Below are 72,089 nucleotides of genomic sequence, written 5' to 3'. Positions count from 1 at the left end.
TGCTGTATAGTTGTTTTCCAGAACAATCTCAGTGAAGATGCAATCTTTGCCTCGTCCTTTCCGCTGGGAAAGAAAAAAAGTAGGGAGAAGTTGAGATGTTTTGGACAATCTCCAGGAAGCGTAAACAAAGTCAAACAATCTTTTAAACCAGAGGAGGGCTGCTCAGATAAATCTCTAATTTGTTCTGGTTTCAAATGTGTCTCAAAAATATGTTGCCATAAGCTGCAAGTCTGGAATAACAACTCCAAGAAACAGAAAAACTTCCAAGTTGTTACTGCATTTGTATGCAGCCACAAATGTATGAATTCCAGATTACCTTGCCAATCAGCTTCCCCCTCTTGTTCATACATATGTAATATCCTGTCTTCGCCCCTTTAATACGAACACGACTTCCAAAAGAGTCCGTCTCCACTTCCAGTTTAGCTGCACAGACAAAAACAAATCAGAAAAAAATAATGGGATGATACATCAGACACGATGTAGGCATGCAGATCACGATGCTGAGATGAGATGCAAATGAGCTCTCCGCTTCTTTCTCCAAATATGTTCTTTTTATGTGGCCCAGATTCTAATGAACCAGATCATGCCATCAATAAATAATTTTATATTGACCTGAAATGATCAGGACCAGTCAACACACGTCATGAGGAGGACATGAATTCCCACTTAACCCCTGTGATCCGGCAGCCACCTTTAACAAAGCATTCAACCCTTCCAAAATAGCATCAAATGATAGTGATTTTGACGGAGGGATTGTTGTTGAATGCCTGTTAAATGCTGTGCTGTGATGCAGCTCAGACTGGGGATAAAGGAGAGTGAGAATACTGCGGTCAGAGACACAGCCACAAGCACAGAGCAACGGTCAGAATTGGGCCAGTTACAAGAGTGACACCCACTTAAGATGTGTAGCCAGAGTGTGCATGACTGTCTCTCTCTGTGAATGTGAGTTTAGGCGAAGAGATTTAAAAGACAAAAGTGCACACAGGATAGGCATGGAGAGGAAAAGGTATAAAGTAAAGATGCTGACTTCACCACGCCTTATAAATTGAGTCATACATTGAGTTGTAAAGCAATGAAAATTCCTCATAAAGTCCGTGTCCAAGAGGCAGGCAGCAGGCACTGAGAGGTGGATGGATGGTGGTGGAAAGATGGCTGCAGACACCAAAAATCATCCTTGGATGTTAAGAATTATGCTCCCTTTAAATGAAAGGCAGTTTTTGCTTGCTTAAAGTTCAGATGAAAAAATCTCCTCACTGAGCAACAGGTACTGAGAACTAAAGACCAGCAAGATACTTGTAAAATCAACGATCTGCATAAGGCCATGAAGGCAGCACCAATGCCATTAACAATGTTTACAGCTGCCACTGTTTCTTTTGTTTCAAACAGTTTTTTTCTTAATCTGGCCACATAAACATAATTTCTCCTGCTGTAATGAATTTACCCAATTCCCATGTGTTTAAAATTAATATGATTTGCTTTTGATACTTTTCTGAAATCAGGGAAATGTAGGAAATAATTGATTTTTAACTGGAGTAAAGTAACTTCATCTCAGACAATAAAAAGGTAGCTGAATAGATTAATATGTGTGGGCTCTTAGTTGAGCCTTCTATTTAGAAGAGATACTTAACAAGACATTATATTTCATAAAAAAAAAGTTTTCCATTCAGCAAAAATTATTACTAAGTAAATTACAGGACATAAAATGATCTATTGCATATTTACTATAAATTAACCACAAATTATGCCCTCCTTTTTCTTTATGCATGGGTCATTTGCCTCCTACCGTGCACTGCACCGTCGTCTCCATTGGCGTTGACCCGCTTGTTGGACAGGACCTGGACATGTTTCCCGCTGGTTCGGCTGTACAGCTGGTAGGTTCGGGTCAGTCTGCGGCTCATCCGGTCCGACAGCAGGCTCTGCTCGGTGACATGGTGCTTGAAATTAGGAGGAGACTGCACAGAGTTCTGCCGGACAATGGAAAACACATGTCACGTAATATGACATTACTTCTGAAAATTCTGCGCTGCTTTGGTTTTTCTCGCCTGCAGATGAGAATGTCAGCCGCGAGGAGACTAAAGCTTGTCAGTCAAACAACCAACAAGGCCCGGACAACAGTTTATAGTTACTTTCATCATATTTAGTAAAAAAAAAATAAAATAAAAATAAAAAGCTTAGCTTTGTTTTCTTTGATTTATGGTGGCCTGTTTTTGGAGATGCTTTCAAAGACCCTCGTGGATGACGATTCACTCGGATAGGTTGTTTTTACCACTGATGATCTTTCACCCCTTCATGACTTCTTTTTTTCCCTCTCTCTCTCTCTCTCTCTCTCTTTTACCCCCACTCATTTCAACCATCCACATGTGTTTTAACAATTACCTTTTAGGCTGCAGCTTAACATTTCTCAAGATGTTTGAATTGTTGCCAATTGCCATAGCACTCATAATAAAATGTTTTCATTGTTATTGCAGCCTGTTGGAGAGGTTCAGACCCTGGACTGCAAACAAAGTGCCTGGGTGCCTTTTAAATTTAACTTTGATTAATTAGCCTTTAGAACTTTATGCAAGATAAGTGTTTTTTTAAAATATATATTTCTTTTTTTTCTTCTTGAAGCGAAAATGTGTGTTACCTGTGCGTAAAAGCAAAGCGCCGTGAATTGAAGTAACCTGCAACAAAACCAACACAAAAATAAGTTCTACTCACTTGTTACATTTAAAAAGATATATATGGGTACAAACATTGTGTTTGCAGTTCTTTACTTACAGACAACCTAACCTCGATGTTCTGAGCCTCATCTTGTAATAGTTCAAATATTGCTTCATGAATACTCCACTGATTCGGTGCTGGAAGCCCCCGGAAATAAAGTTGCTCCTGAAGGGTATTTCAACTCAATTTTATCCCTCTTCGTTACACATGGAAATTGATTGCCATGACAATTAAGAAATCAATAAAAAAAGAAATAAAGAAAAAGGGAAAAATAAATAAATAAATAAATAAAAAGCCTGGTTGCCCCAGTGCAGGTACGGGATCGGGTCTCCACTCAACTGATGCAATGAATAGTTCGGAAGATTTAAAGGAGTTTCGGTTCTAATCCAAATTAAAGTCCGTAGAGTCGCCGTCACCAAACCACCTCCATCAAATCTCCATTGTGACCTCCAGCTATTCAGCAATGACGTTTTATAATAGAAACTCTTGATTTGCTATGACAGAGAGGCGCTGAGGATGTTTTACACACGGAACTTTACGCATCATTGGTAAGGTGCGGATTTCCTGAGAAAAAAAAGTGAAGCGATCTAATGAATGATGATGGATGAATCTCACAAGTTGCGGCTCTGTTTGTTTTAAATAGTTAGAATAATGTTGCGACAGTTGTCAGTATGCGCAGACTGTACAGTTCCAGCGTCCACCCACACGTGTATTTCTTGCGGTTGCCTCCAGTCCACACAGCATCTGTCCCCCTCTACATTTAAATACTTTAACTTGCGGGAAAGTCAATATCCTCGTCAAGAGCAGGCGGAGCGTTCAAGCTGGAGCCAAGATGAAACTGAACACTTGTTAAGACGCTTAGCCTGCAACTATCTGCTTGTAAATCCGTAAACATTACAGTCATCAATAAATTGGATGCAGAATTAAACACCCGCTAAGATGAAAGATTAAATAAAAAATTATCACGATGAAATTCGCCCGTATGTGTTTTAACAAACAGGTTAAATAAAAAAAAAATACATCAAATATATTAAACTACCGCCAGAAATTTATGCACAATCTTACATTAATCTCCGCCATGTCATAAGGTTCCTGTATGGTCATGCAAAATAACAGAACACTTTGTTTTCTACAAGCAGAAATGTCCACATGGAAAAATTCCTTGGCATGTACTTAAGAAAATCTACAGTTACATTAAGTTATTCCCTAACTGCAGGTTAGAGGTTGTTTGGTGGTCCCTCAGGAGAGACCTCGATGTGCTTTTTCATCCTACATATGTAAGTAATATGTATTCCATGTGAACACATGACACACAATGGTTTTCACATAACATCTAAAGCCTTTGCCATGGATACAAGCGCTCTTTCCCTCACAATCACTCTTCCAACTTTTTCTCAGACCTGATTCGGGGCCTTGTGTGCTACCTTCACTGCACTTATATTTGAACTATTCTGTACAACAACAATAGTACATGGGAGGGAGGATGATAGCTACATGTTCGCCTGGTGGTTGTAACATGGGATACTTTAATAACTGCCTGTCAGGAGCAAACTTAATTTGAACTGACACTTCTCTCATGTCATACAAATGACAATGGGTGTAGAAAGAGCTATATGTGGAGAATATTCTTTTATTTCCCCTTTCCCATATTGAATATGTGGTTGCAGTTAAGATGCATTTGTTTTAAAAATGGTCTCTACTCTGAGAGAAATTCATTATACTGTAAAAATATTAGCTGAAGATGTCGTATTTTATACATTTAGACCATAAATGCCTAGAAGCAGCTTCAAGGAAACAGTTTCTGTGAAGTTTTTTTTTTCTTTTTACACCAGAGACCCATTCACCAACATGGAGAAAAAACAGCAGCAACAGAAGCAATTTTGATGCCCGAGTGAGGGCGTGAGAGCAGGTTTTATTGCAGATTTGAAGCAAAGTTATCTTTCAGCCTTAATGAATGAGGGAATACATGTTACATTCAACCCAATTTTCTACTGATTTTATCTGTGTTAACATTAAGCACAAAATAACTGAACACACGCAATAATGTAAAAGTATCTGGTGCTGCCTCCTAAATCTCCTTCTAATATCCAGGCTTTTGTGATTTTATATTTCTTGGCAATATCAGTGTCGTGATACCCAGACTTTAAATCACAACAGAATTGTTAACAGTATAGGTTTACAGAGCCCAAGCCTCAAATCTGATTAATGTTCTAATGAGCCAGAACAGATTTCTGGACCTGGTCTGTTACCTGTGAGACTTTCTAAACGCAGAGCTATGCTCTCTGTGCGAACAGGATGGGAAACTGTTGCACCCTTCACACAGAGCAGCTGTATGAGAGTTAAATGCAACACATATATAATTATGGGAGTTTGGTCAACGTCTCAGCTGTAAATCAGTCATTTTCAGCCAGTGGAGGGGACTTAGAGGGTGAAAATGGACTGCCTTATTAGTTCCAGTGGGACATTGCAACAAGTGATTTTGCCACCTGGAACAGTTCAGCACTTTGTTCCTTCATATTTTGACCTATGTGAAGCAACAATTGAACATCCTAATATGAAATCCACATGTATGATAATTAAATTTAGTTTTATGAAGACCACACAATGACTCATCAAAGTGTGTGTTTGACAGTCTGAACTCGAGCTGGTTAAAGAAAATTTGATTAAGGAGCAAATGGACGGGCTATGTAAATCTAAAACTCACTGTAACAGTTTGACTAGACATAATTCAAACTTGAATTTCTGTATTAGGGATGGAAGACCGTGTGTTCTTTTCTGAGTATTACATTACATAATTTCTTATGAACACTGTTGGCTTGGCACATCCTGGTTATGAATGAATGTACAGAATAGGAAAATGTAGATGTCATGAGTTGGTTTCTTCCACTTTTTGTGATAGCTATCAATATCGTCAACATCTTCAACAATTAAAACTTCCAGTCTTGTCAAATATTTTCATGTCCTTAAGTGAGCCACCACCAGAAAATAACAGAAATCCTGTTGAGTTAAGGAAACCTCCCACAGTTTCAGCAGTGTTTAACAATCACAGCCGGAGGAAAATCTGGGAGCCTGAACAACTTAAAAAAACAAACTGTTCTTCACACGAAAGATGCAGAAAAAGATGCTCATTTGGTTTCAGTTATTAAGATCTGGGTTTTTTCTCTCAGTTAATCATTTTAGTTTTAATAGCAGTCATCTCTGAACCAAATAATTCCAACATCAGTTTGACATTTTTAGAAGTTTGCCGACCATTCTTTGTGTTTTAAATATAACATTATCCTCTACTAGTTGTCTGGCAAGTGCACAGCGATGAAATCCCTGTTTTATCCTCAATAACGTTTAAATCAGGCTGTCTGTGTCTTTCCAGTTGTTTTGATACCAAAAGTAACGTTTACATGGATGCAACTGCAAAAACTACTTTCCCATTGCCAGTAGTAATATGTTTATCCAGTCCTCTGAGGACTATTCAGTGTGTTCACAATCAGTCCAGTAACTACAGCTATATATCAAGGGACTAGTCTGTAACTGCAACAAGGTGAAGGGATGATACAGCACTGCATCCTACAGGTGCTGAGCTCTCTGGCATTATTTAGACAGCAGGACTTAGAACCAGCTGTCTTGCAGATTAGTGAAACTGATCAGTCTCGTCTCTTTTTGTTCACAGGTTTTGTCGTCAGTTTCAGAGCCTCCGTGTAGAACCAGAAACCTGAGTTAATGAAAGAAAAAGTGAACCGACCACACTTATGTAGCTCCAACCATCACACATTAAGTGAAAATTATAATCTGCATCCAGATTAAATTGATACTGACACTTTTTTAATGCACTCCAAAGCAACATGTTCATGATTGTTAGCAGGTTTTTTGACCAGTGTATAAGAAGCTCGGATGGATTTCTGGTCTTCATACCAATAAAACGTCTGCTGGTTGTTGCCACATATTTAAGTAACAGATGTAATATTGGTGTCAGTGTTCTCAACCATCTCTTGGCAGGATAGAAAACAAGGGCAGTCCAACACAGTATACCTTTGCCAAAGCTAAATATTAAGTTCCTGATCCAGGTCTTGATTGACATGAGAAGTACTTCTCCACTAAGTTGGATCAGGGCCCACTTCTGGTAAATTTTCATTCAAATCGGTCCATGATTTTGAGAATGATCCTGCTAAAAATAGGAAAACTACAGTATCTCATACCAGCCTACTTGGGTAAGGTAATAAATGTATTATCCAAAATGTCTACCTGCCCTTTAACTACAGTGTCTCAGCATTTTTTTTTCCACATGCACAATAGTTTGATCTCTTTTCATGAGCTTTGTTTGGTTAGTATGCACTGTGTTGTCACTCAGCTGGTTCGGCTGACTATTGTCATGCATTCTGTGGTGAGATGTGCATGTACTCACCTGTTCACCTTACACAGCTTTGATGAAAGTAGAGCTAATGTGTGAGAAGTAAAATTTTCTGTTGACCACAAGTCATAGTGGATTAAGTTTTGTTGTTCTAATTTTTTTTGCATTTGTGTCTTTATTTTGCAGCGAAGCATGGAAACAAGTAATGCTGGAACAGGTTGTGTAGCATTGTAACATAGAAACAGTGGGAACAGGGCCTTGTGAAGTTGAGCTTGGAGCGCACGTCATCAGTTTTCATCATGTTTAACCACCTGTGGCTTTGTGAGTTTTTGTTGTTCCACATTCAGCTGCAACAGGCAGGATCTACCACACATTAACACATTGCTTTAAAACCGGACGGGGAACATTAAGTCCAGAGCTGCACGCTCCATACATCTCTTACACTTCACAGCAGTCTGCAACAGCCACTCATAATTTAGAAACGCTTCAGTCTCTGCAAACATAAATGACACTTGGTTAAAATGACCTGTCAGACAGGTCTGGCTAAAATTCTCCAGACTGAACATTAAAGGTTCCTTCTGAAACTTGATCAAAAGCTATCATTTTTTATTCTACTCTGTTACATACCTAACTGTCGACTGCCTCGCTCCCAAGATACTCTGGTGAGCAGCTTTCCTGACCCCTTAATGATTTTGAGAGGGGTTGAAATAGGTCCAAGTTTTGCCCCAGATTCCCTACTCTTTTATTTTTCTACTAGTCTCCCAATGATTTTTCTTATTTGGATCAAAGTTTGCAAATAGAGAGCCAATGCTATCAGAGATTTGGCAATAAAAATAGTAATCAGTAGACTCTGAAAAAAGGAAACATAAAAGAGAAGAACCTTTTTGGCAAAGATGCATGCTGGTTATTCTTAGAAAAGAAGTGACTGAATGTCTGAAAAGGCCCCAGAACAGGCTACCATTCAGGGAGCGGTATTATTCCTCCTAGCTAATGCAAGACATAAAAACACACACGCCTGCATAAGGCCAAGCCAGTGGAAAGGTAGACACCATAGATGAAAAAAAAAGAAAAGAAAAAAAGGCCAAAGAGTATGTATGAGTGTGTGTAGGTGGAAAGAAAATGTGTGATGTGATTCACTCTGTGTTGCACTGCTAGCATCATCGCTCACTGCCCAAACCTCAGTGGCTTTTTAGAAGAAAAACCCTTCAACCACCTGTTGTAATTATGCACTGCTGTTTTGTTGCAACAACGTGAGACACATAATGTGCCTGGAACCACATCACCTCTTCAGCAATTTACCTTGAACTGGCTCAAGAGTGTTCTGGCTCACATCCACAGAGTCACCCTAAGTTACAATTTGTTGTTTGTGCCGGCCAGCATGGAGGATTATAAGTACATGCTGGACCAATGGGATTAGAACAATTGAATTATTTACCACTGTTAATTTTTCATGAAAATTTATCTGGCTATCACAGTTGATAGACTAATGGGTACGACTGTCAGTATAGTGTTGCAGTGGGTGTGTTTATGTCGAGCCTGCCGAGAACAATTGCCAGATTGTTTGAGGCGTTTACTTTCAAATTCATTATGACCTTCCACTTGACCAATTGCAACCATTTAAATCTGCAGACTTGAAGGATAACCCTTACTAAAGGTGTTTTTCCATATTAACTAATGAAATCTGCTTCAATAACATGGTGGCTCAAACACATGGAGCAGCTCCTCTCTGTCCCAACAATTTATTTGGAAAACATTAGCTAAGCTTAGTTAGCAATCATAAACTAATAGTATCTTTTTATTACTTTATTTTTAACTCTATGCATGTATATGTTTACTATGCACATGTTTGCATGGAAGCTCTATGTGTATTAGGGAATTTTTTTTATTCAAAGTCGAATTAGTGGAGCTAATGCAGCAGCTACTCTTTCTGGAGGGGGAAGAGGTGGCCTCATTACAAGCAGAAGACCAGGATGCTTCAATAGTGGCCTTCAACTCTTCTGAATTGCTCGATCTAATGTGTCTCATCTTTCTCTTGGCAAGGCTCCATAGAATTTCTATGGGGTTCAGGTTCAGGGGAATTTGCTGGACAATCAAACACATTAATTGCTTGGTCATTGAACCAGGTTTTGGTTCTTTTGGCAGTGTGGGCAGGTGCCAAGTCCTGCTGTAAAATAAAGTCAGCATCTCCAAAAAGCCCAACTGCTGAAGGAAGCATGAGGTGCTCTAAAATCTCCTGGTAGACGGCTGTGTTGACTCTGGACTTAGGCTATGTCCACTTGACGGTTTTACTACAATCCGGCGTCGTGGGGACTAAGTGTCTTGGGTTGTTGCCTCTCCATTCTTCCTCCAGACTCTGGGACCTTGATTTCCAAATGAGATGCAAAATCAGCTCTCATCAGAAGAGAGCACTTTGGACAACTGCTCAACAGACCAGTTCATTATTTCTTTAGCCCAGGTTAGACGCTTCTGAAGAGGTTTTGTTTGGGAGTGGCTTGCCAAGAGGAACATGACATTTGAAATCCATGTCCAGGATCCTTCTGTGTGTGGTGGCTTTTGAAGCACAGACTCCAGCCTCAGTCTACTCCTTGTGAAGCTCCCCAACATTTTTGAATGGTCTTTTCCTTGCCTTTTCCAGGCTGTGGTCATCCCTGCTGGTTGTGCACTTTTGTCTTCCACACTTCTGTCTTTCACTCAACCTTTAGTTGAAGTGCTTTGATGCAGCACTTTGAGAGCACCAAACTTCTTTTACAATTACATTTTGAGGCTTTCCTTCCTTGTGGAGGGTGTCAATGATGGTTTTCTGCGCAACTGTCAGGTCAGCAACCGTCACCATGTTGTAAATTCTACTGAAATAGACTGAGGAACCATTAACTGCACGTGAGTCCTGTGCTGGTATTTGGATTTATTAGCTGTGTGGCACTTAGAGGCTACAACATTGAACCTTTTCACACTATTCTAATTTTCTGAGATTTTGATTTGTGAGTTTTCATAAGCTGTAAGCCATAATCATCAAAATTAAAACAAATAAATGCTTGAAATATCTAACTTTACATATAATGAGTCTATATGTTGGTTCACCTTTTTAAGTTTAATTACTGAAATAAATAACGTTTTTAGTGATATTCTATTTTATTTTTAGTTTCACTTGTACTTGGTGAGAGAGACAATTGATGGTTGTGGAACCTTCAGTCTGGAGATACAGGGTTTATTTCAGTGTTTTCAATCATTTCGGTCTTGCACATCAGAGGTCCTGTCCTCTGTGAGTCCCCACTGAGACCGTTGTTTGTTTTTTAGTTTAATCCTCAGCTGCTCTTTGGCTTGTTTTGTTAAGTTTGGGCACAAAAACAACTTGATAAAAGGGCTAAGAAAAGAAAGAAAGACTATGTTTAAAATACAGCTTTTCAGAATCAATGTTCTGCATCACAGTGCAATGAAGAGGAGGAAAAAGGAGATTCTTTGGGCACAAAAACATTGCAATAACCCATTGTTTAGGAAACTAAAAAATACTAATATTATATTGTAGCAAAAGTACTCAATATTTACTGTTGGCTCTCTGCTGTCCTGCCCTCAAAAGTTTGATTTATATTTCTGCCTCACATCTTACAGAGATGCTTCTTTGTATCTTGACATGCCCCTCCTCCTTTGTCCTCTTGGTGCGACATCTTTCCAAAATATACTGCTGATCACAGAGATGCATACTTATGTTTCACATTGCAAGAAACTTTCACAAAAATATTCAGCATAACTTAAATATATTTAAAAGTGTTTATATAGGGGTAGGAGTAGTTGGTCAGTGGCTTTATGTCACTAGCTATCAAAAAAACAAAGAAAAAAAATGCCCCTGGCACTCGTGGTTTGAAAAGGATAGCCATAAAAAAACTGAACAAAAAAATTTAAATGTTTAGGTTTAAATGGTAGTGAATGGTTTTATGTGTATTCTCAGATGCTTAAAGTACGGAGATCATCTGGTGAAAATGCTTGTTTAGATGGAATATTTATGAAACAGCAAGTGGTTGCCGTGGTGAGTTCAGCTTTCCTAATAAAGCAGAGTCTACGGGATGCCTACTTCCTGAGAAAACCCAGTCTGTCCTATTTCTATCATTTTAAATAGTTTTCTAGGAATGGATCATCTCCACAAATACTTTATTGCTCTCTCTCTCTCTCTCTCTCTCTCTCTCTCTCTCTCTCTCTCTCTCTCTCTCTCTCTCTCTCTCTCTCTCTCTCTCTCTCTCTCTCTCTCTCTCTCTCTCTCTCTCTCTCTCTCTCTTTTAATAGATTCTGCTGTTTAGGTGACGTATTATACAAAATAGGTCATTAAAAAACATCAAATTTGATTGTATGGGAATTTAAGTGTGCTTAAAACCTTTTTATAGATGGATTCTAATCAAGCAAAGCTCATCAGTAATTGGCAAACATTGATATTATAGCAATCATGTTGTGATCTGAGGCTTCTGGTGAGTGTGGCTGTCTCTGTCTTGTCTGTGGCCAGGTTTGCTAATATTTATGATAAAGGACTTAATGGTTTATTAAAACAATGTTAACAACCCAATTGTGAAGTTTGTTTCTTTTTCAAAATGAACACACAAACATTCGTAGCAGATGACGTGGTAGTCTATGCCATTTATTAATGACATACTAACAATCAAAGCAGCATAAAGTTGATATTTAACACTTTTAACTGCTGTGTAAATCATTAGCAAATGATCAATTAGCATCATTAAAGCAACACTACATATTTCTGACCTTAGGACTCTGTGCTTCTGACTTGTTTTGATGGCACAGTGACACTCATTACGCACATTGTTGCCCTGCAGCATCCTGAGGCTGAGAAACTGCACTGTGACAGCTGTGTTTAATTTTATGACACAACTGGATATCAACACACTGGCCGTTTTGAACACACACCAAGGCTGACTCATCAAAGAAAGGCAAGATGACATCATTGGAGGAACTAAGACAAATTAAGAAAGAAAGTGACAGAGGAAGAGTTAAGGCAAGGCGATTGACTTTTACTAGCTAGAGAGATCTCAGAGAAGAGACAGGATGCAAGATAGATGCTGAATTAGCCTTTGTTAGGGGGTGTTAGTCTAAAATCTGCCAGCATTCAGTGGTGGTGCTTTAAATTCATTAAGTGAAACATACAGGTTAGTTCGACTATGACTTATTACACTGAGTGATTACATTACTGATCATGCAGGGAATACAAGTATTCAGTATATCTTTTTAAGTGCAAGCAGAGTTATCTGCAACTTATATTTAGGACACTGTAGTTGTTCTGTACTGTGCCGTTAAAATGGGATAATGGGGGGGATATCTAACATCAATTGGAGCACCTTAGTCACACACAGATGTGTGAGTGGGTGATTGTGTGTGTGTGTGTGTGTGTGTGTGTGTGTGTGTGTGTGTGTGTGTGTGTGTGTGTGTGTGTGTGTGTGTGTGTGTGCTGTCACTGTGCCTGGGCCTGAGAAAATTGTTGCAGTGAGAAAATTTGGAAAATCCATCCATGAAATGATTTTTGAAGGACTTGCTCATGTTTGAACAGAGAGCTTAAACGGCTTTTTAACAGGATGAAACGACTGTCTGGGAATGACCTCGGTGTGTAGAAGTGATTAAGGGGACACAATTTCGCCATAACCCAAATGTGTTTGCATAACGACTTTGAACGGTGTTCCCAGTGATATAAAATAAAGCTCTCTGCTGAAGCTTTTAACAGTTGTTGAACAACAATTTCATCTTCTAATAAGTCTTAAATAAGTCATTTTGCACTTGTTTGTGAAAGTAAAAGGCCTCATGGTGACATCTTCATCAAAAACTTGTCTGGAAAGTTTTGTGTGCAAGTCTGTGAGAAAGAGAAAGAGAGAGAGAGAGAGAGAGAGAGAGAGAGAGAGAGAGAGAGAGAGCGGTGTAAGCAGTAAAGCAGAAAGCTACAAAGTTGTCATTGGCTCAATCGGAGCGACCTTACTTACGACTTGAACGTTTCTGCTGTATTTCACCCTCTAGCCCCCCCGCCCTTGAATGGAGCGTGATTTACTGTCTTGTAAACACATAGGAAGTAGCATTGAAAATGGTTTAACAAAGTCAATAAAAGCAGACATCGCTCCTATCAGGGGGTGGTGGAGGAGTTCTGAGGTGGCTGAGGTCAGGTATCCTCCCCTGCTTCTCTGGTCTCCCCCCTCACTCATCCATCTCTCCATCTTTGTCTTTACACCTTGCTGGTCTCTATGTTCTCTGTCCCTTTTCCCCTTCTTTGCTCTAAATGCCTCTAATTTTATATCATCTTCTTTTTCCTTTTCATTGTGTCTGAACTCCCTCCTCTTTCTCCTTCTCAATTTCTGCTTTCTTTTTTTTATTTCAATCGTTGGGCAGTGGACAGCTAGAGCAATTGCTTTAACAGACCTACCTGCAGGGCTGCTTAGGGCGGCTCTTTCATCTGGGCTCTGGAGAAAGAAGCCCCCGGCCCTGAAACAGCTGTGTGGACCTGGGAGTGAGAGGACCATGAAAAAGGCAGAAGAAAGAAAGGAAATTCAATGGACCTCTGGGAATCATACCTACCCGTGCCTTTGCTCTTTTTTCTCCTTCCCTCTTTTTGTCCCCCTTTTTCCTCTTCCATCTTTTCATTATTCTTGTCTTATTCTCATTACCAAACAGTTTTCTTTTTAAACAGTATTTTTAATGGAGTCCATTTTTTCATTTTACTTCCTTATTTCCTTAAAGTTTCCCAACACTTCCACACAATTGTAGCTCAGCTAAAAAAAAGAAAGGAAAAAAATCTAAGTCAAGATTCAAATGTCATTTCCCCCCCACAGATTTCACATACTTTTAAATGTTAAGTCATCAAACGGCAAAAAAAACAAAAAACAAAAAAAAAAAAAACAAGAAACATGCAGAAAAAAAACCCCAAACAAAAAAAACAAACAAAAAAAAAAGCAAAAAGTTTCAAACTTAGTGGTGAGAAATACGATTTGGGGTATCAAACATTTATTGTCATAGTATGGCACAAAATACCATATATTTTTGTTTGTGTTATATTTTATTTAATCCATGTAATGATATACAAAAAAATGTTGCTAAGATTTCAAAAAGGTAATAGAAAGGATCACACTTGAGCAGCAGCAACTCGGAGCATAAATACAGAAACAACCCGCTCTGTTCACAGACTTGCTCGTGTAATTTGATTGCTACAACAAGATTCCACTAGAGGGTGCATTAAAAAACTCAGACCAGGTAGAGTTATTGAATTTGTAGGGTGCAAAAAAGCAATAAACATGATCACAATAGTAGAGGTTAATGTTTGACTAATTCTGACATCACAGCAGAAATACGACAGCAGTTATATTGCAGATGGTATACATATAGATTAGCAAACATGACAATTTGAGCCTGTTCTTTGAAGTTTATGACAAGAACAAGAAAAAAGAAATGTACAAGAAAAGTCAATTTCCTTCAGGAAGAGACAAATCTTTAGAAGGGGCAGGACTTTACTGTGATTGGCACACCGTACGGCCAAACACAAGAGAGAAAAGAAAAGGATTATACCACAAGAAGGTATCAGAGAGTAATGGGGAACCAGATTTGAATTACACATGTCAAGGAAAACTGGATAAATTAGTGAATCTAAAGTGTCATAATCATATTTTGGCATTTATTTAATTTGTTTGTTCTGTGTTCAGTTGTTCATATAATAGTTAGATTAAAATATTAAATAGAAACAAATTTTTATTAAGGGCTGCACAGTGGTGTGGTAGTTAGCACTGCAGCCTCTGGATTGTCTGGTTTCCTCCCACCATCCAAAGACATGCATGTTAGGTTAATTGATGACTCAATTTTCAATAAATTTTCCCTAGGAGTGTGTGTTTGAATGTGAATGATTGTTTGTCCCTATCAGTGTTAGCCCTGCGATGGACTGGTGACCTGTCCAGGGTGTACCCTGCCTATCACCTGTTAAAATGCTGGGATAGGCTCCAGCTTACCCATGTCCCATAAAGGACTAAGCGGTACAGATAATGAATGAGTTTTTATTAAGGATTTTTGGGCTCTAGTGGCCTTTGTCTTAACAGTAGCTGGACAGGAAAGATGAGAGTGGGGAATGACCTGCAGCAAAGGGCCCTAGGCCGGGATTTGAGCCTGGGCCAGGGGAGCTGGCCTCTGTACATGGAATGGCTGCTCAACCAGTTGAGCTACACACTGCCCTGACTACAACTTTTTACATAAAATAATGCAAAAAATAATGCTTTTGAGGAAAATCCTACTAACATACAAACTATTCATAATCGCCTAGAATGGTAGGTCTTAGTGATATTAAATAAAGAGCCATTTGGGAGTTGAAAGATGCAGCCACATCTTTAAAAAGAGCCAGACTTCCCATCACTACAGAATTCAGCTACCACAAAAGAAAAAGCTGACTGAGTACTGCCTTCCACCACCATCCTCCACAAATGAGGATGGTAGATTGATTACATAGTAATAATAGTGCAACACAGTATTTCATATGGGGTAAACCTTTCTGAAAACATATATTTATTAGGAATATGTATGTATTAGGAATAACGTCACTTTGCTTTCATAAATTAATTCTGTGAAGTAAAATCCCAGAAAAGCACGAGGTTTTGAGACTCCAGAATAGAGCCAGAAGCAGAACAGTGATGTTTAAAAGCACAGTCAGTATCTACATTTACATGGACAAATATTTAATCTATCCAACTGAAATCAATCTGATCAGAGATTCCGGCTGAAACGTTTATATGGACGCTAGATAAAGTGACCCAATCAGTTGTATTTGCATGATGGACAGACTTAATACAATCCTAACGCTTTTGACATGGACAGTGCTGACTAGTTGGGTAGAAGTAGATGTGTCTGTTTAGTGTGCAAGGTTTGTTTTTGTTTTGCTTCCGCCATTGTTCAAGTCTTCCCTGAAACTCACCCCCCCCCCCATGATTCAAGCATGCGCAGAAACAACATGTATACCACAAAATGCTTGAATTACTGAATACAATTTTCCTGCTGATCCGACCGTAATAAGGTTTAAACCACCCCTCCCTATCGGATTGAAAATTCTAACATGTTAATATGAGGGATTTTTATTGGACGCTCGATTGGATTAAAAGTGCTCCATGTAAACATAGCTGGTGATAGAATATTAAACTGGATAGTCACAAGGAGATAAATTGAATAATGGGCTTCTTGTAGTAGAAGATCTTGCTGCTTTGCTAAAACACCATCACACCCTTTTCCTTTCAAAACCCCAATGACCTCCATCTTCCTTCTTAACTAGAATTGCAGAACTAAGGTCTTAGTTACATGAACCAATCTTGCAAAAACAAAACCCAGGTAAACAGGACGGAGACAAGACCTTAACATGACATGGAGTCTACATGGCAAGAAGCCTACCATGAACTGGCATAGGACAAATGAAACCGAGGGGTGTATATACACAGAGGAGAACTAACAAGAAACAGGTGACGTGAGTTAGCTAAATCAAACCAGGTGAACTAATGACAAAAATCAGAAAGCAAAACAGAACATACAAGGGAAAACCTACAAAACAAGACAAGGAAAACAGAAATAAACATGACAAGACAAGAAAAAACTCAGATCATGACATCCACAGTAAAAACAAACAAACAAAATGCCATAGCTCAAGTTCTTGTGATTGTACGGGAATGCCATCGTTCCTTCGTACCTGTGGACCTTTCATCTTCAACTTAATGATGAAATTGTGTCCACCACGACAACGCTGTATAATAACTTCTCATAAGCATTGTGTCTGTGATGCCAGGTTGTAATTTTAACATTATATGTTTCCACTATAATGGTCCAATCTGGTGTTTACTGAATTATAGTAATTTCACTATTTCTGCAAAAACCAAGTTTACTTGAATGCTGAGTCCATGCTGAGTTGCTGTACATTATACTATAAAACAAGACACATATTTGTAATAGGAGATTACATATGAGTTTGATTTGATCGTCATCAGTTTGATCAGGATCAAGTTTGCCTTAATAATAATATTCATATAAACTTTCTTAAGGTTTTGGCTCTGTAAGTTAAAATAAGACTCAGATTTTAGATCATTGATATCCATTACCTATAATTACATTAGTCTGGCAATGCTAACACTCACCCTAGTTTCATTTTTTTAAATAAGGGTGGCTGGAAAAACTAGTCTTCTCTAGAATTGAGAGCTGGAGTTTTGGAACTGAATGTAACGTCCCTGATGCATCATCACTGAGTCCACTCTATGGTGAGATCACTGCTCTGGTTTTAAAATTCCTCACACTCCTCCAGATCTGAATTTTTTTCTTTTTATCTTTTTAAAGAGCAAATCCAGAATCCAACCCAGTGGGATGATCATATAGCGTCTCTGTTCCATAACTGCTTTGTTTAAATCTTTCTAATCCTACTGGCGCTGTACATACCAACCATCATGTGCACTGCATGTATTAGCAGATATGTTTGTGTTGAAGTAAAACCTGCTGGGATTATCATTTTAGAGATTTGGGTTCATAATTGCTGATTACTGGAAGTGTGCAGTCATTGGAGTCTAAAGATGTAAGAGGTCTGCATGGAGAAAAATACATTTGATGCAATTGACTATCAAGTGCCATGTGGCTTATCTCTTACTTTTGTTTTTCTTTTTGAAGTGTATTATTAATATTTGTTCCATTTAATATATAAAATTTCCAGACATGTACAATTGGTTTACAACTCCAGTATCTATTAGAGAGGTACAGATTCAGCACCCCTGAATGATCTGACTGTTATCTCAACATAAAGGATACTGGAAATAGGAGATCACTTTCTGGATACTGCATCTTACTCCCACAGTCCAAAAATATGCATGTTACAGTAGGTAACTGGTCATTGTAAACTGGAGTTAGTGTGAGCATGTTTGGCTTATATAAAATGGGTCAACATTCAGCTTGTTTTTCTTTTGACAACTAAAACAGCATTCATCAAATGTGGCTGTTATATTTTTGTGGTGTGTCCTGGTTTTCTCACATTGGCTTCACCCTGAAACTGGCACAATTTAAATTTAATGTTTATGGGCACAATAAATGAGAAAGATTTGTTTATATCCTTGTGAGAAATCATTTGTGCTTTTTCAAATATTTTTGAGATGAAAAGAAATAATTATCTTTAACAGCAGTGTCAACCCAGAATTTCTTAATCAGTCCATTCCTTCTTATATGGCTGTATTTATATATTTTTCATTTTTATAGGAGACTGCAGGTAAAGTTCACCTTAGCAGGGCTTCACATGGGCTGTGGTGAACATGGCACATGGTTCTATTACTGGCTGTCCTTCTTTGTAACACGACTGGCAGCAATTTCTAAGACTATTTGATTTTGAGCTGTTCTGAAGGAGTCATAAAGCCATAGTTCACTTGCTGCTGAATGTATGCAGTATCTAAAAAGTTTCCACTATCCAAGAACAATCACTATGATGTGCTACTCCTGTCTTTACTTTTAGTTTTGAGGCAGATTATTTTATATGATGAAGCATTAACATGCAATAAGGTAGCAATATTTATGTGAATGATATAAAAAACTTTATCTGTTGTGATAGGGAAGCTCCATTTCTGTCCTATTAAAACACCAAAGAGGCTGTAATAGTGCAACGAATCAGATCAAACACCCTTATTGTGTTGCAGTGTTTTGAAAACCACTTAAAAGGGGGGACTTCTAAAGTATCGCAGCACTTACGGAGTACGAGTTAAGTTTTCCAGCAGCACCATTTCACCCCACAGTTAAAAGCTAACTGAAGAAGATGTAAAAAACTGACCTGTGAATTATCAAGTCCTCTTTCTCCTCCCCACTACCCTTCCTCCCCAGGAGAGTCGGAATAGAGAGAGAGCTGAGCATGAAAAGAATAGATAACAGAGGAAGATAAAGGGATGAAAAATATGGGTGGAAGGGTGACTGGTCAGCATGAGGGGCCTGGTATAGAAGGTAGCAGAGTAAGAAAGCAGAAAAGGAAAGACCACTTTAAGGCATGGAAGAAGACAGTCACAAGAGAGGACATGGCTAGTATTGAGCGCTGTTGTGTTTGTTTAGCCCTCTTCAAAGACAAGCTTAATTATTTTACCATGCTAGGCCTGCAGAGACTGCAGGATTCATGAGCTGCTGTCAGCTCCTATCTCCTCTAGCTGAAGCCTTAACCCTTCTGCTCCCAAAATGGTTTGAGTCTAAGACATTATCAGGCATGAAAATTTAAATTAGAAAAAAGATGTTTTCCAAATGATCACTTAAAACTGCACTTTTCCCTAGCTTTGTATATCTTTTTTTTTATTAACCCACTTATAATTAATTAAATATTTCTTTCTACACTGAGCACCAGATGAAGACTTTGTAAAAAGCTCTAGACTGTGTGAGTAAAAGCACTTTCCAAAGTGTTTAACATTTTAATCTACTAACATAAACGCAATGTAATATTTAGTTTTAATATTTAATATTTTAGTTTTATTTTAATATTTGTATTTTATTGCTTTCGAACGGTGCTACCATGTTGGACTGCTATACAGATGCCCAGATGGAACAAACCCAACTGGCAGGGCCGCTGCTAGCCAATTGGGGGCCCCAAGCACAACTGCCTTTTGGTGCCCATGTGATTTTATTTAGAAAAATATAGTTCCATATGCATTAACACAGCCAATATGATGGCCAGATCTAGAAGAATTTTTGTTCCACGTATGGATAAGGTTTAGTGTTCTCTTAATGTTCTCAAAGTAGCGCTTAGATACTGATCAATTTCAGATGCACCACAGTAGTAGTGTAACAAAATCAGTAGAACTGTAGGATGAGAAGGTAAAGTCTTAATAAAATACTAAAGCCACTTTTGTTTTAACAATGCCATAAAACATTTGATAAAAGAATTAAATAAATTATTTAAACAGAAAATTTCCACCACTACAAGAAAAAAAGAAGAAGATAAAGATAAAAAAAAAGAAAATCTGTAGGATTTTCTTACTGGTCATTGTAAACTGGAGTTAGTGTGAGCATGTTGGGCTTATCCTCATCTGAATATTGGGAATGTTTAATACTCAGATGTAGTCTGTAGGGAAGGTGATGATGAGTGAGGAAATACAGTCAATAAAACAAAACACAAGAGGGGTAAACAAAATCTAAGTAACGTGCAACAAACATTGGCGATAAAACATGTTGGCTCTCGACACGAAACAGAGTTTAGTTAAACATTAGGGGGGACATTCATGCCTGTTAGATGTTGTCTGCATGCAATACCACCGCAGACTTAAGAGAGACAAGTCACCTAATGGCAGCTATCTTTAACATCCAGGAGCTGCTTGCATCTTATTGTAATGTTAATGACAAGAGAAAGACTTGTCTGCATGACAGCTGGAACTGCTTCATGAAACTCACTCAGACAAGCCAGAGTTTAAATCCTCAAATAATTATAAGTCAGCAATGTGTGATGAGACAGAAAATCTTAGGCTTATGTTAGATGCTTTCTTCTTACAAAACAGTATTACATCAGTGGGTGCAGCAAACCTAGACTAGAGTCAGGCCTGTAATAATATAATATTTATTTTAACTACTTTCTTTGCTTCAGTTTTATTTTTGTTCCTATAGTTTCAGTTGTCTTTGAGTCTTGTGTTTTGGTTTCTTGTCTTATTTTGTGGAGCCACGCTCTTGTATGCTCTGTTCTCTTTACTTCCTGTTCAGTACACGCCTGGTCTTACTTTGCTGATTGCTCCACATGCTCCTTGTTTGGTTGCTTCTCCTCCTCTGTGTATAAATACCCATTGACTTCTTTAGTTTTCTGCCAGGTTATTGTCATTGCTTTGTCTTTCTTTCCGCTTTTTCATCATTTTTTTTCTGGTTAATTTGTCTATTTATTCTTTTGGTTATTTTTATGTTCCCGGCATCCTGCTGTAGCAGTGCATTTCATTATTTATCAGTAAGTTAATTACTCCTGCATCCTCCTTCCTCCTGCTTCTCCATTTAAGTTCTGCATTCACACTGCAAAACTGTTCTTTAGAGCTTAAACCCTTTCTGAGCAGTGGGTACAAGCATTTGGCATTGTTAGGTCAGTCGGGCAGCCGCTTCACTCGGCTGTGGATTTATGCAAAATGACTGTTCCTAGCTATGAAGGAAGACAAAATACACAAACAAATACAAAGAATTAATGATTAAGACATTTAGGAGTTGCTTGAATACAGATTTTGTGAGCAGTGGTCAGGTTTTGTTAGTGTCAACCAAACCAGGTTAGCTGTCCACTCCTGCTTCTGTCTTTAAGCTAACTGGCTGTGGCCATATGTTTTCTATTCATATGAATCCAATAACTAATTTCAAGTTCTGCAACATAGTAGAGAAACCAGATTTCACTGTGTTTCAAGTTCTTTTTCATTTAAAATCCATGGTAAAAGCTCACATTTACTAGACATTTGACACATTCATAACACATCTATGAACAGGCCATTGACATCTGTGAAGCATACTTTTCAGAACATCTGGACCATAACAGTTTAATCATGACAGCTGTGCTGTGACTCAGCTGAGGATTTGCATGTCAGGGAAATCTAACATTTCATTGAGTTGAGATAAGAAAATCTCAGATAAAAAAATGTGGGTTTGTTCCTGGCCAATGAGATATTTTAGAGGATCAAATCCTAATGGTTTTGTTAGCAGCCCAGTATTGTTCACTCAGCTTTTACAGCAGCAGAGTCAGAGACAAAAGCATAAGGACTTGGTACAATAAAACCTGGTGACACCTTCAAATAAAGTGTATAACAGTAACAGTGTCAGTGATCTTGTTCACTCAGTCTTGGCAAGCACACAGCAGATTATTTTACGTTAAATGAGAATGCCACTCACGTCAGGAATTTATATGTGTTATTACTGTGGTCTAGACGGTCTTAGACAGATGTCACAGAGATGTCAAACTGGACTTGCTCCATAAAAGCGATGAACTTTGCAAGGAGGTAAAGGTGTCAAAGTTCAACAAATGAAGTGCCCATCTTTGCAGGAAATATCAACAACAATAATAATAATGAAGTCTTAAAATTTGAAACAGAACATCTTATGATTGCTTTATTTGCTGTTTTAGTAAAAATTAGAAGCAGTATAATGACATTGCTGACTGCTTCAGTAATGTATACAGTACCAGTCAAAAGTCTGGACACACTTTTACATTAAATCCAATGGGAAAGTATGTCCAAACTGTGTGTGACTGGTAGTGTATATAATATAAACTTTTAAATAGTCTACAAGAAATAGATTTTTTATTCTGTACAAAGTCCATATAAAACAATGTTTCCCCACTGTGACAAGTTTTTCAACTTACTTTGAAAGAAAAATAATATGTTAAAAATTCTAACTAGGTTAAATGACTTGTAAGGTTTCCTGCAGTGTGACAGCACACTGGGTCATTTTTCTGGGAATTCCATTTTCTGCTCCATAACTACCAATAATACAGACTAAACCTTTTCAAGGTATAAAAAGAAATAAATACTCTGAGGGCTCACAAAGTCACTCCTTCATCTGCTGAACATTTCCAGATTTTACCTCCGTATGGCATCACAGTCTTTTGACTTTGTGCAATGGTTTGTAGGCACTGAGTTGACATGTTCATTGTCATGAGGAATGTAAATTTACAGTTCATATAAACTTAAAGAAAACACTACAAGAAGAAATTACAAGCTCATAAGTTTGCCTTTCATCAGACACATTTTACTGTTGGTTCTTAAAGCTGTTTGACATGCTGCGATTTATGATGCAGGACGTCAAACAGCTGCAGTTTCCTATAACTCTTCTAAATTATATAGATGTCTTTGATGTGATTAATCACATTTTTATCTCAGAGTAAGCCCAGATTACGGATATCCAAGTTTACTTTGACAATCTAAATGTGTGGAGACAGTTATGCCTTTAGTCAAGTATCTTATACCTAAGTTAATAACAGTAAGTAATAACTGTCAGTGCAGCATGCATCCACCAACCAGACAAGCAACAGTTTTTATCCATCTGTTAGTTACAGAGTAATTGTACATGTTTTGTGAAGTGACAGTGATTTTGGGCTGCACTGTTGTGCAGGTCAAAATGTTTTTGTTTTTAATTATTTGCCTGGGCAGCAGCATCAGCGACTTAAAGAATCTGAATAATATAACTCAGGAGCAATGGAGCTGATTGTCCTGAGAAAAATGGCACACACTCTGTTGAACATAATGGACAATTCTTCCCTGCAAGACAGAAAGTTACACAAGATCATTCTTGCAGCTAGCCATCAGCCTCTGGACCAAAAGCTTGATTTTTGTGAACCAGTATTGTTTTTCTTTAAAGTAAAAATTATACAGAAAAGTGTTAAACAGTAACTGGCTTGTTTACATTTTTATCATGTGATCTTCTAGTTTCCCTTGTTGAATTCTGCAAATAGACTTCTGCCCCTTAAGTTATATCCTTGCCCAGGTGTAGAAGGCCTGTACTAGCTTAGCAGATGGATGTGGTCTTTGCAGTGTGCTCAAGTGCTGTATGTTTGTCCACGACGTTGAGGAGATCCAGCAGGGGCACCTTTTGTCTTGGTTAGGTGCGTCAGAGCTGTGTCACTGAAAAATGTCAACAAATATTAGATGCATTGCCATGATGTGTCACAGAAACATTCATGGTTCTAAGAACCCTGATGACGTTGATTTTCTTCCGAGTTCTGCTGGACCTGCACCACGAGGCTGGCCAATTAACTTGATTCTTGATGATTTCCTTTTCATTTGGCATAAAGGTCTATGTCACAGTTAAGATGAATTTAAAGTTAAACACATTGACTTTGCTGCCAAACCCACATAGCAAACCACTTTCACTGAGATTTCATTTTCAAATATTATACAATCAGCCACAACATTAAAACCACTGACAGTAGAAGTTAATAATATTGATCTGCTTCTGGGCATTACAATGTTCTGCTGGTGCATTTTGGTTTCTGAAGCTCATACTGTATAATGCTGCTTCACTGCCCACCTAGACAATGTTCAGACATTTAGACCATGCACACATTCTCCATAAAAACACTAATATGTCCCATCATATCACATTAAACTGACCAGAAACAATTTGAGCCTGACAAAGATCACAAAGTATTGACTCAGCTTCAAGACTTGGTCAGACTGCCGATGTTCTGGTGTTAGACTCGTTAAAACACCCCAAGTGTTACCCTGTATCTGATGGGTCAGAGATGTTTCCATCCATCCATCCATCCATCCATCCATCCATCCATCCATCCATCCATCCATCCATGCATCCCTCCGTCCATCCATCCATCCATCCATCCATCCATCCATCCATCTATCCATCCATCCATGCATCCCTCTGTCCGTCCATCCATCCATCCATCCATCCATCCATCCATCCATCCATCCATGCATCCATCCATCCATGCATCCATCCATCCATCCATCCATCCATAATCCATCCATCCATCCATCCATGCATCCCTTCATCCGTCCATCCATCCATCCATCCATCCATCCATCCATCCATCCATCCATCCATCCATCCATGCATCCCTCCGTCCGTCCATCCATCCATCCATCCATCCATCCATCCATCCATCCATCCATCCATCCATCCATCCATCCATCCATCCATCCATCCATCCATCCTTCCATTCATCATCGATCCTTTTAATTTGAAATCATTATCATTTTCTGTTTATTTTTTGTTATTCATTTATTTAATGTTTAATTGAGTTTTTAATTCCAGTCTCTTTACTTTAGTTATTTATTTCTTTATTTTTACTGCATTTATTTTGTTTTAAATAATTGTAAATAAATTTAGGAGTCCAGGGGTTAATGACACATTGTAGATTTTTACTATATTTAACAGCTAGTTCTTGTGTCCTTTGATGTTAGCTATGCTTTTAGAACATTGTCTGGTTTGATTAAATGAACAAGATTTAAATCAGACCCAGCTGAACTTGGTGTTCGATGCTAATTGGAAAATGATGATGTGATAAACTGTGGTAAATATGACAAACATCATATCTATTTATTTCTCCTGAACTTTTTACTATACAACAATCTCCTTGTTGAATTGAACTATAAACTATTTTGTATTGTTAATGGTGCCTCGAAGGTGCAAAATACAGCAGCACTGGACATATTTCTTTAGAAAGTTTTTATTGACATTGTTTTTATGAAAATGCACAACATGAACAACATTCTCTTAATGTGCTCTTTTCTACCACTCATGATGGTCTTTATCTTTAGGCTGTCCTTGTGACTTTGGACAGTTTGGTGGTTTTTAAGTCTCCACCTTAAAGTTATTTGTCCCAACAATTAAATGTTTTGTAGATATTTTCTTTCAAGTAGACACAGCAGTTTTTACAGTGCCGTGTTTTTTTATTTTTTTATTTAACAAATACCATCCACTATAACTGCTATTATATACACTGGTGTGTGAAGCCTTTTTGAATTTTGCTTTCAATATTCTTAACTTTTAAAGACTTTCTTATACTTAAAAACTTAAAAATAAAAGCTGTAAAGAGGAGATTTTGGGGCTTTACACTTTCCATAGCAACTCTGTGAATGAGCGAGATACATCTAGAGTGTGCTCCAAATACTCTTAGGCTGCATTCACATCAGGATAGCCCGCTAGACTCGGTATGATTTGATTCAGGTAAGAGTTTGCTTCCACACTGCACTACTCAAACAAAATGAACCTTTAAAAAAGTTGTTCCTCTCCCCATCAGAGGGGGCACTGCATCAAGAATTACTGAAGGAGAACACCAGACACACAATGAAGAAGAAAACTTATTCTTCTTTTGGTTAATGTGGGACAACTGCTTGCACCACATAAAAGCAAAACAGAGCTGTACCAGATCCTAGCGGTCTTGGGTTGATCATTTTTCTGTCAGAACTTTTACTGCATTCTTCCACATCTGACCATGAGTCTTTTCTCCTGGCCAGAGCTGGCTATTGTCCCACATGCATGTTGGTTTGGGTTGTGTTTTTCCAAAAAACCCTGCATTGAACCCACAATGCCCATTTCTTTGTAGTCCGCTTCCTGTATTTGGTTCACTTGAAGGGGACCGTGACCTGCATGTAAAAGCATATCAGAGTTTTCTTCTCTGATCCAAATTAGAATTCATTTGCTAATAAAATGAAGTGAATTTTCTAAGCGAACAAACTAGGATTCAAAACAAAAGGGTTGTTGTGAATGCAGCCTTAAGGGCTGACTGCTATGGCTGCATGCGTATTCAGAGCCAGTGAGCAACAGGCTTTAAAAAAACTTCATTAACACAATAAAAAAATGTCAAGCTAATTAATTAATGTATCAACACAATAATAACAAGTTAATATGCCCAGCCCTAATGAGAATATACATATATATATATATATAACAGTTATATGGTATAACATTATATGGTTCCATTTTTCTTTTTCTGGCAACAATATGCTTCCATAGCAAACTCTGTAAAATCTAACAAAAGATTTTTTTCTGAATTGTTGTATTTTCTGAAGCTTTTGCAGCTGTGTTTTGTGTCTCTCCCAGCAGCCAGTAGGCAAGAGGCGGGTACAACCTGGACACATTACCAGTCCATCAAAGGCTGAAATGTTTTGTGTTTTTGATTTAGTGGTTGTGTTTTTGTGAATTGCCAGTTTTCTACTTTGTTGTTGTAGTTTCTAAACTTTCCAACTCTCTGCTGGATAAAACATGTAGATAAGGAATAGATATTCCTTAACATTATAAAGAAACTGGCTAAAAATCATACACAGAAAAAGAATTGTTCTGCTACCAACCTCACACTACTTTTATTGCCATCTGTTCAAACATCTCTATCAACAGATGAGTATGATCTGAATCTCAGAAAACAGTCGGAGAAGTCACCGGCATTTTAGTGACACATCTGGGATTGAAAGCGACCGTCGCGATCCACCAGTTCTCCTTGACTGAATCAGTCTCAGTCCTGCTGTAAAAGTCACTGTAAAACTGCATCATGGAAAGACGACCCCTCTGCTCTTCTCCCTGTCTTCCAGTTTCTTTCTTTACCTTCTCTTTTCTTCTTACCGTGCCTATTTCAGTTTTTTCCCTCCCTCCATCAACTTTTCTGTCTTTTTCAACCCCTTGCCCTGTTGCTGGCTTTCCACCGCCACCCCCATTTTTCTTACTCCACACACCCATCGCTTCTTTTTCCTTCCCTGTCTTTGCTCTGCAATCTCCAACCTGTGGAACCAATTAGACCCTGTAAGTGGGGGCCTTTTGCTCCTGTCGTGTGGTCGGTTTAACCTGCCGCTCCGAGAGGACCTCTCTTCAAACCGTGACCACCACCTCGCCTGCCTCAGTGGGTGGGTTTACGTTAGTGGGAGGGGGGTTGCATGTCACTGTAGGAGCTGGGGGACCACCAAGCCTCTTTTGAACCCCTGTCCTGAGTTAAATTGCAGAATGTTTGCAACTTTGAAATGTTTTCAACATCATACAGATGCCGTGAAAGAAAATGGTAAATCTTTATCAGATGCACGACTGCCTTGTTTCATGTCTGTGCTGCAAGGTGGTTAGGACACGGTTCATCCACTTTAGTGGTAAATAACTCCCCTTTAAGCACCAGACCTTCTCCCTTCACCCTGTTTTCACCCTCACCCCGACTGCTAGGAATGCTTTTAACAATTCAGTGTCAGACGCAGACCAACATGGGACACTGGGAGATTGTCGCATTCCAGAGGGGAACATTTTTTAGTTGCTCTTCACGTGTCAATCACCAACACTATCTCCATGTCACCCTAAACCCCCTCCTTGTCCTCCTCCTCCTCCTCCTTTCTAGCCACATCTAAGACACACAAACACACATACACTCTGAGAGTCTGCAGTTTTCTTTACTGAATCTCACTTTAAGGACACAGTCGTCACTGTGTTCAGCCCCTAAGAATGCAGGCCGTGTGGTGGGTGCAGGACACACAAACACAGATTTCTCAGACTTCACACAAAGGCCATCTCTAACATCTGTGTTGTGGGTGACTGAGAAGCACCTCTGCTTTGTTGAGAGAGCAGCAGATCTGTTTACTGGAACCTGAATATCAAAATAAGAAAGAAAGATTTTTTTACATGACGACCTATTAACCGCCTCATTTTTATAAAATGTTTTTCTGAATTGATCTGAAACGACAGCAGCAAATTGGGTCCTAGAGGTCACACACACTCGAACATGGACTCTCACAATACAAAATGACTTTCAACAGCTCCTCTTCTAACACACACACACTCAGTCCTGGTGAAATTCCTTGGCACATTATCAGTGTGTTGAAAGCACCTGCCTGGTATGTGACAGTGGCAGTTAGTGACAGTTCTCTTTTAAAGTGAGGGGTGCCGGGCTAAAGAGTTGATCCATTTGATAGGAGCCCTGCTGGATACTTGACAGGAGCTGTCAGTGAGCCCAGGGGAGGGTGGTGCTTATCGATCAAACACCCCTCCTATCTGCCACGCTGACCTTCATGTCCTGAGGAGGGGCGCTCTGGAGTGGAGACTGTAATAGGAGATGGAGGCGGGAGGAGGTATGGGGATGTTTTGCTATTAAGATGGTATATTCATTATCATATGAAAACTCCATAAGACATAAATAAATCACTGGTGTATTTTTACTGTTTGAGTATGTCTTATCTTTTCCACTCAGACTTTCCCAGTAACATTATCCTATCAACTTTCACAGCTGACAGAAAAAAAGCTCAGACATTTAAAATTAGAAAACAACTTTACTATATTACTATAATATGGTAAAACTGCATCCTCTTGTTATTCTGTCATACACGTGTGGTTATTTTGATATGAACGTCAAGTCTTGCACATATTTTGAAAGTTGATTAATAACTTTTGGGTCAGACTATATTGAACACTGGGTTTGGCTCTTGTTACCTGCAACTTCTTTTACCAAATCAAGTCAAGTCAGTTTACTGATAGTGATATATTTGAAAAAATAATGATAAAAAAAAACTGACCAAGGTACTATGTGGAGAGAAAAAAACAGACAATAAGACTAAGAGTAAAAATAACAAAGAACAAATAAAGAAAAAACTAATTAAACACAAGTATTAAAACCTAACTGTATAATTTCAGGGGGATTTTTAATAGAAACCCTGAAGAAGTACACTTACTTCCTTTCAATCAAATAAAAACACATTTTTATATAATAAAATTAAGGAAATTATGACATTTGTACATGCAGACACATAAAATTTAGTTGTTTATTTTAATACATGTTTTTTTTTTCCCCCGAATTTACTAGAAGACTCAATACACATTTGTAAAATAATGATAAATATGTCACCTCGTCATGTACAAAAAAACAACACACCACCCTCCAAAGACAGAGCCAGAAGACACAAGATCCACATATCTAAACTATGATGTTTATTTTTTTAAATGAATTTATCATTATTTTATCTTCATGTGTCCCTTTCCAACGTACCTGCCCTTTATTCAGGTGTGAATTGTACTTTTTGTCTAAACTTTGCAGTTTGATCAACAGGTTAAAATTCTTTCATTTAATAGTGCTGTAAATGCTTTCAGTGGTGATGGGTCTGAGCTGCAGGTGGGCCAGTCAAGCTCCTGAACTGTTTATAGAACAAAACAGATCTTTTCTGAAAAGGCTGATATTTGTAGATGGCAGCATAACCCAGAAATAATTTTCCATACTGATGGTGACTGTACAGACAGAGACCAGAATGCTCAGTTCCAGTTATGACTGTTGACCTTTAAATTACGTGCTGGTAACAAACCTGATAATCTCTTGCTGGTGGTCTTTAGTCCGGGGGATGCAGAGGAAGACGTCCATGATTTCAGATTTTGAGTCACCAGAACAGAGGAAAGTTTTCCACTTCAGTGTGCCAGAGCTCTAAACTGAGCTCAGGTACACAGAAGGCAGTATTTCTGGATTTCCAAGTATTAGCTTCATCCATGTGGATTTTGTGCATCTTGCAGCAGCTGATAAAATTCTCTCATCTGTATGTGTTGTAGTTTCACTTCTAATTTAATTTATAAAAACTTTGTTAGCATCACATGAAAAATCAACATATGCTTCATTCACATGGAACTGGTGTTTTGGAAGCCTGAAAACACAAGCTTTGAACCATTTCATTAGTGAGAAATGTTTGAGAAATGCCACAGTCCAGATGATTTGTCCTTATTTTGAAAAAACAAAGCAAGGCTAAATATTGATAATTACCTTAACTGTGGTTTTATTTAATGAAAGGATTCAGGCAGAATGCATCAATTATGGTGAGAAAGAGTTAATGAAAACATTAAACCAAGCATGGTTTTAAACACGGGGCAGGCAGAGGTCCACACCTTTTTGTTAATTGCATGAAAGGGTCTTCAGCGAAGAAAGGTTGGGATCCACTGAGTGACATCATATACTTTTTATTTATATTACTTTGAACCTGCATTATGTTTATTCACTATCAAAGTTCTGCTATATCACAGTGAGGCAGCGTCTCAATCAGCAGCAACCAATAACAAATTTATTTATATCTCACGGAAATATTCCTGCCCTTGTTTACACAGAAAATCAGCATCCTAATGTATTAAATTCAGAATCAGTATTCAAACCATTGGCACACCAATCACAAGCAATCTGATGGGACCGGTTGTGATCCTGAAAACATTCTTCTGCTGCTAAGCCTTTCTTCAAAATCTGGGGCCATGCCACAGTTTGTTTTTGTTGGAGAGGTGGACTCCATGCATCAGACCAGGAGCAAGAGGGGAAAAAAAAGACAAAGGGACACTCAGTCATCTTGTGGTTGACCATAACCAGTGTTTAGCCTGGACAATCTTTGGCCACTGCTTATTAAAGCATCATGCTGGGCCTGCTGTACCGTTGTCAAAACACTTCGCTTGGCAAAGACTGCACACAACAAAATGAGACTGGGAAATGTGTGTGAGATTAAAATGCTGTATTTAGAATGAGCCTGTTACTTGCAGGTTGGTTGTTTTGTCTCCACATCGTGGTCATGTGTTGCAGGTAAGATGAAAGGCAATTTAGATGTTTAAAAAAAAGCCAAAGTGTGTCTGAGGAGGTAGCAGCAACCTCAGTGTGTGTGGTCTGATGTGTGGTTGATGGGCTCCCCCTACTGTCTCCTTATGGGTTCTTAACATCTTAAGATTACTTCATTACTGCAGAAGAACGGCTCTGCTGATGTGTGCATGTGTAACTTGCAATCAAAAGCACTTGTAGATTTACTCAAATAAGATATTTTTTTTTGCATCTGTATTTCAGTGCACACATCTTCATAAGCCACTTAGACACACATCCAGCCCCTTCCTTCCTCCCTCCTTTTCTCCTTCCTGATCTATAAATACTCTGTCATCAGCAGAGGTTGGCTGCAAAAGGCATCGACCCGGCCCTTTCTCTGTCCAGCAGAGCAGTGATTTATGGGGTCTCAAGCTGGCGCTAACCTTGCACTTGAGCCCTGGCAGAATAAATGATGGCAGGTCAGTGGCACTGTGGATAGAGGAGAGAAACTCTCTATCTCTCCCTCCTTCTCCCTCTTTCACTGTCTCTCTCTCTCCCCTTTCTGTCCTGTTATCATCAGTGTGATGGAGACGTCATCATAATCTCCTGTGAGTATAAATAGTGCTGGATCAGGTGACAGTGCTGGCCCTGGCCTTTGATGGGAGCTTTAATTTCATGCCTAATTTCTCTCAGCACAGTGAGGATCGATGCTGCCCTGCTTCTGCTCCCTATCCCTCTGCTCTCCTGTGAGGCAAAGACAGAAAGCAAAGAAGGACAAATGTTCACTGCAGACTAATATGCATGCATTATGGCATTTATCTCACCCACAAACATACATTTGTATTGACATCCTTCACAGGAAGGAAACAACAGACAAATGGAGGTCTAGAAGCACATGCTGAGATTTCTGCATCTGCAGATGACTTAACAATCGATACAGTTGGAACAGATAGCCTTGGAAATAAGAGCAACAAGCAAAATATAACTACACAGCTACCCACCTGTGTGTTGTGTGTGTTAGATATTGCCATGGTGATAAATATGAGTCCCTGCGTAAAGCCCTAGGGAGGCATTGAACTCTAGCCCCTCTATAATGACTTTGTCTACCTATTGATCCAGCCATGATCCATGTACTGTAATTCTTATATCATCAGCCCTAGCCCCAGCAATAACTCCAAGTCATATTTCGGGGCCTCCGTCCACTTGACAACTTAATGATGCAAGGGTCCTTGCCAAGTTTGGACTTCTAACCCCCTCCCTTCTGCACAACTCTCCCTTCCTCCTGGGCTTTAATTTCTCCTTGTTCTTTCAGACTAATCTCAGCAAAGACACAGAAAGGCTGTTCTCTCTAAGGACTTCTTTTTTCACGCTACATATCGCTGCCTTTTCCCCTCTGTGTGCTTGCAGTATAGTGCAGAAATTGAGTCTTGGACTGCTGTGCATCTGTCTCTGATTTGGAGCACAGCCCCTGCAGGCTCCCGGGGAGACTCAGCTGTCCCTCTTTAGACCCTGTTCTTTTTCTCCCTCTGAGCTAGGGCTATATTTCATTGTCATTTCAACCCTTTCTTTCTAGCCTAGGTGTAATAGCCGGAGATATATTAGACTCACTTCTGCAGCCTTCTGAGCTTCCTCAGTCTTCTATAAAACACTGTCACAGTGACAAAACAGCAGCCCTTGGGTATTCTTGCACAGATGCCCTCGCTTCTAAAGGCAATTTCTCTATATCCAGTGTTGATCCTTTTAGTAAAGAGAAAACATCTTGGTCTTTGGACAGGATGGTTTGGAAGAGTCATCCTGGACTATGGTGTGAGTGGTGGCTTATCTTCATAGCTCAATTCTGTGTGCCATTAAAAAAACAAGATCATGACTGGTCTAATTGAAACATTACTAATCAATATGTTTTGACCTTTTGCAACAAGAATTTCTTCATTCTAGGAATTAAAGCCACACAGGTTTGTGGGGTTTTGGTTTAGTGCAGTGGCAGAGCTAGACTTTTAGGGTGCGTTCACACCAGGATAGTCCACTAGACTCGGTCTGATTGGGGCCTCACTTCAGTTGGGGGGGTACAATTTTCGTCTGGACTGAGATTAAATTCACACTACACTTCTCAAATTGATCAAACCTTTCAAAAACCCTGTTCCGCTCTCCGCCAGAGGCAGCGCTACACCAAGAATTACTGAAGGCGAAGACAGTAGACAATGAAGAAGAAAACTCATCCATCGTTCACTGTCCCTATTTTAATAATAATCTAATGGTTTAATGGTTAATACAGAACAACTGTTTCTAGTATATAACAGCTAAATATGCAGCTGCATCAGATCCTAGCGGCCTTGGGTTGATCACAGTTTTGTCAAAACTTTTATTGAATTCTTCCACGTCCAACCACAAGCTATTTCTCCCTTCCAGAGCCACCTATCATCCCACATGTGCTTGTGTTTTGGTTGTGTTTACCCATGATGTCATGTGCTGAACCCATAATGTAGTCTGTTTTGAGCTTGTTTTGTTTTTGAGCATTTTTATGGTTTATTTGCAGCTCCAATGTGAAAGTCTTGATTGCCTGAGTTGATTTGTTGTACTGTTATGCATTCACTGAAAAATAAATATAACTCCCTAAACTAAACTAGTATGGCTCGTACTGCTACATAGCTTCATGCTAACATCTAGTTAACAGCCTTGCATAACATTAGTAGTTGTACACAGGGAGAAAATCTCTTCTTGAAAAGTGCCGACACATTTAAATATTTTTAAAGGAGTACAAATTGAGGAATTACTTGTAGTTTCACTTCAAACTGGTGTATTGACACTTGTGATCCATGAGTGTCTAGAAAGACATTTCTGACCTGTCAATTACCCGGAGTGGCCTTAACTTCAAATTTCAGAGGTGGCCAGTCATCCTGGCCACCCATTTAGCTCCGCCCCTGCAGCGTTCGGCGTTCCTCCGAAGAAACTTTAATGATGTACCCTGTTCCTGAGAAACGTGGCCTCGCGGACAATTAAAGTTGCATGTTCACTTTCTTCCTGTCGCACCTCTCATCCAGAGTGACATCTATCCTCTTATGCCTCCGTATCTGCCCCATTTCTTCTGCCTGCCTTCTCAGTTCTACCCCATTTCCACCTTCTCCTCTCTTCCTCTCATCTCCATCCAGTCTTCCCTCCTCCTCCCATTAACTCTCCTCCTCCCTCACACTCACCGGCACACAATCTTTATCTCCTCTCTTCCGCGCCCCCACTCCTCCACACCCACCACCACCACCACTCCCCCAGCCTTAATTGGGAGTCAGGGAGAGCAGTGGAAATCGCATTAACGCGGGGCCTGTCTGGCTGTGCCATCCATCTTCTTTTTTATTACGCCGCGCCGGGGCTGCCTGGGCGCTGCCGTTCGATTTGTCACCGGCCTCGTTCGCTGATAACAGGCATTTGTCATCGCCTTGCCTCCCTGTTAATGTTATCATCTCCTCCCTGACAGCCGCCCTCCGCCGGGGAGCGCCGGCGACAAAGCACATCCGTCAAGCGAATATTTCCACGGCTAAGGGGACCGCACACTGCAATAAGCCACATTAAAGCACTTATGAAGGATGCAGGCCGAGGGCGCGCCAGCGCGCTGGAGTGCGCATTGCGTGCACATACACATCCGCACTTATGGTGCTCAGGAGCGTGTTGTGCAGTTGTCAGTGCAGCAAAAGAGGGGAGGTGGGGGCCGGGGCGGGATGGTAATTTGTTGCAATTAATTACGCAGTGAGTGCGGCTTTGTTGTGTGGGAGAGCATTTTATCTGTTGGAATGCTTCCTTCGTCAGGCTGTGATGCTATTTCTTTGATTTATAGCTTCTGCCAGCCTGAGGCGGAGCGAGCATGCCCATGTGTGTGTTATGTGTCTGTGTTTTCACATGTGCACAATGCTGTGGCATTATCCACAAAAATATACTGCAGTCTTCGTGACAAGGAGACCTTTGTTTCAGAGTGACGTTACGTATGAACAGCCCACGCAGGCTTCGCTGGGGGTTTTCTTTTGGGGACTGAAACTCTATTCTTCATTTGTCTTGTAACAGCAAATCAGTCGCTCCAAAGGTTGCCCCCTCCATCACAGCTTGTCTCACTTTTTCTTCTCTTTTCTATTGACATGTCTGGAAATTACACACAATGCTCATCTTAGAACAAATCCAGATTTAAAATGCTGACGCTTAACTCTTCTCTCTTGTCCTTTGCTTATCAGGACAGGTAGAAATGTGACAACGTTTATCCATTCTGCCTCTGTCGGGGCACAGGGCCCTTCTGCAGGATCTGACAGATGGAGTCAAGCAGCCTAAAGGCAGCGTGAAAAGATGAGGGGCCCTGGCCATCGCTCAGCCTACTGTGTGACTCCCCAAATTGGCCTTGCTTGTCACTTGGCGTGGTAGATTTGCAGACATGATGATGACACTTTAACACTGTGCACACTGTGAGTACAACTCTTCAAGCGATTTCACACAGTTTGAGATAAATGACGCAAATAGGATATGGTCTACGGTGGCCGAGAAGTTCAAAACAATATTACATCGAGTGAAACACATTTTCGCAGTGCACATTTACATAGGCAAGGCAAGTTTGTCTGTATAGCGCATTTAATGTACAAGAGAATTCATTATAGCAACCATGTTTACATTTGCTAAATAAAAGTACAATGCTGAAACATTTTTGCCAAGGGTTAAACAACTTTACATTTCAGAAAAAACAACTGTATGAAACGTAAAACACTTTTACTATCCTTCCTGCAAACCTACATGTGCAACTGCAAAACACTTTTATGAAGTTCTGAATACATTGCTGAAACACTTTTACCAACGACAAAGCAACTTTACATTTACAATTTTACAGAAACACTTTTACAAGTTCTGGAAACACAATTACAAAGATATGACCCAGTGTGTCACCAAAATCTGTGACCCATCAGAATCTGTGACCGCTGGGGGCAATAGTGTACATTTCTTTGCATGTACATCATAGAAGACGAGCAAAGTCTTGAAAACACTTGTACTGAGGTCACATACTGATTCAGAAATGGGGACCTCTGTGATCCTGGCTATGTGAGGGTCATATTATGTTCGAAGAGTCCAGACTAGACAAAAGTCATCATTTCTGATAGCTATCAGAATATGTGACTTTACTGTACTTGTATTATAATGAACCCAGACTTCAATACAAGTATATTCAAGACATTGCTAATATTCTAAGATGTACATGCAGGAAAATGTCATCCCTGGCTGTCACAGATTCTGATGGGTCACAGATTTTGATGAAACACCTGGTCATATCTTTGTAACTGTGTGTGTCTTGAAGTTGTAAAAGTGTTTTGCGTCAATGTAAAGTTGCTTTGTCATTGGTAAAAGTACTTCAGCCAGATATTCAGGTATTTGTAAAAGTGTCTTGCAGTTGCACATGTAAGTTTGCAGGAAGGATTGTAAAAGTGTTTCACGTTTTGTACAGTTGTTTTTTTCCCTGAAATGTAAAGTTGTTTAACTCTTGGTAAAAGTATTTCAGCATTGTACTTTTGTTTTGTAAATGTAAACATGGTTTCTATGATATACATGTGTATTGTGGAAATGTGAAAGTGTTTCACAATGTTATATTATTTTGCACTTCCTGGCCACCATAATGGTTTTTTACACATTATATGCTGAGAACTGCACATAACATTATTAATACAAAACAATTTTATGATGATATTTGATCTGTTTCTATTTATAGTAGCAGTAAACTTTTAATTATTTTTGCCTAAACTTTTCCTTACCCATGCAAATCTGATCAACTTGTATAGTAAATTCCACTTAATAAGGTATTTTCTTTAAGTGCTCTAATAACAGACAATATAACAAGTGGAAATTGTTACCAATATATCAGCCACTGCATCATGAGCTGCTGTGACTGTATCAGGCCTCCAGTCAGGCATGTGGTTATACCCATTATAGAGCCACATGAAAGCAGAGCTGGAGCGAGATCTTAAGCTGACCTAATGCATTTAGGGCTAATATCTTTTTTTACATATGAAATTATTTTCAGAAGGAAATACTGGCATACTGATCAGAACAAGCTCTCCTATCAAAACCGCCAGAGTAATTCGTTCATGTACTTAACCCCAGCACCCACAGCAGTGGACATTAATTAAGAGTTGTTTTCTGCATGGGTGGAAATGGTATATTTGCAAATTACCCTCTTCAGCAGACATTAGTGGTTCATATACCACCACTCACTGAAGAATGAATAAAAATATAATTTATTTAATAAACATATATTGTAATTAAAAAGTCTGCCTCACTAAAAAACATGAAAAGAAAATGATAAAGCTATAATTCTTAAAGAGTAGCTATTATGTAGATATATAACTTTTAGGGGTGGGACTCAATTAAAAGAAATAATCTAATTAATTACAGGCTTTGTAATTAATAATCTTGATTAATTGCATTTTAATTGCATTACAAGATTTGCCCCAAAAAGCAACCTTTGTTTAATTTAAATATATTTTACTGGAGGACTGAATCTTATAACAGACACAGACATTAATATTGTAAACTCAAGCTCTAGTAATGTAGAAAAATAAATAGAAAATATACCTGGGCCAAAATGAACAACCCTAAAGTTAAAGTGTCATTTTAAGTACTTTAACTAGCATCTCTAGCTGTTTGTTAGTTAAGAGTCTACAACGTGTTGCAGTACTTTCAACTTTTGAAATGTTTTCGTCCACACTCTTTATTAATAAGCATTAATAACTGATGGTAAGCCAGAGCGGGATCAGCCAGAAGCAGCTTTGCGCGTTAAATTTTCAGTCTAGTCATGGAGCAGAGGTGAACGTCTCCTGCTCTGACTGCGGCTATGAGCGCTAATGGACGGAGGAGGTCTGCAGAAGCGCTGCTCATTGAGAACAAGTAAACATACTTTCACATCAAGCTCCAAAAGTCTCTAATAACACCAGAAAAAGTTGCTAGATTTGTTGCTAGTCACTTCTGTAAATAGAGTCGCTATGGCTCTGAAAACACGCTAAATAAAGCCCCAGTTGGCAACACTGATTTAGCCAAGCTCTGAGGTGTTCATCAATTTAATCAGCGTACAGGAAACCCTGCATGGACAAACTTTCCCCATTGCTCGGAATGCAAACTGTGAAATATTGTGTTAAATCGTAATTTATGCATTAAAGTCCCAACCCTAATAATTTTATAAATATTTTTAAATAGATACAAATAATAAAAAAGATAAAAAGTAAAATAAGATTGAAAATAAAAAAAGTCATCAATGTACATGTCTGTAGAAGTAAAATATTGTGACTCAAAAGGCAGACTCAGATCAGGTTGTTACAAACTCTTTTAATGCTGGAGGTTTAAAAAACACAAGGGACATCATCTCAAGAATTTCTGTAAAAAGCCACAAAGTTCTCTTAAGAATGTGATTGGCTGCATGGAGTGCCAATCAAAATAAAGTCTTGGCTCCTTCTGGCTCTCTCTTAAGGCTCGTTTCCACCAACAGGTGTGGGTTGGGATGGTTAGGGTGCAGATATGATTTGTAAACTGTAATCTTTTTGCGTTCACACAGCGAACCATAATCTTACCTGAGAGGTAGAGTATCAGTCAGACAGCGATAGATACGGCCGGCTACGTAATAGCATGACGCCATCGCAGAGCAGCACCAGAGAATCAGAGATTCTGCTAAAGATTTCACTGTAAATTTATGTCAAATCTTTGTAAACACAAACAAATATGTGAAGATCTGAAATTATGTGTGTATTTGGGGTGAAGTAGGAGAGGTCATGAGTTGTCTTTGTAGTTTGAAAAGTTCTCTAAAAATTCAAATTCCAATATTAATGCATTTACTTGTATTGAGAAAATGACTGGCTTATGGTTTCAACATCATAAAAGTTAATAAAGTTAGTTAAAATAAACTTTAAAGTTCAAGCTTTATTCAAATAAATGAAGTTAGTTTATGACAGACAACATCACAGTAAGGACTTCTTCATCTTTTAGAAGGAGATGGACATACACATATTGAACTATGTATGTATATATAATATTATATACTATATATTATTATATAATATTCTGAACTCAGTCATAACAGGAGAAATAAAAAGTTCAACACCAAAAACATCATGTTAAACAAACTTTTGTGTTTCTTGTTAATCTGACAGAAGTTTAAAAAATGATTGAACAAACTTGTTTATCTATTTTAATGTGATGTAATATGATGTATTAGCTGTGTATATCCAGCTATGTGACAGCTGAGTAGTTTACATGCCAAGGAACCTAATGATGTGATGACTTAAAAACATTTTAACGGAAAACAATCTACACATAGAGGTAATGATGGTACTTAAAAAAAAGCTTAAGGACAATTATTCTGGTATTTTGCTGGAACAACAACAAAAACAGCAAAACATGAATTTCAGATTTTTATTGTTATTTTTTTTAACCACTGTTTCCTGCAGAATCCTCCAGATTCAATATCCTTCAAGGTTTCTTGCACATATTGCTTATTCCCCCCAGAACATGAAGAGATTTAAATCTGGGCTTTGACTAAATCAATAATCACCCATTTCCTCCTCTCTCTCCACTTATTGATTGGTTTGTTTGTAAGTTTTGGAAAAGTTAAGCCTCAACTTTAAGACAGATAATAGCTAAGCTAAGCAGTTTCTGTTATGTTGCTAAATTCACACTCAAATTAGTGACTGAAACCTACACAGTCCTTATTTTCACCACCAGCAGGCTCTGCGAGGCTCTCATCCTGAAGAGATGTCTTTGATCTGCATCAAAAATGGTCAGTTCAGAGATGAAGCTGATGATGAACCTTTCCATAAGACCTGGTCTTTCTCTTGAATTTTCTTAGCGGACTAGAGAAGGTCTGGACTTTTCCTGGTGCACGTCTCCAGACTGATCAAACACAAACAAACTCTTTCTGACTTTAGACACAGACATGAAAATTTGATGGACTGGAAGAGCTTTCTGTGTCAGACAGTCAGAATTTGTTACTTTGTCTTGGATTAATCAGCAGTCATTTGAATTTTACAGCATTTGTAGATAATTTTCTTTAAAAATGGAATGATTAATCTAAAATAATTTGACAATTCATATTTAATCCCTCAATGGTCTCACAGAGATCTGCTGCAATGAAGACTTTCTACATCTTTTCATGATAACCTTGGCAGCATCTGTTACTAAAAACCAGCAGTTAAAGTAGGTTTATAAGGCAGGTTTTACTCACTGACACCAAATTTGGAAACTTTTCATGTGACTCATCTATGAAAATGAATAATTTAATTTCTTTTCAGCTAAACTGAATGTTAGGAGTCACATCTTGATTGTAGGCCTTTTCACTTTTCACAGTTCCAGATCCCTTAATTATCAAGAGACACTAAATAACTGAGCAGAAGACAAAACGAACAAACAAAACTTCTTTGTCAAGACATTTCATGTCCGTGTAAAAATCCAGTAGAGTAACAGTAAATATGGAGTATTTCACATGATGTCCTGAAACCTTTGACTGATGAGTCAAATAAGTTGTTTTAATAAAGTCCTTCAGTAGTTTGATGGAGGTGCTGCCCGTGTTACTCATATTTCATTCAACTTCTCTTCTGAAGTCAGTGAAGAGTTACGATCAATCAGCTCCAATTGTGAACAATGGCGATCATAAAGACATAAGCTAACAGAGAGAAAAAAAAAGAAAACCTCTCTGTTCCCACAAATATGCTGTCAGATTCAAGGACATGGATTAAAATGTGGTGCTAGATTTAAAGCACATGACTGTGTGAGATCTGTCCCACATAATTACCATGACTGAGAATTAACAAATAGACAACTGTCCCACAAAGGCCGGCATTTCATTTATTGTGTTCAATTATGTACATTAAACTTCTTGAAGCACCAGATCTCCATGTGCCCATTCTTCATCATCAGCATGTCAGTCAAGTCCCTCTTTCTATTTTCTCATCATGGAGGCCAAGGCTCCCGTAGCCGTTCATCTGAGCCATTTTCAGTTGGGTGTTGGGAGTTAATTCTTCATTGAGGATGTTGTTCCTGGTGGCAAACATCTGGCTGATCTCCAGGAAGGTTTTGTTCTTGGTCTCAGGAATGATAAATATGGCGTAGATTGCCACTCCTAAGCAGATTGCACAGAAAATCAGGTAACAGTAAGGACCCGTGGCTTCCTGGAGGGAATTAGAAAAAAAACAAAACTTTCTTACTGCAAAGATTTAGCCAAACATTACCTTTTTTTTTATAATTTGTTTATTTATTTTTAATAGAAGCATGCGACAGTGAAGTTTTTAAAACTAATTAAAGCACATTACTGTAAAGCTAATTAAAAATGTTTATGTTGTGCTCACTCAATGCTGTTACACTGGCACAAGATGCAGTTTGTACAGACATTACATTTAATTAGTTTTATGTATTCACTTTACTTATTTTATTCACTTTTTTGAAGGTTTGTAACAAATATTTTAAATATGTTGTTTCTTTCCAAACATTTGTGTCTTTTGTGGATCCATGTCTTGGTATATTTGATGATTTTGTATTGTTATAATTCATTTTCTAACTTAGTGCTTAATGTGCATAGTGGGAGGTTCTGAAGAGGGTTGTGGTGAGGTGGATCAGTTGGCAAAACACTGAATACATAATATATGAGGCAATTAACAAATAAAAGAGTGGAAGAAGCAAAATGATCAGCTGTAAACCAATTTGTGCACATCTCGACCGCACACTGTGATCATTAGACCTTCTGAATAAATAATAGTTTGCTTATGGTGAAGTTTAGTTTAGGTTAGTTTTAACAGCTGCATGCTCCGTAGAACTTTTTTCTTTCGCCCTGACAGACAAGACAGTCCCACTCTTTGTGTCCCCAGACATCCTGATTAAAAACTGGGTAAAAATATAAATAATTTAAAGAAGAAAAATTTAAAAGGTTGCAATGATTAAACAAGATTCAGTATTGTAGACACATTTCCTGCCCTCTGTTATAATGTTGCACAGAAACCTGTTGATATCAACAGAAACTGTGTGTGAGCAGTTGCTGTAGCTCAGTCTGGGGCAGTTACTGCAATATACTATAACTGTGGACTGTGTTGGCATCATGGACTGTTTGAAAATACTTAAACACTGAAAACTGTTTTTACTGAAAACAGTATATGTATCTAGAATGATACGGTGGGAGATGTAGCGTCACAATTATGAGATCTTGACACCATTCCTATCAACAAATGATTTGAGGTCTAATGTCTGTTTAAAGACAGGTTATAAAGTATAACTATGACTTTTTCCATGTTAGGCATAGTAAACCCAACATCGCCACCATGCTTCTGATACTGAACGGAGTGATGAAACACAACCGACACAGAAAAACCAGAGAAAATGTCTGCTAACCACAGTGTTGCTCCCTGGTTGCTGGTTTCTGTAATGTCTGTAACCACGAAGACCGTCTGTGAGACTACAGACTGGTTGAACCATCCATCCATCCATCCATCCATCCATCCATCCATCCATCCATCCATCCATGCATCCGTCCATCCATCCATCCATCCATCCATCCATCCATCCTTCCATCCTTCCATCCATCGATTTGCTTCCACATGTTTACATGTTGTTTGTAAACCCACATATCCACATATTTAACCCCTTATCTCCTAAATTTATTTACATAAAACTAATTAAATACAGTAAAAAATAAGGAAAAAATAACAAAAACAAAAATAATGTAATAAAATAAAACGCTATTAAATATTAAATTAATCAATAACAATGAATTAATAATAAATGAATAATATAAAAATACATAAAAAATAGCAACTAAAATAAATAATAGATCAAATTAATTAATGTGATAAAACAGAAACCAAATTAAAAATGGGCCACAAGTAGTTTGTAGCAAATAGTGACAATTGTGACAACAGGCATTAAGGGGTTAACCTTGGATATGTTCAACACTGAGTTTCACCCATTAATACATATATTAATAGAGTTCTTTTTGCTCTGTAAGACATGCCTGTATATCTGAGGCCATGTGGGGTTCACGGTGCTGTCAGAGACACTTAAACAAGAGGAGAGGCTGCGATTCAAACCGGAGTGAAACTCTAACACAAGCGCTAACACCACACCCACAGGTCCCCGAACTCTCACCTGTTGGGTTTTGGTATCCTGTCATGAAGTCTTGAGTTCAGCCTTCTGGCTCTCACCTTACTGATCTTTTTAAAAGTGGATGTGCGTAGCGAGCAGTGGTTCTGTATGAAAACTACTGTGGACAGCAAGGTAGTGATTTTAACTGGAATATATTGGTGTTTAGGGAGTCACCGCTATTCAAACAAAGCCACCAATCCCAATCATAACTGTATGACTGAAGTGAAGCTATAGCCAATCCAGGATCAAGAGCAGCAACTGAATGAAGTTTCAGCTATGAAGTATTTTGGTTCACCTCTGAGATCTTCGACTTATCTGACTCCTGTACTGGTCACGTCAGAGCAAATAGTTCACATTCACACAAAGATCACACCTGCAGTATGCTCAGCTTTCAGATCCATTTACCCAGAACTGTTAGTGGGACACGAGTTTGCTCTCACCTCTAGGAAGGGAAATACAAAGCCAATAGTAAAGTTGGACAACCAGTTGAGGCAACCTGCCACTGTGTAGGCAGATGGACGATGCGACTGCTTAAAGAGCTCTGCAGTGATCAGGAAAGGCACACCAGCTGAAAAGAAAAGAGAAAACTATATGTGGAATATGTTAATGAGCACATTTAACAACAACTTCTCCAAATTAAGCAATTTTAATCTATCGGTTTGATCTGGCCAAGCATCCAGTCACAGTACAAATCAAACTTAAGTAGCCGGTGCTGTTGTGAAATTAACATCAGCAGCTTTATTCGTCATAGTTGATCAATATTCCCACTCAGGGTCATTCCCTGACCCTCATCAAACTGAACAGAGGATGATATAAGTAAAGCCAAAGTGCTATTAAGTTACACCTCCTCTGACATGTGTTTCATTATGAGTTTGTTATTACAGAGTAAACACAGACTGACAAGAGAGGAAGATGTCAGGTTGGAAAGAGAGCAGCTTACCCTGCACTTGTGCTATTCATTAGTTTTGATATGCAGGATTTATTAGAAGTGGCTTGGCTTTAAACATTCTTCATTGTTAAAAGTGAAGGATGTGAAGGGGAAATATGCATTAGAGAAAGCTCTAATGACCAGCTTTCAGAAGGATGCCCTAATTATCTGTGCTTGCCAACAGCAAAGGTTTAATATTGTCAAACCAATAACTGGGCCATAATTCGTCAACATGTGCTCTATGTATGGGAGGGCGTCATAGAGAAAGCAAGGTTTCATCTGAAGGAAACTGTATTCATTACTGCAAGCTTATGAACAATGAGCCATTAAAAGTCTAATTGCTGCAACAGAAATCCTTGTCCGTGTGCTGTGGTATGGATTTTGCCGTCTTGACGGATGGTGTTATGTAAACCATATTCATCCTAATTCATCATCCTCGCAAGTCCGCTCGACATGGCTTCCATGCTGTAAACTAATGCATCTTAATTCTCTTCACTCATCTCATCCAGTGCACAAATGGCTATGGGAATGGATGTACTGTAGCAGCTACGATTTCCTAATTTACAAGACTGATGAAAAACAAGCTTTCTGCACGTTCTTATGAGGAGTGATCAGGGAAGGATGCTGCATTTCAAATTTGTGCCTGTTATTGTGCAAATTTCCAGCAGGGAGCAGTGTGACCTCATACACTGGTGGGCTGAAAGGGTTCAGTTTAAGTAAGTCAATTTTATCTATATAGCACCTTTCAAGATAAAAATCACAAAGTGCTTCATAATTAAATGAAAGAAACGTGAAAAACCATAACATCTAAAAATAAGCAAGTTTGAAAAGATGGTTTTCAGCTGCATTTTTAAAAGAGATCACAGAGTCCACAGATCTTAGAAAGAAGGAGTTTCAGAGGGTGGGAGCCACTATTGCAAAGACTCACCTAGTTTTCAACTGTGTGTGCTACAATACCAGCAGACCCTGATCACATGAGCCATGTCTATGTAAAGCTCTTTAAGTTAAAGTAGCACTATGTAACCTTCTGACCATAAAAATATGTGGTCCTGACTCAGTTTAGTGGAACACTGACATGTGGACATTCCTGGAGCCATTGCTGCCCTGCAGTATCCCAAGGCTGAGAAAGTGTAGTTTTTCCCAGACCAGAACGTCACATTACACCTGAGCTTTGCTTTACGGGCATATCACACGCCAGCAACCGGATATCAACACACTGGCTGTTTTGAATGTGCACCGTGGCTGATTCATTAAAGAAACACAAGAGGACATTATTGGACAAAGTGAGGAAAAGAAAGAGAGAAAGGAAATAGGAATAAATAAGACAAGAGTCAATATCAGAGAGACTTTTCTGGCTAGAGAGAGCTGAAAGTAGGTAGGATGCAAGATGGAAACCAAATTAGATGTTTTTTGGGGGGTGCTTCACTGAGAAAATCTGCCAAAGTTCAGAAATGCTTGTTTAAAACCCAAATCTTGAAATGTGGAGGAAGAGCCAGTGCATCTGGGTTAGCAGCGGGGTGACATGAGAATACTTTTAAGACTTTGTTTGGAGCCTCACAGCAGCGTTCTGTGCAATCTGAAGACATCCCAGTGATGTCTTTACTCAGACAAGTGAACGGAATAAAGGGATGTATTTTTATCTAATGGCAATGAGACCCAGCTTGGCAATATTTTTTTAAATGATAAAAACAAGAGCAAGCCAGTCATTAAAGATGAGAATCCAAAGTTAAAGCTGAGACAAGCGTTACCTCAGGATTCCCGACTAAGGGTTTAAACAAATGAGGCAGACGGACTGAGAGTCTTCACTATCTTAGGTAAAGATGAACTGTCTGGCATCCTGTGGAGGATGGTATCCCAGGTGTGTGAAAGCGAGTGGATAAGGGACGAATATGGATGAAGGTTCTTACTCCTTGTTACACACCTAGAACAAGGAGTCAGAACTGGTATGCCATCCTTTACAGGATGCCAGGCAGCAGTAGTTGTAACTGTCCTCCGCTCTCTGGCAAACCCAAGAAAGAACAGCCTGTAAGACACTTCACAGCAACATCATGTGACCCCTCTGAGGAAGGCTACAGGAAGTAGCCGTAACATGTCAAGTTAAACATAGACTTATTTTCTTAACTGTTTTACCAAAAACAAGTTTTGTATGATAACTGAACCAGAATGTAGTATAAACATTTTAGAATATTCTAGGAGGGGTTGTTTCAGTGGAATGAGCCCTTTTCTAAAACAGCTGAAGCTTTTACCTGGACCTATGCAGAAGCCAGCGATAATCCCGACAACGCAGCCAACACTGATGTAGCGCATGAAGGAAAACTGATCCTGTAAAATATGAGTTATGAGCAGTAAGCCCTGATACACAATTTGCAGTTTTAATGACTATTCTTTTAACTATACTCAACTGTTCTTATTACATGTGGTTTAATGGAAGCTTGATTTGTGCATGAGGTGCTCCTGAAAGTTACTTCTTAATCATACATAACAATTCTTGCTTGTATCATTATTTACAGCTGAAAACAAGAGTGCAGTACAAGTAAAAAATGGGAGGTCATTATTATCATTACTGGTAAGTCTGTGAATGTCTATCATTTTATTATTGTCTTCACTTGAGTTTTTAGGAGCCTGATCATACATTTTACACTTTTTTTTAGATTATAAAACAGCTGCAAATTAACATAACGTAACTGAAGATGTACCTGGTGGAGGACAGACACTGTGATCCCTGCACAGCAGAGTCCCATGAAGAGGAAGCCGCCTATTATCAGAGGTCTTCTGCCCACACGCTCAATAGTGAAACACTGAATGATGAAGAAGGAAAAGTGTGATTAGCAACAGACAACATCAAAAGACCTCATTCTGTCTTTTATCTATTTGGTCCATAAAAGGGGTAATTTGTCTTTATATGTGTCATTCAGGAGAAATTTCACGATTAGCTTCTTGGCTAGATCTCACATATTTGATCACTTTGATGAAAATGGGGATTATAAATAAAAACATGAAAACGTTATAAATACTAATGAAGTCATTAAAAGTAGAATAGATTATTTTTTATGTGTTTATAAACATAGAAAAAGATGTAAAAAATGACCACATACAGTAACCTACCACAGCATTTATAGCCTCTTCTATAAATGTGTTTAAAACTTTTCCACTGCTGATAGAAATGAGCCTGTTGGCTAACTTGGGCACATTTACATTTAAACTTGTGTGACTGTTGATTAAAGTATATTTATAAGAAAAGCAAAAAAATCAGTATTAAACAGTAATATGTGATAAAAACTTAATCAGAACTGTATCTTTATCAATTAAAAAATACCCAAACCATCTTAAAAGTTTAGTTTTCTCAGTCATGATCTATAATGCCGGTGCTCTCCTCAATGTCTTAAAAAAAGTGTCTGTCTTTTTAGATTACAATTAGATATTCACTATCCATCTATCTATTTTCTATTCCCACGTATTCTGACTCATGGTCATAGGCTGGCTGGAGATTATCCCAGCAGATATCAAGTGAGAGGCAGGTACACCCTGGACAGGTCACCAGTCCATGCCAGGACTCACTCAATGTACAGTGATCTTTAGAGTTCCAGAAGCTACATAATTAATTAATCTGCCATTTTTACACTTTAGCCAACCATCTATTTAGTCTGTAAAAAGTAAAACTTTTTAAGTGAGGCAACTAAGGGATTATATATCTTTTCATTGTGCACACAAAGGTATTAGTTGCATTATATAAAAAAAGAAGAAGAATTCTGAAAACTATGTGCTCGCCTGCTTTGCCAGTGCTACTAAAAAACAATTAAATAAGACACCTTACAATAAAATATAGCAATTAATTCCATAGTAATGTGTGAAAAGAAAATGTCTGCTCACCCCCAGCATCCCTGCGATGACCTCAATGGCACCAGTTCCCACTGTTGTGTACTGAATATGAGGTTCTGGGATTCCTGCGTTCTTAAATATTTCATTTGTGTAGAACCAGATCTGAAATTAACATTGAGATTACATTTATTATTATTATTATTAATATTAGTAGTAGTAGTAGTATGTAGATGTATTCCAGAAAAGAAAACACACAGGATGTCATGTTCTCCATTGGAGCCCAAAAAGGCTACCCTGCTTATTTAGTGTTTCCACACAATTCATCATAGTAATCATTGTCACCAGGCTGACCATCACTCATGCGTTTGAGATACAACATTTCATCAGTATGGACTGCTGACAAGTGCTCCCCTTGAAATTAATTTGTGTATTCTCATTAATCACACTTTGCTGATGCAACATCCATCATTGATGAGGTGCGGACAGAAGCGTGATGGGTGTAGTTCAGAGCTGTCGCCTTGATTTAGTAACCAAACATGTTGCATTTCATCAACATAAAGGTATGCAAACATGTGCCTGAATCAAAGCAGAGACTCCTCATTAACACTTGTTTTGTTCTTATATTGGATCTCTAAATATATTTTACATTGGAAAAAACATTCTGTACTACTGGACTAAAAATTCTTTATAATTTGATCTTCTAAAAAACATGAATGATGAATTAGAAGCAAGGGCATGTTTCTAACATTTTCTATCACACACGCTGCAGCAACAGTGCCGCTCAAACAGCTCTCAGGTACAACAACCTTCCCTGGAGAACCAGGGTACTCTGAGAGAAGTGTTTCTGTTGCAGTGGTAACATTTTGTGTCATAACATCAAAAGTATATTTATTTTTCACCACATGAGATTTTAGATGTGGGACACAGCATCATTTAAAATAGTGAATTTTGAGTGTTAAACTTAAACTTAGTGCATGAAACTGGAGCCCAGCATTGATAGAACTGATAGGCTCAGAGGTGAATGATTCTGATGCTTTGGGAAAACTTGGAACTTGACATTTGCTATGCCCTTTCTTGTCCTCCCCCATATTGCATCATTTGGGGGCTAAAACATTTTTCTACATTCTTCTACATTTCTAGCTCTCCACTGGATTTCCCCCATGTTGGGCCTTTCATGGGACTGATACACGCAGACTGTGCAGAACTGTGCAACAACTTAGAAAGTTGCCAGTGATGTAGTACAGCATTTCTAATTTACACAATCCTGGAAAAAAGGTTCTATCTAGATTTAACTCTGCATATAGATATAAACCACCCACTGGATCTTTACAGTATGGACAGCAAGTTATTTAACCCTAACTGAAGCAGTGAGCAGCTTCTCATTTCTTAAACCACCATGTGGGAAGGCGGGTCTGTTTAAAAAGGGTCTAATCATTGGTATACATCAAGCAAAGAAAATATCTACAAAGAAGAAACTACTAAAAGAACTCAGAACTATTCAACACATTATTAGAAGGTTGGAAGGATAGTGGGAACCTTCCAGTTTTAATAATGTGTTGAATGAATGATCGTGATCTTAGACTAAACAGCTGTGTAGCAATAAGAAAACCACTAATCAATGAAGCTAATCAGAAAAAAGGCTTCAGTTTGCTAGGGAGCATAAAGATTGGACTCTGGAGCAAAGGAAGAAGGTCATGTGGTCTGATGAGTCCAGATTTACCCTGATCCAGAGTGATGGGTGAATCAGAGAGATGCAGGTGAACTGATGCAGCCATCATGCCTAATGTCTACTGTACAAGCCTGTGCAGGCAGCCTATGATCTGGGGTTGCTGTAGTTTGTCAGTTCTAGGTTCAGCAATGTCTATGTGTCCAAAGAGTGAAGTCAGCTGACCACCTGAATATACTGAATAACCAGGTTATTCCATCATTGGATTTTTTTTTTCCCAATTTAAATTTGCCATCATGTCAGTATTTTAAAAAGCTGAACTTCACTGCTTTATATGTATTCAAATTAAGCTGTTCTAGCACACTCTGCCCTGTTGTACATTTTGTAGCTGTGTTCTGTTCTCTTCATAGGCATTTGTCCTGCAGCTGTTAACAACCTAACTGAGACTGAGACCCCAAGAAAAATTATAATTTACAGATTAGTCAGTATAACAGTTCTGTCACAAAAGCACCCCAAACATCTTTCTCTACATTGTAGTCCACAAAAAAATGGAAAATATTCCACAAAATGAGATTGCATTGGATATTGGTAAACAAGACAAATGAAGATGGCTTTTATGGCATTAATGAGAAGATAAGGCAGGTAACATTTTGGAGACATTATGATTGGCTCAAATCCACACATATGTAATATAGAGATAGTCTGAAGCCTTCCAGTGTTCCTGTCTGGAACAGCTAGGACCAAGAAACTCAGCAGGGTGTATTTCAGCTGGGAAATGATGCAAGAATATGAGCCAATGCACCTAGAGCTTCCATCCAGGTAAAGCAATGAGTACATAGATGTGCCTGACTTTATGTTCAAATAGGTGGGCCTTGTTAGCTGAGGTCAAGCTAAGAAAACCGAGCAGGAGATAATGAAGCATGGTCATGTTGCCCTCAGCTTAGTCATTTAGTGGGTGTATTGTATGTGAGTCTGTGATGTGTGGTCAGATAGGGGGGAGCACAGCATGGAGCTGCAGCAATATGAGGTCTCACTATTCTATTAAGTGCACAGTTGTTGCACATTCAAAATGGAAAAGCCAACAGACCCACAACACCATTCCCTCTTACCGCATCAATGCCAGACAGCTGCATGCCAATGTTGACCACTATGATAGTGATGACCTGCCAGCGGACACAGCGGTCCTTGAGTAAACGTCGGACTGAAAGAGTCTGAATGGAGGACAGAGAGCGCTGCTCCTCCTGCATCTCCTCAACCTCAGCCTGGATGTTTCCTTTTTTACGGAAACACTTAAGGGCTAGAGAACAGAGAGAAACATTTTTCCTGATTCCCTTTAAAGACGCTCAGTGAGTAAAAGTTTCAGGCAAACAGAATTAAAATCTCAGAGGAGAAACAATCAAGAATAAAGTGTTTAACCTGCTATCGTTGCATGTACATTTCCCTTCTCTATCAGCAGATACCGTGGACTCTCTGGAAACCATGGCAACAACATCAGCTGGACCATTGTGGGAAAGATAATAAGGGACAAGAGCAGAGGCCAATACTCTTCCTGTGTAAAAAACACACAAACAAAGACTTACTTAAACCATCTACGAACATGAAAATTATTTTTTAAGACATAGAAGGAAAAAGTTTTTTTGTTTTGGTTCATATCTTATGAACTTATCTGTTCCATGTTTGCCTATATTACATGTGAGCAGATGGAAAGAGCCTCTTCTAATGAACATAAGAGACAGGGAGAAAAACTTCAACAGAAGAAACAAAGAGTAATTTGAGGCCAGGAGGACAAGTCATGTGAATGTTATCTACCTATAAAACAGCCTTTTTGCATACATTATAAAGCAACTTCATCAGGTTTGGAAGTAATATGTGAAAGTAAGATCACGTCCCTTCTTCTGCTGCTAAGAGGGAATCTTGTTGCTTAGTGTTATGACTTTGTTTTTTAGCTTAATTAGATTTATTTAAGGTCCAATGGGCTACCACCAAATTTAGAGTAAAATGTTTATTTTGTAGTGAAATTAGGTGTGAAAAAAGAAAATCCTGAATTCCTATTACCTGAGGACATAAATCCAAACTTCAGTATTTTAGTTATTACTTTCAAGATTCAAGAAGGATGATTAAACTCGGCCAGCAGTCTGAATATTGGGTAGTGAGTACCTTTCCCAGCAGTTCGGAAAGCCCCAGGACCTGAGCAATGAAGACTCCCAGACAAATATGGATGCTGGGAACAAGGCCCAAGAAGCCTCGCAGGTTCTTGGGGGCGATCTCACCGAGGTACATGGGCACCACACTGAGAGAAATCCCTGATGAAAACAAAGAGTAAAGTTAGTGCAAACTAACTGTGTAGAAGACTCCTTTATTTCATTTAATTAAAATAAGACCTAAAGTCTATTTTTGGCATAAGTTTTTACAAGGCTCCTTCCACATACTTTTTGTAGTAAGGTTATAAAGAACAACTTAAAATGTTTTACATACAAAATGGAGCTAAAACTTCGAACATGACAGACAGGAAATCTAAAGACAGGAAAACAAAGAAAATCTGCTGATTTCTATTAAAAACTGCACAACTATTTATACTGAGCCACTTTTTATGTTTCAGTCATTCTAATATCTTTTAAGATTTCATTTTGTCATCAATATTTAGAGCATCAGAGCATATAGTCCCACTAAGAGCAGTGGGGTCAATTACACGACGAGCTTCCAATGGGAATGTTAAAGAGCCTTGGAGAAAAACAGCCCTTGAAAAATCAGCTTTCTCTGTCAAGTTTCTGAAGTGTGGAACTCCTTATCACACAAATTGAAACGGGACCCAGATTTAGGGGCTTTTAAAAAAGAACTAAAGAAGGTTTTAAAGAGGGATCAAGTTTGTATGCATATTTAAACTAAATGTATTGTTTTTGTGCATTGTACATGTCATGTATTTGTATTGTAAAAGCCCAACTTGGGACGGACATTGCAAACTAGCCTTGGCCATAAATGTTATGGTGTGATACATGTTTATTGTATACACTTGTCCTTATCAAGTAAAAGAATAAATAATATAAAAATAAAAAATACAATACAATTCTCCACAATTAGTCTGACCTGGGGTTATGGGCGGGCCCCAGTGAGTAAGGCCCACCCAGACCCTCCTATCCAGACCCTCCCATCTAGGAACCAGCCTTTTATTTTAATTTGTATACTTTTGAATATAATTTTAAATTATTTGACAGCTATTTTATAGTGGTACAAAATACTCACAATCAGAATCCATTCCTGTTTATGCTCTTTCAGTCCTGAGGAAACGTATCTCTGGAGATATTTAAAAGTTGTGTCTGTATATTAAATCTATGTGCATATCTAATGATAAAATGTCACAATAACTGGAAGGCCTTTTGACACTAGACATAAGAAAATGGATCAATAATAACAAGAAGAAAGGAACATGTGTCAGGTGTCACGTTGCAAGAACAAACCACGTCAGTAGTTTGGATGTTTTCAGCAATGTGACGAGACCTAGCAAGATAGTGACCATAGCAACCACAGGTGTGTGTCCCTCCTTGTCCTCTGACTCTGGAGGCGTCATCTGCAGCTGGATTAAACTCAGACAGAATCATCCTTATCATTTGTAATAAGTCGCAATTACATTTTTACTGAAAGATGTTGCTGCAGATGATTCCTTGATGTTTTACAGAGTTTAAATAAGTTGCAAAATATTAAACAGGATGAGTTTGGTTGAGCTTTATAATGAGTTTTATAGCGTACCTGTACAGGTTAGTTACTATGTGTTCCTCCATGGTTCCTCTTTGACTGGATGTAGAAGTTTGTTGAATAATGAAAGCACCTGTGCCGAGTAGTTCTTTGTGAAATATGATCCATGCTGCTGAACGTACGTATCTCTCGTAATATTGCTGTTTCGGTTCTTTAATTAACTGAGCTCGGTCTGTCATTTAATTATAAAGTTTGATTATTGGTTGAGATTACTAGATTAACTTTATTATTCATTAATTTTCTATTATAAGTCAGTCACAGCTGATAACAGCTGGATTCAATTCTAGTGTTGCAAAAGTTTTTTTTAAATATTAGAAAAAAATACTTTAATGGCATTTAGTCACATGATAAATGCCTCATGTTTATCATTAGACATGTTTTTAATGTTCTATTCTGAATAAAATATTGCTTTATGAAATTTCAAATCATTACATTTTGTTTTTGCATTGTCCAGTATCTTACCCTCTTTTTTTACTTGGAGTTTGTAATTATGACTATGAGGCAGTAATAAAGTAGATATGAAGTGTCTGCCAGGATTACCTGAGTGTACTCCTGTAATAAAGCGTCCAGCAATGACCATCGCAGGATTCCTGCACCATCTGCTGAAACCCATTAAAGATCCTCCTATGAACACCAGCATGGAGGATCTCACCAGCGTCCCTTTCCTGTTTGGACACAGTGACTCCTATTAATCCAGCTGTCTCAAACACTGTTCAGAATGTCTGCTTACAAATCGTGTAACGTGTTTCATGCTTACAAATCACCCAAACACACTAACCTTCCATATTTGGTAACAAGTCTGCCCACCAGTAGTGCCCCAGTCATCCCACCGATGGCAAAGATGGACACAGTGAGGGAGTATAAGACGGTGAGAAGATGCTCATCAGGAGTCTGGTCATGACGTTCCAGTAACGTCTCATTGTAGAAGGCTTTGATATACTGATAGGAAACACAAATTATAATTCTAAAAATGTCTTACCAGGTACAAGACAACCTGAAAGTTCAGGTTGTCTTGTCTTCCGGTTGTTGTGTTAAGAGTATATTACCTTATTTTTAGACAAACTTCCAAGAAAATAATTGATGGTAAATGGTTTGTACTTATATAGCGCTTTTACCCAAAGTGCTGTACATATACGTCATTCACCCATTCACACACACAATTACAATATACTGAACGTGCATGAACACCTAACAGTGGCAGTAAAAGTTGATATCTTCCTCCCATAATTTATGACTTATGATGCAGTGCTTATTCCTGCAGTGTGACTGAAGTTGAATGCAATGCCCTACTGCATGACCTACATTTCATCCAAGTTTATCATTATGAAAGAAGCTTCTTATTTTAACTTTCCTAGTGAAGTATTAATTTCAACATTGTTTTCTCTCAAGTTGAGAAAACATAAACAAGATGATCTTTTTGTATGACTATTCAGTAGAATTCTGAATGACAGAATTGGGATTTTTATTTCTGAGGCACAAAGACTATGTGTACAAAAATATATCTTTTGAAAGATTTATGAGAGCATGCTTCATGTCTGGATGACCTGGTCTGTTATAAGGGCAGTATACGTCTTAAAACCACAATTCCTGTAAAATTAGCCACACTTTAATCTGTTCTAAAAGGCCAGCCTTGGTAAGTGGACCAGGAAACATCAACAAACCAATGGAAATAGTGTTTTAACCCACAATAAAATTTTCCAGCTTGACCTTGAAATCTGTGTATGACTCTTATTTTATCCTAGTGTAGGTATACAGTGCAGTCCGTATGCATTAAAATGAATGTATGGCCATTTATGCAGCAGATAAAAAATTACTAAAAAGGCATTAGTGAAGAAAAACCTGCTATTCTTGCTTTGCAGCTGGAGCCAAACACATAACTTACTTGCTAGACAAATATTTGAAGATTTCCAGATCCAACAGGCTCACATGTGACTGAGTAAACTATAATAGGTTCACACGGCAAACAGGGATGAAAATTCAGATGTGATCATGTGAGTCATTGCATTATAGCATCAGGCTACTTCTTAGTTTGTGTTTTGAGTTCCTGTGAGATGTAATGTCATTACTACAGTAGCTACATGATAAGGCTGTGGAACTAAAGTGCAGAAAATGCTAGGACACTAAAAAAAAAATTCCAGTAAATTCCACTTTTCTATGCTGCTTACTAGTCCATCCTTTACCAAAACGAGGTCAGAGTCTTTTAACCAAAGTTCATGATGTAGAAAAATTCCAGAGACTAAAAAAATCAATCTACTATTGTTTCCCAGAGACTAAATAATTCCCTCTTTCATGGCTGCTGATGATGCTATTGGTAACTTTAGCACCCTGCTAACCGAAGCTAATGCCAAAACTGTCTTTTCTGAACTCACCAACTCACTATTCTGCTGCAATAAAAATGTAATTAGGTGCTCAGAGAACACATACAGGAACAGTCTTACAATGAGGACTAAAGTCACTACAGTCAAATGTTTGACCTCACCATATTAGCAGTAATTTGAAACATGTGCAGCGTGGAGCACTTGCTTCAGTGTGGACTAGGAAATACCACGATTTTCAAAGCCAGCAGCTACTGTACATACATAGACATACCATCATGGAAGATTGAAAGGTCAAGTAAACAGCTATGTGAAAATATCAAAATAAAGTTGTTCAGGATCCTGCAGGACAACCATCCCTTCTTTGAAATGGGATTGTAGTGATTTGTGGTGTATCTTGTTTTTATGGAGCCTTTTGAAAACGGGGGGCTATCCATTAAATCCATTTCAAATTTCAAATTGGATGAGGTATCCATACGTTGCTTTAGAAACAAACTGTATACTAAACTTAAGAGAACTTGATTTGAATTGTTTTGACAACTTCAGCCAACTTTAAAGGAACAGTATATTAAAAAAAATACTGATATCTAGTGGTACAGATGAACATAAATGACTTACAGTGCTAGCTGTGAATGGACGGTGGCTGTTAGTGGCTAAAACTCTTCCAGACATAAACATGTTTTCTTGTGCAAGTGGATCTGGTGGCCTCAGGTGCAGGAACGACTGCACTACAGGTAACTACTTCAGGTTTATGTATTTGTGTCCTGTCTTTTTCTCTGTGCTTTTTAAGGTGTTACTTATCCCAGACAGTGCTCTAGCACCTTTCTAACAAATCTGGTACTGCAGTTTTAAAGTTTAGAGAGTTCTTACTTCACACAAAAAGTAGTTTGTCCATTCAGAGACACCATAATGAAAATCGTGGCACAAATATGGCAGGTGATATATATGTGGACCCCCCAGCAAGTAGATATAAAATACTTATTCTAAGAGAATAAAAACATTTCTATAAAGAGATTGGATACTGATAGAAACTGTTTTTAATGATATATAACATTTTTCTGCCACTGACTTTGATTTTGTCACCCGCTGCACCTTTAATCTATTGAACATCATGTAATTTAAAAGAGTACAGGCTTAAATTGATCATTTAACCTTAAATTTCTTTATTTACAAGCGTTTACAGTCAACATGCCAGACTGGAGAAGCAGACAGGAGAACCTACTTGAAATCTCAACATGAAGTCAGTGACTACATATTTTACTCACAATGAGTTAAAAACAAACATCATGGTCTTGATATGCAAGTATGCAAGACGGATCCTGAATTAGCTGTCGCTAGGGGAAACATAATCAGAAAACCTGCCAAAGTTCAGTAGCTCTGCTTTAAAGCGGATTTAAATAGGTTTTTTTTAGGTTTTTAAGCACAGACTTTAAAAATTGTGTTTCTTGTTTTTTAAGACAAAATCTAATCTAAAAGTACACCATCCCATCATCTTGCCCTCCTAAGAAGATGATAAAATACAAAATTCATTATTTCTTTTTTCTGCTTTATTTCACCTAACGAGGGCAGAAGGGAATCATGACGAGTACACTGTTTCACAGAGGTGTACAGCCGGGGGCCAACTCTTGTAAAAATCTAAATCAGGACAGTTTAATATAACATCATAGTGGACAAAAGAATGGGAAATTTTACCGAGATAGGGATTTACAGGTGAGAGGCAGAACAGCTAATATTCATGTAAAAGTTGCTGATAATTTCTTAGTTTTAAGATTCGGGGAAACCGGAATGGTAAATGGACTTGTACAGCGCTTTTCCAGTCAGTTTGACCACTCAAAGCGCTTTACACTACTTATCATATTCACCCATTCACCCACACACATTCACACCCCGATAGGCACATCGGGAGGCAACGTGGGGTTAAGTGTCTTGCCCAAGGACACTTCGGCATGTAGTCAGTGGAAGCCTGGAATCGATCCGCCTACCTACCGGTTGAAAGACGACTGCTCTTCCTCCTGAGCTACAGCAGCTAGATTATTGTTTTTCTCAGCTTGAGCTAGATTAGATGATAATTTCCATTCTCATGCCAAGATGCCAAATGTGCAGGCCACAGCTTCACCAAGGAGGAAACTACAAACTTGGATTTGTGTGCCATGAAATATTTACATTCCATAATTTCAGAACTGTGTTTCTGAACTTTAGACTGAGGCCAGTAGTTTCCCTGTCATTGAGTCACTAACAAATAAGCAAATCAGGCAAGTGCAACCACATTAGTAATAACACAGATCCAAAGGAGGTAGGCTACCAGGACTCCTAAACTCTCAGAAAGAGAGCACAGAAGCAAATTTGCCATAATAGTTATGTGAAAATCTTTTTTACATTTTTGTGTTATATTCCCTACACCATGCACACCCACAGCAAAAGTATCCACATTAAGTCCAGAGGGATCCGAAGTCATGGCTGCTGCTTCCTAAACACAGCATGCTACACTGATACATGTGGAGCTGAAGCTCACATGCTTCAGCATGGAGCTGCCCATGTCAAAAGAGGAATGGCTCACTGTTAAGTCACTGTGGCGCAACAAATTCAACATGGAAGGAGCAGAGCAGAGTTGGTTATCGATTAAAAACTGAAGAACATCAATGACATGGGGGAAATTGATGCGCAGACCCGCATGACTTCACACACCAGCACATGACAGAAGTACATCTGATCCTTGCAGTTTCTGTTAACACAGACACACACGTGGAGTCTGGGATTCCCAGAGGGATCATGAAAACCACAAACCTCTGCAGGTGAGTTGACGACGGCCAAATTGTATCCATAGAGCATGGAACTGCCAAATGAGGCCAGGAAAGCCACGGCTAGCAATGAACTCGTAAGATGCTGAGGAGAGAAGAAGAAAGTTGCAAGTGAGGTAAACTGGAATCTGTGAACTGTCAAGTCTGTTTTTCCATAGATCCTTTAAATCTGTCAAATAACACTGTAAAAATAAGCAGCTGAATGAATTTTACAGCCAAAATCTAAGCTATAAGGTGTTTTAGTGGAAAAGTCACCAGTAAGTTTTACATTAATTAGTTTGAAGCTTAAACACTAAACAATATGCACATGTGATTACATGCAGTTATTTTGTAAGAGTAATTGTGAGGATGTAGGACCTTTTGACCCTCCAGCTAAAGTGTGTAGGAACCAGTTGGTCAACCAGAGACCCAAAAGTCACATGAGTCACTTTCTGACATTTTAGACAGAGAGCCGGCCTTCTCTATTTTCATTATGAACTGTGTGAAGTATTTTCTTTTGGTAGCCATCCTAAATTCCACACACCAAGCTTAGCTGAGGTCCAAGGTAAGGGTCTGCAGAAATATGATGTGTTTTTGAATGTCTGTGTCTTTGAACGAAGCACAGAAAGAACTGTAACCGCAGTCAAAGCAGACAGAGGGGTAAGCCTGAACAATAACCGCACAGTTTCATGAAGTAACCTAATTTAGCTGGTAATAGCCTGATGGAGGGAGTTAGCGTCATGAAAATAACCCAGAGCAGACAAAGCTGGCCAGTCAGCATCAGTTTAGGATGATTAGACAATCTGTCAGATGTGAGGCTGTTCACATGTTGCATCATTTTAATCAAACCTCTGGATGAATTTTCTTGTGCCAAACTTTTTGGTCAACTTTAAGGTTTTTTTTTATTCATTTTCAATGAGCTGAGAGAAGATGACGGATGATAAAAACACAGATTTTTGTGAAATTAATGTCTTTTCTGTGGTAAGTATTCCAGGCAGCATTGATAATTTTCAGCCCCATAGTTGATTGGGTTAAAAAAAATATATAAGAGGAGGTCCTGAAGATAAATATACAGAAACATGTCACTGAAATGTGGTCAGTGTATAAGATGGCATACTATTAAACAGCTGTCAAATGTAAGAAAAGTTTAGGACTCACCCCGCTGGTCTTTGCAGCATTTTCCATTAACAGTTCTTCCGCCATTTAAGTCATGAATAATTAGTCCTCGTGTGATGCGCTCGTTGGAGATGACAAACAGCTCATCGGCCAAACTTTAGAAAAACTCTTTTCCCCGCATCCTATTTGTACACTCCAGTCACTGCTCCTGAGTAGGCGCATGTGATGGTGGGCGGGATCAACAAACTTATCAAACTCTTCCTCATCCAACCAGCAACTGGGGTGCAACCGAGCTGTGCAAGTTTTAAATTCATTTAATAAATGCTTTTGGATGAGTGGATATCTGAGAAGACAAATTAGTAGTGATGTACGGATTGATACTAAAATATCTATCCATTTTACCTATTTATATTCCAGAATTGATTCTGAATCCAAATCCCATTCTCATATTATTAATTAACATTAGCATGAACACCGTGGAAAGAGACTAAACTATCAGGATAAATAGGAAGTACGTTTTCTTCCGCCTTTCATAGTGATGTGCGAAATAAGGCAGAGCGTAGCATCGCAGCATCTCACGGGTGTTGTGCTCGGTGATCACACGCACCGAAACGCTGTCATGCGTGGAGATATTTCAGCTCCAGAAACAGCAACAAAGACGTTTGATGTGTAGGAAGACAACAGACCTGCTTAAATATCTGAAAATTAACCAAAACTCAGAAGCAGAGGTAGTGAGGTGTTATGAGGAGGAGAGGAGAAGGACAGGTCCTGCTAGCGCTAGACTGACGTCACTCTGGGTTTGTTGACAGATTTATTTATTTATTTATTTATTTATTTATTTATTTATTTATTTATTTATCCTTTATTTAACCAGGATTCCCACTGAAATTAAAAACCTCTTTTGCAAGGCAGTCCAGGCCAAGAGGCAGCAAAAAGTATCAGTTGCAACTAAAGTATTAATTTCAACAATTAACAATTAAAATGAACAATTAAAATACTTGGAAGTTTAGACTACTTGATGAAATAAAAATCAGTCTGAGTGACATAGCTCACTTCTTTTGATGCCACCAGGGCCACTGCTAGGCATTTGGGAACTGCTTTGTAGTGCCCCATCCCAGTGCTGTTGTTTTTATTTATTCTCACTATTATTTTTCACATTATTTCTGCCTTTTTATTTAGGCATTTATTGAAAAACGTCAGCCCTGCACAAAACTACAGTCAACATGCAAATGATATTAAGGATATTAACCCTTTTAGTAATGTCACTGTTGTTGTCGTCTTCACTTGGGTTTAATGTCCCATTAAATCTCATCAAACACAATATTTTTTATTTAATAGCTATTACAAAATCTAATTTTCATTTTATAGATAAATAATAAAATTGGTGATTTTTGCTGTTCACCACTAAAATCAGCCCTATTACAGACCTGTGCATCAAATACTGTTCACAGAATTAAAAGTTCAATTCTAAAATTTGTGAAGACTTTCTTATGAAGAATTGTACAACATGCACTAGTACAGCCAAAATGATGGCCATAGTGATGCCCATAGTGATGCACAAGGTTTAATTTTCTCTTTTCAAAGTAGAGTTTCTTATACAGCAGCTATAAAATGAGAAAGTAAAATCAAATTTTATTTATAGATCCATCCATTTTCTTCTGCTTATCTGGGGTCGGGTCACGGCGGCAGCTGCCTAAACAGGGAAGCCCAAACTTCCCTGTCCCAGGCCACATTTGCCATTTCGTCCGGGGGGATCCCGAGGTGTTCCCAGGCCAGCCGAGAAATGTAGTCCTTCCAGCATGTCCTGGGTTTTCCCACAGGGTCTCCTCCCAGTAGGACATGCCAGGAACACCTCACCAGGGAGGCATCCAGGAGGCATCTACTTTACTCTAGTCTGAGCCTCTGCTGGATCACCAAGCTTCTCACCCTGTCTCTAAGGGAGAGCCCGATGACCCTGTAGAGAAAACTCATTTGGGCCGCTTGTATTCGCGATCTCGTTCTTTTCAGTTACTACCCACAGCTCATGACCATAGGGCGGACAGTTTTTTCTCTGGGTCAGGAATGAGGTCCTGTCCCAAGGGGAGGAGTTTAGGTATCTCGGGGTCTTGTTCATGAGTGAAGGAAGGATGGAGGGGGAGATTGACAGGCGGATATGGTCTCTGCAGTGATGCGGGTTCTGCATTGATCTGAACCAAAGGAGAAGGAGCTGAGCCAGAAGGCAAAGCTCTCAATTAACTGGTTAATCTGTGTTCCTACCCTCACCTATGGGCAACTTGTTTCTTCCTATTAATTAACACTGGATTGTGCTCAGCCATTAAAAATGCTAAAATATATATTTTTTTTTTACTTTTATGTCTTGAGTATAATTTTGATGGATCCTTATAGCCAACTTTGGTGGGCATTCAACATCCCTGAGAAGCAGCTCAAGATAACGAGACCTTGCTTTCATGTGATTTATGCCATAATGAAGCAATATATCTAAACAGTGCTCACAGCAATGGCTCATTTTTCTACACTTCAAAACTCTCGGTTTTATACTGCTTTGTTGATTCTTGAGCAAAGAGGCAAAAAAAGTTCTTACATCAATTCTGATTCATAAGGTTGATACAGAGTCGGGCAGCCGGCTCGAGCAGAGCATTACGAAAAGCATCAAAATCATCCTGACAAATTGGTTTTATTAACCAGCGTAAATAAAAGTAAACATTTTTATGTGTACTAAGTACTAAACAAGAGTTTGTGGTGGTAAAAATTAACCTGACCAATCTGGAACATGTCCTGTATTTGAGCACAATCTTTTTCCCCAGGCAGCCATTATGGTGCCATTAGGGATGGCAATCAAAACCCGGTTCCACTCGGAAACCTGTTCTAATCTGTCTGACAGGTGTTAGCCAGCTCACTGACTGCAAGCAATGTAAAAAATGTGTGTCTGTTTGTTGCCGGAAGAGGCGATCCAGGTCATGGCTACATGATCCAGATCTTGGCTACATAATCATACATGACAATGGCAAAGCCCTAATGTCTCTATAGGAAGGACCAATATTAGATGATAGGACAGACCTGTATCTTTGCGGGGAGGAGTATGCAACCTAATCACTGCTCTGTGTTTCTTAAGCTACATACACACATAAAGATTATCGGGTTGTTTTTGTCCTGATTCCCCCCCCCTTCCCGATCTTGAGTCTTATAAGATTATCCTATAAAATTATCCTTTGGTCTGAGGTCTGTTAAGAGCGAATTCGTTCTGAAAATCGTCTCCAAAACAGGTCATGGCCAACAATCTGAAATATTGAAGATATTTACAATCAAATATCTTCACATGCAACTCCTGAACTGTGACTGTATGGATTGTGACGTGGAACGGAAGGTAGCCAATCAGAGTTTGAGCTGACTGGGGTCCTTGTTCACGCTGTCTCCAGTATGTTATTTTTTCCGTTCTGGAATTTTCTGTAAATAATAGACGCAAGACCACCATCATTCCCTCGTCTTGTATATGCTCTTACATGCTGGGTGTTGTCTTGCTTCTTCATTTTGGTTCGACCACATTTGATCATGAGAGATTTCTGGCTCTGAGGACTAGATTCTAGACCAGTTACGGGACGACTGCATTGTTCTGTGCTGAGATTATTGGACCACACCACACACACAGTGCGATCAAAACTGTTAAATGCCTGACTTTTTTTATCTTCATATGTGAGATCTCAAACAGATAAAAAAAATTTCATCAGATTTAAAAATCCTTATGTGCATACCAAGCCTTGCGTAAGTGGAGTAAAGTTGCTGTAGGTCTGCTTGATGTGCAGATTATTTTAATTTAGTCCACTCCTCACAATAATGGAATGATTTCCTGCCTTCAGTGGATGCCGGAGAGTGTAATGTGTACAAAATAAAGATTTAGATTTGAACAGTTTTGAACTGAAGCTGAAATCAAAAGTGACCATTTCTGTGAGGTCAAACACCTTGGCTGAATATGTGATATGAAAATTAACAGGTCATTTAGTGAGGTAATTAGATATGTTAGAGGAAGGGGGGCTCCAAGAGAGACTGGAAATCTCTGGGAATTCTAGTCACAATACAGTAGTCAGGGTTTATTCTACTGCATTCTTGGTTGACTTTATGTAAACATCTACAGAGTTTTTATGTTAACAATGAATTATTTCCCCCTTTTCAGAGCAGATCTGCAGTTCTGGCATCCAGATCAGATTTAAGATATTATTGATCTGATTCATTTTCTTCACATTGTTTGTGTGGAGTTGACAAAGATTCTAAACCCAGAGTTTACTCTTATTAGATATTAAATAATCCTACAATTATTATGTCACCATAAACCTTGTTTTATACTTGTTTCTTCTTGAGGACTGTACATCTGTGTTGAGAAAATGGTTGGGTGCAGAGAAAACACAAATCATGAAGAAATAAATTAAACTAAAGCAGCTTTTTAGATTCTTTAAATGTTAAGGACAAAGGGCTTAACAGCCTTCTTTGTTTCCTTCTTTACCACATGACATCCTGATGCATTCTCAGTGAAAGAAAAAATGTCATTCAGTCAAAGTGATGCTTAATTATATTCATCCAGTCTTCTTACTGGGCGTGATTTACATAAATAATTATGAAGACTTGAACGTGAGCATGAGCAGCTTGTTACAAAATATATTTCATCATCAAACCTTTTTTTTCAAAGTTGATAATAAAATCATATTATGCTAATATGACCATAGTATGATAAGATTGCATTAGACCAAGCAACATTATTTCAGAATATTTAGAACATTGTATTCTCTTTGCTGCGTGGTTCAAAGTCTGTACAAATTTCTCATTATCTTTAAACTGATGAGGTTTTCCAACAAGGTCAAAAGAGAAGAATATAGGAAGCATGACTGTTCAATGGTACCAGAAATATGCAATTTTGGGGCAGATTGCTGCCATGTAACTGTTTCTGATTTATGATGAAGAAATGTAATGTAGGTTATAGCTGTTAATAACAGTTTAAGTTACTGCTTTAACCTTAACTGAATAATTAGTATGTCCAATGAAGGCGTGAAAAATAACTTTGATTTAATTTGACTTAATTTGACTAATTTGTTCTGTGTTTGTGGTTTACGAGAAATCCTGGTATTCTGAAGTGTTTCCAGACTGGAATTTCAAAATGTATGCTGCCTTTGTAATAAAAAAGAAGACATACGTTCAGCCAGAAAGAAAAATTAAGATTTTAAGGTTTATATCCATTTTTTATCTTAATATCCTGTGTTGTGTTTTATTCAACATTTTAGTTTTGACTTTAAACTTGAACAAAAAATCTTTAGATATAATAATTTCTATTAGAATTAAACCCACTTCCAGAGGCTACAATCTTTCTTTTCTGTTCAGCTCACAAAGCAAAGATGAAGTATATCAGTTAATTCTCAAATAAGACATGCTTTGAACAACTTCCTGGCACATGACTGTCTGCTTTCCTCATAATGAGCTTTGGTCACAGACTCTAATGTTTCACATAAATGCACTGCAGCTCTGTGGGGATTTATCTTCTAATGCAAACACATGACTTCACAACACATGTATGCATCATGCTGCACACATATTTAAACAAAAACAGATAGATAGATAGATAGATAGATAGATAGATAGATAGATAGATAGATAGATAGATAGATAGATAGATAGATAGATAGATAGATAGATAGATAGATAGATAGATAGATAGATAGATAGATAGATAGATAGATAGATAGATAGATAGATAAAACACTACCCATAAATTTTTGTTCATGACAAAGAGCATTCTGCTAATAAAGCTATGTTTGAAGTTCCAGTTTCAGTTCAGCTGATGTGTTGGAGTTTTTCTCTTCTCTGCCATTCATAGTATGGTGTACTACTGCTAACAGTTGTACATTCAGGTGTGACTGTGTAGAACATCTGACTGCAGAACTGCAGGCATGAAAAATGCTGTCACGCTGCCAGACACTTGCACTCAAACTTTATGAGGACCCCAGTAGGTAAATTCCAGCCTCACTGATTTGTACATTAGCATTTCTTTCTTTTACTCCAAGTTATGCCTTGAAAAGTTAATTTCAGTCTGATTTGTGCTGGACAGGTAATACTGGGGAGTTGATCAGAGCCTTTTTACTGTGAAAACTCTCAGCTGTGTCTATAAACCAAGTTGATATAAATATTAACTCTGAACTTCGACAGTCAGATCATTGACTTTGAAAAAAGGGCTGAAAGACACTAAGCAGCTTTGGAGAGATTAGGTGATAATTAACTGTAGGATCATCAATACAAGCAACCTCTTCCACAAGAAGATAATGAATTGACCTACTGTTTATTAAGAAATATTGATTGATGCAGCTTTAAACATTTACCGATGTTACTGGCCAAGTAAGAGGTGTAATGAGTTGTCACAGCAGCAATGTTTAGTTTTTCTTTTTGTCTTTCAAGTTAAATGACATTTTCATCACGACTGAAAAACCACACCAACATAATGAGGGTTAAAGATAAATGAGGCATTGGCTGATAATTACTCAGAAAATAATGTTGATCATGTCTGGGTTTCTCCACACATGCAATAAAGACACTGAGTTCTCTTCTTCTATGAAACCGATGTTTAAAAAATCAATTTAATTGTTAAAAGTTCATTGAAAGACAGACGTTACCAAAGCGACTGGTGGATTTTAAGATCCAAAAAAAGACAAAAGAAAACAGAAAGATACAGGTCACTGACTTTTTCCAGTTACTTTTACACTTAATTCTTTCTTTCTGGTGCATTATCATTGTTTCATTCATTCACTGATGAGCCGTGACGGTGAAGCCAGTGGAGCTCTTGTGACTTTAGGGATTGTTGGTGCTATTTTCAACCCCCAAAAAACTCACTTCTATTTCCATCCAAACTTTTCCACTGAGATCACTTCAGGATTTTATTGTTACCTGGCGAGTAACACAAAGATTAGATGGAAAATCTAAATAGGACTCACACATGTAAAAGATTTGAACATCTCATTTACATAATTTTCAAGAGGGACATCTGAAGATCATAATCAGGATCTGGAACTTCATGATTTAATTTCCTCTCACCAGTTAATGAGATGTCATTTGATAAATTACCCATCAATACAAGACAGTAGGGGGATGATGTACTGGGTAGCAGTGTGTGCTTTGCATATGTGCGCCACTGTGTGTGTTTGTGTTTTGGGTGAATGTGTACACTCACACTGATAGCATTTATGTGTGTGCTGCTGGGTCAAAATAACCTCACATTAGTAGCCCATTATTTCAATAAACCTCATCTAGCATTCAGTTGACAGATCATCTGCCCAGGAAAGCAGATATTGTTGCCTTTAATCAGTCAGCCCCCTCCAAGCCTCTGTAGTCTCTTGTGCAGTATTTAAATTCCTCATTTACTCTGTTGCAGGCGGGACGTGTCTGTCCCCCATTGTTCACTCTGAATAAACTGGGGAGCTGATCGTGTTAAGTGCAGCCGTGATTGATGGCTGCTGATGAAATCTAATACACTCGCCCCATGCCATCGTTTAGCAGAAATAGGATTAGAGAGAAAGACTCCAGCACAAGCTGATAAAAGGTGGAAATATACTTAATTCACTTAATGCTTTTGCAGATTTTTAAAAGTGAGGAGTTTTTGGCCGAGTGACTCTGAGAGGAGTTGGGGACATTAACTGTTAAGGAATGGCGGACCATACTATGAGTCTGTAAAATGAAGTGTGGAGGTGCATGCGAGAGGTCACAAGGCAGTTTGTACATTTAAAAACCATAAAGTGTAGTGACTGTCATCAGCTGAATTCCTGTGTCATGCAAATTGTTTTCACAATTGTCTTTACAATTATTACCGGCTGCTTGAGCTCGTGATAATTTCAGCAGCTGATGGCAGAAAATTCTGTTCTTATTCTGGTTCTGCTTTCATGCATTGCAGAGCCAATGAGCACATGATTCTGTAATACAGATGCTTCACTGTGCCGATGAACATTTAACAGACAGAAAACTCTGAAAGAAGTGAGATTTTAGTGCCACCTAGTGGAATAAGACGTCCAATTCATGATGGATTGATTATGGACTGAAATAGGGACTGAATGATTTTTCTAAGGTTAGACAAAGGATGGTCTGTATCTCTAGCTAAAGGATGGACAGACATTCAGAGAGAGAAATGTGACTAACTACACATGGATACACTCTAGAGCCCACTTGAGTAAGTCATAAGTCTCAGCAATGTCATCCCCATTCTCTCTTTCCTCCCCTGGTTTGTGTTTCACCCACTTCAAAGCTACATTAACACTTGATTTTGGGTGTAATGGATTGCCCTCCTCCCTTCCAGACCATTCTTATTGGCTGGGGCTGGCCTCCAGCCCAGCCCACCTGCTCCATGGTGCTCTCCTTAATGTGACTGGCCAAGGATGATGGATCACCTCCTGTCACTTCCACCTCCTCCTCCAATCAACAACCGACCATGGAAATTGATTGTTCTAATTTGCTCTCATTATTATTATGATATTAAGCACAATATACAGACACAGCTCACTGTCAGATCTGGGCAATGCCGTCATTAGTTACAGGGGCTGGAGAATACGCCTCAGTGGGGTTTTCTCCCACAGACGCCAAGATGTAAAGGAATCAGCGAGCGTTGGAGAAACACACTGCTTTTTCTTAATAAGATTTGCCATGCAGCCCCTCACTGAGGTGATGTAGCATCTAATTAAGTTCAATTCGGTGCATCTGGGAAAGGGAAAAAAGAAGATATGATTAAGTTCCTCCATGTCAGATGCAACGTGTTCACATGCACCTGCTAGATTGGAGGAAATGGGAAGAGCCATGTAAGAAAACACTCATATTTACATCTGCAATGACTGCAAACTGTAGAGATCTACAGTTATTAAATGCTGCTGAAACATGCATTTACAGTGAGTGGTGCTGAATAACAATGAGGCGCACATGAAGGAAGCATTACATCCAGATTTGTGGTGCATGCATGTATCCTCATCTACAAAAATACAAATTGCGTGCACCTCCTCCTCTACAGTGTAACCCAACTGTGCATCTTTAATGGCTGTGCAGAGGAATTTTCTCATTCTTCTCTTAAAACATCTTTTGTCCTCATCATCAAGGCTGATGCAGAACAACCCAAGGTAAGCAGAATAATCACTCTGGGTGGTTAAGGCCTTCAACCCCCTCTTTCACAAGCCTGATTTGAGATGGTACAAATGAGACTCCAAAAGGCCAAAGCAAATACCATAAAAATCTGCTGATCCTAATATTACCACAGCAGCCCCTCCAGCTGTATACCACTCCTATGTTCCACGGACCAAAGTGTATCCCCAGCCATGCTGTTATCAGCCCAGAGTATATTGGATAGTGCTTACATTAACACACAGTGTCTAACAAACCGCTTACGCTCCTTTAATTGGATTACAAGGAGTGCTGCATTCCCATTGGGTGAGATTAGGAGGGTCCGGGCGCAGAGCCGACTCCCCCTCCTCTGTGTGAATGAGGGATCTGATTCGTTGTTGTCCCTAACGACCTGCAGATGCCAGATGTTTGATTGGTGGAGTGGCGCTGGTAAGTGTGTTTATTGGTCCATGACAGTGTAATAAGGGGGGATGCCAAGTCAACTGTCAGGGTGTTGAAGTGTCTGCTCTGATCTAGAGGTGATTAATGAGGCTATTTGTTTATTTACTGGCCTTAAATACAGTTTGTGGAGAAACTGTTCTCTAAGTAGATTTAAAGGTCATTCTGGAAAGGTTTCAAGAATTTAATGGTTCTTGTTAGACTTAAAAAAGAAACATTTCTATTGTGGTCTTCTCAGGTTTAGCTTTTAAAGCTAATCTGCTATAAAATGAACATAAATGTCTGTTTTTAATAACGTTGTTACTTGATGTTCTATTCATTGTAGTAATTTCTAGATATTTTGTCACTTTTGTGGGGAAATATATATATATAAATATATATATATATAAAATTACAATATAAAATAATATAAAGTTATAAGTTATTGAAATCTTGCACACTTTTAAGATAAGTAATTATGACTCAGTATATTCATACTTTCACGCTTTTAGACCAACAGAGTGACCAGATCATTAAGGGTCCTGTAGGTTTTCCATCAAAAACTGTTTAATTTGCAGGAATATACCAATCATGACATCTGTTAAAGAGGAAATATGTGCATTGTTCTGAGACTGTAACTGAAGCTTTTCTAGATTAAATTACAGGATTTATTTAATATTCCCATTTAAATAAAACTTGCCGGGACTCTTTTTTTCTAACATTAATCATAATATGCTCTATGATAAATATTAAACAACAAATAACTAAATATTCTTGTTTAAGGTGATAATGACCGAGTTTGTCACCTTTCATTTTAGCCTTTTAAAACCTGAGGCTCCTTAACTGTGGGACTGAGAACAGATTTTGGAAATCACCTGAACTGTATGTCCCAAAACCTCTAATTTTGCTCTGCTTCACTAAATCAGAAATGACCTTTGCAGAGATAATGTTCACATATTGTACTATGATCTGATAGAAGTTATTCCATAGGGATATTCATGTTTATCCTGAAGTGGTTTTTTTGTTGTTTTTTGTTGTTTTTTTTTGGTGAGCCTGTAACTTTAGTAGTTTGTATTATGTTCCATTCTTCAATTATTCTTCACCAGTCGCATACACTGATTTTTACATATCTTAACAAATCTCATAAGTGTTCCCTTTTATATGCCTCCAAAAGTATTCAAATAGACCAGCGGTAAGAAGCTCCAGTCCTGCATGTTTTAGATGTTTCCCCGCTTCACCACACAGGATTCGAATCAGATGTGTTGGAGCAGGGAAACATCTAAAACATGCAACACTGCAGCTCTCGAGGAACAGAGTTGCCCCTCAAATAGACTGTGTGGTTGTAGAGATATACTTATTTCATTATGGGAATGAAATTTTTAAGCAAAGGGCTAAAAACTAGACAAAGGACTCAGAGGGTTAAGGTTATGAATCAAAGAATCTGGCAAAGAAACCCAACAGATTCTATAGAAACCATTAAAGTGAACTCATGACTGTAATCATTTTACAGCATTAAAAAAGCTCAAAATGATAATAGTTAGGGTCAAATCTCAGGGTAGCATGCCAGTTGTCAAAAATACACACCATTGAAGAAAGAGAACAAAAAACATTTTTAAAAAGCTTTCAGACAAAATAAACCATCATTTATTTCACATTAGCTCACATATAACTGCACAATGAGAGTTAGTGTATTTGTGTGCAAGACGAAAGAAAGTCCACCGTGTGACCCCCCACGCTGTGACCTTCAACCTCTGACCCCACCCCCTCTGTAAAACTTTTGGTTTTCAGCTTTTTCTTCACACATTACACAAACCTCTGACCACTAACTTATGTGGCGTCCTCGGCACAAGCTGCTCAAAACCTGGCAGCTGCTGGCCTCCTGTGAAGGAGGACCCTCTCCATCACGACGGTGACACCTTAACTGTCCGGCCCTCGCTCAGCGAGGAAGGCCCCCTGCCACCACAGACACACACTAAACCACACACACTTTCTCTCTCTTGGTTGCAAAAGGACAAACACAATGACACAAACTGCATCCAGTTTCATCCTTTCTTTTCTTACACAGGTGCAAATGTAAATGTGTGCTCTCTGAACACACATTTTCACAAAAGAGACTTTCACTAAAGTCTCTAAATCTCCAACACGCCATCACACTCTTTCCAGATGACAACAGAAACAGAAACAATTCTCCTTTTGAATCCCTCTTTCACACAAATGCCCATTAGAGCTCAACCATTAGGCCTTAATGTACTCTGGCCTGTCCCTGCAGGTGACCTGACCCTCACTGTCCTGTCTGTCAGAGACGGAGGAACCAGATGGCAGAAGAGCCAAATGGCTCCAAACAAGCCGAGTTAATATGTAGCTTTAACCATTGTGTCCTCTGCCTGACAAAGGAGCGAGGTGGGAGGGAGGAGAGCTCGCTTCAGCTGCTGGTGAAGATGGACTTGGTGTGTATTCTTGAAGGAGTTCATAAAAACGGAGCTAAAACACACTTGATTCATCACTGTCTCATTTGGGTGGAATACTAAAAGGACATAAAGAGGGATACATCGAGTTTGTGCTGTACCTTGCTGAGGACTCTGCTGCCACATGAGCTATTAAATTAGTCATGGTTTAAATATTAGAAAAAGTTTCTTCTTTGTATACAACAGTAAATGTCATTAAATATATTAAAATCAATAATCTGATTATGCTTCAACTGTAAAATTAAATAAATAAGCAGAGATTCAAAGTGTTTTTGTTTTTTGTTTTTTTTTCCCAATAATGCTGCAGCAACACCCGCTAACATGCATATTGTCAGCCTCTGTTCCTTGGCTCTATTACTTTCCTAAAGATGAGGGTAATTCTCTATGCAAATGTGCTGCCATCATTGTCCCCGCCTCGTTAATCTGGGCCTGGGCTCCTTTGACAAACCCCTCTCTGATTGATGAGGCCCTGACAGCTCCAATGTGTGCGTGCATTTTCACAGATTGACATCATCATTAAGGAGCAAAAGCAGGGCTTGAATCACCCCAGATTTACTCCGCACCACACCCTCCTCCACACTTCACCCTTGCGTGC

At 38.6% G+C, this 72,089-nt stretch overlaps 2 protein-coding genes and 1 long non-coding RNA gene across 3 annotated transcripts in view; 1 reads left to right on the top strand and 2 right to left on the bottom strand.

Annotated features, from left to right (window-relative positions):
• fgf8b (fibroblast growth factor 8 b) overlaps nucleotides 1-3,443 on the bottom strand; it is a 4,185-nt gene extending 742 nt beyond the window's left edge. Inside the window, exons 1-5 of the mRNA XM_041984177.1 lie at nucleotides 2,761-3,443; nucleotides 2,627-2,663; nucleotides 1,784-1,964; nucleotides 317-423; nucleotides 1-63 (exon numbers count right to left, since the gene is read on the bottom strand). The exon at nucleotides 1-63 is cut by the window's left edge and continues 742 nt beyond it. Of these exons, the coding sequence (XP_041840111.1) occupies nucleotides 1-63; nucleotides 317-423; nucleotides 1,784-1,964; nucleotides 2,627-2,663; nucleotides 2,761-2,819 (447 nt within the window). The 5' untranslated portion in view covers nucleotides 2,820-3,443. The remainder of the gene's footprint in view (nucleotides 64-316; nucleotides 424-1,783; nucleotides 1,965-2,626; nucleotides 2,664-2,760) is intronic.
• A 37,405-nt stretch (nucleotides 3,444-40,848) lies between these two features.
• slc2a15b (solute carrier family 2 member 15b) lies at nucleotides 40,849-59,666 on the bottom strand. The gene is made up of 12 exons (XM_041984160.1): nucleotides 59,529-59,666; nucleotides 58,378-58,476; nucleotides 54,057-54,217; nucleotides 53,819-53,943; nucleotides 51,686-51,831; nucleotides 50,945-51,077; nucleotides 50,638-50,825; nucleotides 47,914-48,024; nucleotides 46,740-46,841; nucleotides 46,290-46,365; nucleotides 43,556-43,683; nucleotides 40,849-41,155 (listed from the first exon to the last, which is right to left on the bottom strand). Exons 1-12 carry the CDS (start codon nucleotides 59,571-59,573, stop codon nucleotides 40,913-40,915), a joined length of 1,557 nt encoding a protein of 518 aa, XP_041840094.1. The 5' UTR covers nucleotides 59,574-59,666; the 3' UTR covers nucleotides 40,849-40,912.
• LOC121639034 lies at nucleotides 49,127-61,627 on the top strand. The gene is made up of 3 exons (XR_006010120.1): nucleotides 49,127-49,137; nucleotides 55,034-55,041; nucleotides 61,529-61,627. It is a non-coding gene; the product is annotated as an uncharacterized LOC121639034 (long non-coding RNA).
• The last annotated feature ends 10,462 nt before the right edge of the window (nucleotides 61,628-72,089 follow it).

This window comes from Melanotaenia boesemani, chromosome 4 (assembly GCF_017639745.1).
Source record: "Melanotaenia boesemani isolate fMelBoe1 chromosome 4, fMelBoe1.pri, whole genome shotgun sequence".
Lineage (NCBI taxonomy): Eukaryota > Metazoa > Chordata > Actinopteri > Atheriniformes > Melanotaeniidae > Melanotaenia > Melanotaenia boesemani.
This window is presented reverse-complemented; position numbering and strand designations above follow the sequence as displayed.

Bases quoted from the DNA above. Each gene is read 5' to 3' on its own strand.
- slc2a15b (XM_041984160.1), bottom strand. From the start codon at position 59,573: ATGGCGGAAGAACTGTTAATGGAAAATGCTGCAAAGACCAGCGGG. The intron at 46,842-47,913 runs GTGAGCAGACAT...TTCATCATTCAG, and splicing joins TCATCGCAGGGATGCTGGGG to TGTTTCACTATTGAGCGTGT. The intron at 41,156-43,555 runs GTGAGAGCAAAC...AATTCCCTCCAG, and splicing joins TTGTATTTCCCTTCCTAGAG to GAAGCCACGGGTCCTTACTG.